The sequence below is a fragment of the Gossypium hirsutum genome, chromosome A01, assembly GCF_007990345.1.
Source record: "Gossypium hirsutum isolate 1008001.06 chromosome A01, Gossypium_hirsutum_v2.1, whole genome shotgun sequence".
Classification (NCBI taxonomy): domain Eukaryota; kingdom Viridiplantae; phylum Streptophyta; class Magnoliopsida; order Malvales; family Malvaceae; genus Gossypium; species Gossypium hirsutum.
Window position 1 is genome coordinate 115071536 of NC_053424.1, and position 72089 is coordinate 115143624.

Sequence of the window (72089 nt, forward strand, 5' to 3'; positions counted from 1 at the left end):
CATCTTTATTGAATAAAAAAAAGGCATACTTAAAAATAGCTTATTGAGAAAGATCTTAAAATATTTTTATTTTTATTTTTGATCAAATAGTAAAAAATATTGAATCTATTGTTGTTCGTGAAAGTCTTTCTTTTCTCACTCATTTATCAATTCTTAATGGAGGAACATGACCTCAAATTGAAGAGGGAGATTCTTACTGCTAAATTGAAGCTTATTAAGATTCCTAGTAAGCTTTTTCCCACAACGCATGTGAATGATCTTTTACAACAAAATATGGAAGTAGACGTTCCTCCTATTTTTACAATAGATAATGCAACAAAGTCTTGACAATCTGTTGTAGCTACTCACAAAGCTCAAGTTATGAATATATTAATGGTTGGACTTAATTCGATCAATGCTGAATTCAAAGGTTGATTAAAAAAAAAAGAAGACAAAATTTGCTGAGATAATTTGCAACTTTGGGAAGATAATTTGGTGATGGGAAGTCCCTTTGACATCTTTGCCAAAAAGGAAGTTACTATTGGTAGCAATAAATGCTCAAAATGCTTGTGTTGATTTGTTTGATTTTGTTGTTGCTTTTGCTAGCTGGTTGATGTGATGCATTTTTTCTTATGATGTAGTTTCTAAGTAAGACCAATGCCAACAAGTTGTGGCATTGCCTGTTCACAAACTTTTAAGTTACAAATTTTGGCTACAAAAATCCTTGAGTTTTGATTCTTGCTAATACTTTGGATGTCAGACAATCCATGTTTGATATCCAAATTCCTCATAACAACATATCTTGAATATTAGTTTGGGATTGGATCAAAGAAATCTACTTCCCAAGTTTAGTGGATCAAATCAAATCGGGCAAAACTTGAATGTATATACAGAAGATTCAATACTTATATTGAGCTAATTGAAGATACTTTTTATACTTATTATCTTGCTTGTTTTGGGAAAAGATTGATTGTAATTGATATAGTATGTTAGCAAGTCTCAATTCCATATAAATCAAGGAAACTTGTATAGGTGATGCATTGAACTGAGAGCATTTATTCTTGTTCATTGAGGAATGTTTCTTTTGAGTGCATTGGGTAAATAATCAAGTGTGTGATATGGTTAATGTCCTAAGTTTTTATGGGGGAGGGGGGAACTTAGAGGAGAGTTGTATAGATTTTAGGTACAAAAGTGAGGAGTCTAATATGGTGAGTGTTAGAGGTTGAAATCACTTGTTGTATGAGGTGCTAAAATAGTGGATATTCTCTCTAGGCAAGGTCTTACAGAAGTAGGGAAATTAAACTGTGCAAACATATTGTGTGTTCATTATTTTTCTACATTGTTCATTACTAGTGCCTAAAGCAATTGGCACTACTTAGCCCTACTTTTGGCACTACCTATTTTTTGCTTGCAAAATTCAAATTTGGACCTATAATATTTTATATTTGGCTCATATTAATTTATTTTTATTTTCAAACTTGAAGTTGGCTATGATTGCGTTGGGTTTTGTTCTTAAACCTTGATACTTTGTTGGATGTATGCACTTTACAGGTTAATCATACTTTATTGATAAATCATTTGAGATTTGCTACATGTTTTTTTATGCTTGACAAATGATTTAATGAACAATCTAAGCGCGATGTGCTACAAGTGTGGCAGATTAGTTGTAATATTTATAAGTGTACAATGAAACACTTCGAGTATTTTAAGGATCAAACCAAAGAGAGTCAGCGATTTAATGGTTCGTACTTGACAAGCATGTAATGAAGGTGTCTAGCTAGCTACTCATTAATTTTTATATTACAACAATACATAATTTTGGGGTTAATTAATCTAATTAACTACTTAGCACTAAAAAAGACTAAATTGCAAAACAGACAAAATTAAACAAGTATCAATTAAATGACAAGAAGTGATTGGTTAAATTTCAAGTTGCTAATTGACCCTTGGATTAGGGATCTAAATCGCTAAACTCTTAATTTGGCTTAATTTTACATCTCCGTCTCCATTTTACCAACTTAGACAAATTAGTCCAGTTTATCTCTCGGTCTCACTTATATAAAATTTTCCTTAGGGTCGTCAATCCTAAGTTTTGAAGTCTATTCGATTTAGTCCCTATACCAAAAACTTACTAGACAACACTTCCATCAACCAACCACCTAAGATTTAGCCACTCATCCTCATTTCTCAACAAACAAAAATCAAATAAACACCTAAAGCATGCATTAAATTAAGTGCAAGAGATAATGTTAAGAAATGCTAGGATTTTCTTGAAAGATGCTTGAAGTAGATGACAATGGCAGCAAATATAATGCACAAAAACACTAGAGATCAAATTTTTAAACTGAAAATAGGACTGAGCTATATTAAAATATTGGGATGAAAATGAAAATACAATGCAAAGTATAAGCACTTAAAGGTAAATAACACCTAGCTACTAACAGCTAACACCCTAAATATATATAAAAAAACCCTAAAAATGAAGAAGACAACTCTAAACCTAAGCTAATAAGATGAAAGAACAAAAATAAAGCACCCCTTTTAGTTCTCAACCAAAAGTGTCTTTTAACATATGATTACAAACCAAAATTTTGAACCAAAATGCCTTAGACGTATTTTGATTAGTGTTGGTATTGGACAAAAACTACCCCTATAGTCATTTTTCTCCTCGTTAGGCAATGGTATCATGATATCCAGGCTCTGGTATCACGATACCCTAAGCATTATTGGACTTGGAAGTCTTGGAGGGTCTTGGTAAATCGATACCCATCCTTGGTATTGCGATATCATTGGAAATGGCCTCAATTTCCTTCTCTTCAGAATTATCAAGGGTATCATGATTTCCATGACTTAGTATCGTGATACCTTCCTCCAAGAGGTGATTTCTTCAATTTCTGGTCATCATTGACTTTCTACAACACTCAATGTAACGCCCCCTTTACCCGAGACCGTCGCCGGAGTCGAGCACGAGGCATTACTAAACTTATTTGAGCACTTAAACAAATTCAAACAATTTATATCACACTTTCCAGACAAGCTGTCCAACTGCGTTACAGACGCAAAAAAAAATCATATCTCGAGTTACAAAACTCGAGATCCAAATCCATAAATTTTCCCCGAATCTAGGCTCATATATCTACTTACTAATTTTTTTCTAGAATTTTTTTGTTGGGCCAATTAGTACAGTTTATTAGTTGAAGTCTCCCCTGTTTCAGGGTTCGGCTGCTCTGACCCCTGTGCACTACGAACCAAATTTCTCTATGTACAAAATTCAAATAACTAAGCCGTTTGTTTCTCTTAAAAATAAACTCAATAAGGAATCCATAAATATATAGTATGACTCCTAATTAATTTTTTTACAATTTTTAATGATTTTTACAAATCAGAACAGGGGAGTTCAAAATCACTCTGACCTTGTCTCACAAAAATTCAAATATCTCCTGATATGAAAGCCTTTTGCTTACACTGTTTCTTCTATGTGAAACTAGATTCAATAAGATTTAATTTCATATTTTATTCAACCTCTAATTAGATTTTCATGATTTATGGTAAATTTTCAAACTCAAACTACTGCTACTAACCAAAAACTGTTTTAGTACAAAATGTTGTTAACTAGTTTATAACATCTTTACTTCATTTCATTTAAACTCTATACATGCCATATAAATCTTCAAACATAAAACAAAAGCTACCGGAATTGATCTGGATAGTGTGCTTTGTTGTGTTGATCCGATCTACCCACTTCACTTCAAGTCAATCTACATAAAAATATTAAACACACACAAGTAAGCTTATTGAAGCTTAGTAAGTTCATAGGTTTAAAAGTAATGCTTACCAAACATAATATTTCCAAACAATACCAAAACATTTACTAAATTTTCCTGCGATTCACAACCATTGTTATAATAATTCACATAGTTGAGCTCAACAGTAACAACTACTCAATCTCTTTCATTTGGATCACTTCTCTTTTATTTCTTATAATCAAATTAGGAAACGGCTTACGAAATTGAGTACGTCGTTACTCAATGCCACGATTCACAACTTAGTATGGTTTTCCTCATTGAAATACCATACCTACATTTTTCAACTCGGTATGGGAAATGCCATACCTACATTTCTTAACTCAGTATGGATTTGATAATACCATACCTACATTTCACAGCTCAGTATGGATAATACCATACCTACATTTCACAACTCAGTATGGATGATACCATACCTACATTTCACACTTTGCCATGGAACAACCATGGTCTTATCCGTCAATTCATCACACGTCACGATACGAACGTACTCAATCCTGCGTTTTTCCTAATTTGCATTTCCACATTTATTCTTTCATTAACAAAATCTACACAATCCCACAACAAATTCGTATATATTAACACATTATATACTTCAATCATTCACAAATAAACATCTAAATTCAACCATATGAACTTACACGACTAATTTGTAGAAGATATTGAAATTTAAGGACTATTCTGCAACTTTTTCTTTTCCTCGTTCTTCTTTGGATTCTTGATCTATAATATAAAATATTTCTACTCATTAGCATTTATTTGATTTCTATTTCACTTCACAATTTATGTTGTTTAAATTTCAAAATTGTACTTTTACCCCAAAATTTACAATTTTCACAATTTAGTCCCTGCTTAATTCACCCATCAATTGAACTAATTTTTCTTAATTAACACTTTATTTTATCATTATAAACTATTTAAAGACCTTTTATATTCTGAATTTCAACAGAAACCTTCAATTCACAACTTTTTCACAATTAGGTCCTAAATATCATTTCCTATCAAAATCACTTAATAAAACCACCTTAATATGAAATTAGAACTTAAATTTCATAATAATTCATCATAAACTTCCCTTATACATCTAGGGTAACTTCCAATTTCACCCATAAAATCAAAAACTAATGAATTCTATAAGTGGACCTAATTGTAAAAGTCATAAAAACATAAAAATTATCAAGAAAAAGCAAGAATTAAACTCACATGATGTAAAAATATGAAAAAACAGCTTTCTCCAGACCTTCTATGGCGTTTTGGCTGAGAAAATATGAAGAAATGTCTAGATTTTTCAATTACATCATTATTTAACTATTAACTTTTATGCTATTTCCAATTTTACCCCTTGTTCACATTGTTTTCTTGCTTATTTCATACCCAAACCGTCCAGCCATTAACCTTTGGGTCTAATTGCTCTTTAAATCCATCTTTTTAAATACTTAAGCTATTTACTCAAAATTTAACAAATTTTGCGCTATTTTCAATTTAGTCCTTTTTAATTAATTAGCCATCCAAACGTTAAAATTTTCTAACGAAAATTTAATACTAACTCAATGACACTTCATAAATATTTATAAAAATATTTATAGCTTGATTTTCAATTTTTAGGTCTCGATACCTCGTTTTTGATCCGTTTGACCTAATAAATTCTTTTAATTCATTAATTTCACCAGTTCACAAATTCTTCTAAATTCTTACTTGACTCATAAATATTAAATTACTATCTTGTTCAATCTTATTTTTCGAAATTAGTGATCTCAAATCACCATTTTCGACACCACTGAAAATTAGGCCGTTACACTCAATTAAATCATTAGGTTCCCCATGGTGCATTAGGCCAACTCAGGTTTCAAATAAAATGCACAAAATCATTTATTAATGTGAAAAGCTAAAACTCGATAAAACTACAATAAAAACACCTAAATAGCTTAAGAATAAGCTCCTTAAGTGTAATGGAGAGCCTATTTTGACGTATCAAATTACGGCAGATTAAACTCTGTCACACTTAAGTCTTTACTTGTCCTCAAGCAAACACACAAAACATACAAAAGACGACCCTTAAACTAAATTGAGAAATAGGAAATATGATAGTAAAAAATTGAATATGTACAAGACCTATCTCACATGCAACTCAAGATTGATGTTTATCTAACTCGAAAGTAAACATTACCAATTCAATAAGTTAAAGAAATAATAAATCTAGAGGCAATTCAAATGAATACATATTCAATTGTGTTACCCTTCAAAATAGACTATACAGATGCTTAATGGATACAAAATGCGAATCAAGAGCATTCTTCAAGGCAAATATACACAAGTTAAGAAGATTATGCAAGGGAAACGTTTAGGTTGCAAAGGTTTTCTAGGCTTGTAACATTCAGAGGCTTAGTACGTTTGGATTTCAAACAAAAAGATAGCTCAAAATGGTGTGTGTGCATGGTTTTATCTTTGTGTTTTTGTGTGTTTAATTGCATGTTTTCTATTTTTTCTCTATTTTCAAAAAAAAAATCAAAAAAAGATTCCTTGTTTTTCTTTGACTTTGTTGTTTTTGCATAGTGCTTGGACTATATTGGCAATTGGTTATTGGTTGTGGATATTGAATGAAGTACTTTTGACGGTTAAGCATGCAAATTTTGATTGGTGTTAGATAATTCAGTTATCGTAAAGGTAGATTAGTTAGTTCAAAAAGTTAAATTGCATAATAGATTGGAGGTAATTGTGCTTTATGAAAATATGTAGAATTTGTGCCAAAGGATAGATAGATTGTATATATATTTGTAGATAAATAATGTTTGAATCAATGGTTGTTCATTTGGATAAATGTATGCATGATAGAAATTATGTTTTGGGAAATTTTTGTGAAGGACCTAAGGCATTGTTTGTGTTAAAACTAACGTCGGTAATGACAATATAGAACGATCGCAAAGCAAAAAGAAAAGGAAAAATAAAACATACATATTTTACGTGGAAACTCTTTCGGAAAAAAAACCACGGGCAGAGGAGGAGATAAATCCACTAATGTTGAAAACTGAATGATACAAGAGGAGTTGCGACTACATCTATTTAAAGTTTTGAAAAATTTTATTCTAATCAAAGTCAAATAGAGGAAGTGTAGTTCTATACGGATTCTTCTTGTGCTGCATGGCCCTCAGCCTTAAGCCCTCTATAGATCCCTTAGTTTTATCACTGTATTATTTCTTTAACAGGAATTTGGGTCATACAACTCTAACAATTTCAGCCTTAAGCCCACTAACTATTCTTATATGTATATATATATTCATTGTTTTTATTTCGTGTTTAATACTGTTATTACGTTTAGTATCGCATGCATTGTTATTGTTTTTAATATTATTGTCATATTTATTATTTGCTTCGATGAATTTCTAGCTCTTTTATTTTTGTTTTTCACCCATTCCGTATCAGTTTGCTTTTCTTATTATATTATTAGCATGTCATTATTTTTATTATTATTTTCTTTTTATTGTAAATATTGTTTTTATTTTTATCTTAATGCTCTTATATTATATGTTAATATTTTTCATTCATTATATCATTGTTTGCACCGTTTATTTATTTATGAATTTTTATTTTAAAAAATATTTTTACTCATGTTTTTTAATTTCAATAAATAAGGTAACGTACCAATTTAATATTAAGTCGTGGATTTCATCGCTATGTTGGGTGAATATCAACGGCTCGTGTTAAAAATGGAACACCCTTCTTAAAAGAAACCAAAATTTTAAAAATTCTCGTGTTTTGATCGGATCACGATTAAAATTTAAATTGAACTCGTATTTTTGAAAATTAAGAAAACACATGTTTAACGAGATACCAATTTTGGGCGTCGCGAGGGTGCTAATACCTTCCTCGTGCGTAACTGACTCCCAAACCCTATTTTTTTCTCTAGCTTTTGACGTAGACCTAAACTCGACCTTCTTTTTGTTTAAAAAAATAAATTTTGTTTAAAAAATAAATTTTCTTTTAAAAAAAAGGATTTATTAGGTGTCCGGTCACATCTAGGAAAAAGGATCGGTGGCGACTCCCTTTTTAATAAAATCGAAAGTCGGTTTTCAAATTTCCAATAAATTGCCTCAATTAGCGACCGAAAGCAAAAATTTTATGTCACTACAGCTGGCGACTCCACTGGGGACTTATTTTTGAGAGTCGAGTCGAATTAAACGTCTGTTGTCAAAATTTTCGAATTTCCTTGTTCAAATTAATATTTAGTCGTGATCCTCAAATTTTGTTTTCAAAAAATTATGCATTTGCATCATGTTGTAAATATTTTTCTAACTTGTTTTCTCCTTTTGCTTTTTAGCTCTAAGTTTTTATAGTTTTAGCTTCTTTTAGTTTTAAATAAAAATGAAAAGGTTTGTGAGTTTCTCCCCACACACCGAGCACTTGCATTTTTGCATAACATGAGCTCTCTACCCGGGCTCCGTCCGCTTAAGTTGAAGTAAACGCTATGCCTTCGTGAGTTAACTCGTCCCTCCGTACAGGCTAGTGAATACTTCTAGGTTACATACGACTTATGCTTTCGTGAGTTAACTTGTCCCTCCGTATAGGCATAAGTAAATGTAATCCCTCGAATTGAACTCGTGAGCCTGTGATGGGTTACGACCGAGGCTTCGTACTAGTCTTAGTAGACGATAGTACGAACAATTCGAGTACCTGTCTAGAATCGAAACCGCATATAGTCAACCATACGAGCCACCTAACTAGAGCCATGCCGAACCTCCATCCGTCAATAGTCACCAAAATAAGTACACGGAAGAAACGCCTCTTGCCTTTCATTTCCTTTACATTTACACTGTTTATACAAAAGAATTGAACCGGGTAGCTTAATTTGTTGAAGTTTCCATAGTTTTTCCCAATTTATATTTGTTGTGATTGCTAACAAAGGTTGTTTATTTTCGTTTTCATGTTTCATCATGCATCATAGGCATCTTGATTAGGAAGGTGTTGATTAGAGATTGGTTGCCAAAAACAGGTTTCTGATGGAGGAGTCAATTACACAAGTAACAGAGAAAAATGCCGTGGTTCGAGACTGGTCTTTGAAGACTCAGAAAGCGAAGGGGGTAGTTTAACGGAATGATGTATCTCCAATCTTCCCTAGCAAGTAGCTACAAATGTTCGTCAAAATGACCTCGAAGACTTGACTCAGATTTGGAAACAGTGGGACTCAGATACAAAGGGGATTTTCACTGAAAAGTACGGGGATATAGCTCACTTGATCGCCAACAACGTAGACGAACAGTTGATTCAAGCCATGGTTCGATTCTGGGACCCATCGTACCGATGTTTCACTTTCAATCATGAAGATATGACTCCGACCATAGAAGAATATACTGCTTTGCTTAGTGTTGACAATGTACAATTCAACAAGATATATGTGAAAGAGCCTAAGCCAATGACCTTCAAGAAAAAGCTAGTGAGGTTGACCGGAATGACCGATATATGGGCTGAAAAACAGATAAAGAAAAAGAATGAAGTCAGTTGTGTTCCGTGGTCTTCTCTGCTAGACTTAGTTCAAAACTATCCAGATATTGCGAAGAGAATCGATCTGTTTGCTTTGGACATTTACGGATTGATCGTCTTTCCAAAAGTTTTGGGGCATGTAGAAGTCGCAGTAGTGGATTTCTTCGAAAGGTTGGGGCAAGGGATCAACCCCGTCCTAACTATCTTGGCCGAGACTTTTAGATCACTGAGTAGTTGTAGGAGAAAAGGGGAAGGACATTTTATCGGATGCGTGCAGTTGCTTAATGTATGGATTCTGAGCCATTTCTGGAAAGTAGAGCGCACACCTTTCCACATGCTCTTAAAAACATTCGCCCCATTAAAGGCTTACTTTGAGAAAGATTGGCTGAAAGATGTCACCGAGCAGCACTGGGTTTCGGTTTTTCAAAACCTTCGCGCTGAAGAGATAACCTGGAGAGCACCATGGATTCGTCCTCCAGTTCTGATATATAAATGCGGAAGCCAAGACTAAGTGCCTCTACTCAGATTATGGTGAGGGGTTGAATATGCTCCATTAATAGTTCAAAGGCAGTTTGCTTCACGACAATTCATACTCGCCACCGGAGGGTTGGCACAATCAGAGTTTGCCTTTACAGGTGAAGGTTACATGAAAAGAGTTTGGGATACCGCAAAGGTTTGGAAAGAAGTTTGCCTAATAGAGTTAGCTCTCTATGTTGATACTATCACTCAAAATTATGACATATGGAGAAAACAACGAGTGAATAGTCAACAAGTCTCATCGACGAATTACACTTTCTAGAATCCTTTCTCAGAAGAAATGCCATCCGAGCTGGAAGTAACAAGACACGAATTTGAACGTGAAAAGGCTAAGTTGTTACGGGATATCAGTTCTTTTCAAGAGGAAAACTACCAGCTAAAGATCGATGTTCAGATTGAGAAATCCCAAACCTTGAAAATCCAAAGAGAAGCTGAGATCCTGAGAAATGACTTAAGAGACCTTCATTTAGAAAATAAGAAATTAAAAAGCACTATAAGAAATAGTGGTTTGGGCAAGTCGTCAGCAGAATGGAAGGAAGAAATTAGCAATATCAAAGGTGGGATGGAATTATGGAAAAGAAAAGCAAAGAAAAAAGAGGAAAAAGTTGTGCGTGCTATGATAGAGTTAAGGAAGAAGAATGCTGAGTATGAAACTGTGTCTGCAGAATTTGTGACTAGTCAGTCTAAACATCAAGAACTAAGAGGGAGAGTACGAGATTTAGAAATTACATTGCAAGCTCAACAGTAACAGTTGGATAATCTCTTAAAAGCCTTGGAAGAAAAGAATAGTCAGTACGACCGAGACACTTACACTTATGAAAGAGCTCTCCAAGAAAAGGAAATACAACTCGGCTTTTTGATCAATGAAATTCGCAAGGTGGCTATGCAAGTTGTGCAATTATCAGATGAAGCCGAAGCTCTCAGTTGCCAATTTCCTCCGAGCCAAAGATCAAGCATGTCAGAGTTCTTAGAACAAGTGAAGAAACAAGGCGATGTGGCTACGAAATTTGTGTAACTGTTGAATCAAAAAATGACGAAACGTTTTGTAAGACTCTTTTGATAAATGAAATGCCTAAGTATGGGGTTATCTTGAAATCAACACCAAATTTTTGCATATTTATCCATGACTAACATTCATTCGTCATTTATTCAACATTCATTTGTCATTCATTCATTCATTCATTGCATATACATATCACCATAATCATTCACTGAGGCTAAAACCGTATAATCCACAGTTGCGACACTACAAGTCTGGAATCACGCTATTCTTATAGGATGCGCCGAAAAGCTAGAATTATGGAAGCCGAGTTCAATGAAAGAATTAAAAGGATGGAAATGGCCCAAAGAGAATTGCAAGAGTAGTTGACCAAGTCACAACAGGAAGTAAGAGATTTGATGTTAAGATCTCGAGAGGAATCGCTCAAGCAAAGAGATCAGATGGCCAAAATGATGGAGATGATGACAGCTTTGGTCAAAGGAAAGGGACCTATGCAAAGCCCTGACACTATGGAGCCTCAGCCAAGAACTAATCATGATCAGGATCCGCTCTATCCCCCAGGATTCACTGCACCTCACGCACATGTAATGCAAAGAGAACGTCCTCAAGGAGAACCTGCAAGCATGGAGCAACAACCCATACCCCCTGCTCATCTAGGGTAAGGTATATTCGTATCGAGCCACGGAGCTAATCCTGCCGGTCCCAATGTTCCAGATTTGGATGATCCGATAGAAATAGTCAGGTTGAAAATAGATGATCATGATGTTCAGGACAAGTATAGGAGTTTGGAAGAAAGACTCAAAGCAATAGAAGGTACTAAAGCCTTCTCTATATTGAGTGCCAAAGAGCTCAGTTTGGTGCCCGATCTGGTTCTGCCTCCGAAATTTAAAGTACCAGATTTTAAAAAATACGATGGCACGAGATGTCCAAAGGCGCATCTTGTCATGTTTTGCCGGAAGATGACTGGTTTCGTGAATGAAGATAAATTGTTAATACACTGTTTCCAGGATAGCGTGGTCGGATTGGCCCTTCTATGGTATAATCAACTTAGTAGAGAAAGGATCCGATCATGGAAAGACTTGGTATCAGCATTTTGCGAACAATACAAGCATGTATTCGACATGGTGCCTGATCGACTAACTTTTTAAATGATGGAAAAGAAGCCAACGGAGACTTTTAGGCAATACGCTCAAAGGTGGAGGGATATCTCGGCTCAAGTAGAACCCCCGCTGACTAAAACTGAAATAACGGTCCTCTTCATCAACACTTTGAAAGCACCGTTTTATGATAAGTTGGTAGGAAGTGCCACGAAAGACTTTGCAGATATTGTAATATCCGGGGAACTTATAGAAAATGCCATCAAAAGTGGAAGGATGGAAGGTTCCGAGAGCTCGAAAAGGGCAGCACCTGTAAAGAAAAAAGAGATAGAAGCCCATATGGTAGGAACTGAGAGCCATCACACTTCTAATCCTTACCCAGTCCAGCCACGACCTCGATATCGCCCACCTCCAAACTTTTATTATCCACCCCAAAACCCTTACTATTAAGCACCTCCTCCTTACCCCGTCTACGCCACAGATAACCAAAGACGATTTGCCATGTTCCCACCAAATGCCATGCCTACTCAAAGCTAACCCAAAAATGAACAAAGACCGACAAGATTCAATCCTGAAAAACCCCAGTTCACCCAATTCCCGTGTCATACAGAGAGCTATAGCCAAAATTGTTAGAAAAACAATTAATATCCCCACATTATATGGCACCCCTGAAGCCTCCATATCCAAAATGGTACGATCCTAATGCTAGTTGCATGTACCATGCTGGAAACCAGGGGCATTCTACAGAAAATTGTTTGGCCTTTAAAAGGAGGGTTCAAGGTCTTATCGATGCAGGCATTCTACGATTTGATGGGCGGGCAATACGGCTGGAAATTCACTCCCTAACCACACTAAAGGGAACGTGAGCACGGTGGCAAAAGAAGACAGGTAGCGTGCCAAAAGTTGTGTTTCTGAAATAAAGACACCGCTGCGAAAGATTTGAAAGGTAATGGTTGAAAAGGGGCTGTTCTGTCATCCCAACAGAATTTTCGAAGAAGGAAATACAAAAAGTCAATATATTTGTGATTTTCATGGGATCTAGGGGCATGACATCCAGTCTTGTGAAGGATTCAGAAAACTACTTCAAGACATGATGGACAACAAGGAAGTCGAGATATTTAACAAAATGAAAGAGGTCGATGAAGGAAAAGTATGCACTTCTGATAATCAATCATCAGGTTTCCCTTATAGTACTGATCGACCATTGGTGATTTATTACGATACAAAAAAGGAGCAAGTGAAACCAAAGATGATAATTGAAGTACCATCTCATTTTCCTTACAAAGACAACAAGGCAGTACCATGGAAATATGATGTCAACATTATCATACCTAAAAGTGAAAAATCCAAAGTCATGACCGGAAATGTTGGAGAAGTAGGACACTTCACCCGCAGTGGGAGGTGTTATTCTAAAGCGGGTGAACCAATGAAGAAGACTAATGACTTGAAGCAGGAAGGAAAGACACCGATGCATGAGGCCGAGGTAGAACTTGGGACTCCGTCCGAACAAGAAGTTAAAAGGCCTGTGAATGAAGAGGAAGCATATGAATTTTTGAAGTTCATCAAACATAGTGAATATAATGCCGTGGAACAGTTAAGCAAACAACCGTTATGAATCTCAGTACTATCCCTACTGTTTAATTCAGAACCACATCGGAATGCTTTACTGAAAGTATTAAATCAAGCTTACGTGGCAAGCAATATATCTGTCGAAAAGCTTGATAGGTGGGTGAATAACCTGAACACGGATAATTTTATTTCTTTCAGTGATGATGAAATACCGTCAAATGGTAGGGGCTCCGTAAAAGCATTACATATCACAACCAGTTGCAAGGGTTATATAATACCGAATGTGCTCATTGATAACGGGTCAGCACTCAATGTCATGCCTTTGGCTACGCTTTCTAGAATTCCAATTAATTTATCTTATCTGAGGCCTTCTCACTCTACAATAAGAGCATTCGATGGGATAAGACGAGAAGTCATGGGAAAAATTAAAATTCCTTTAGAAGTGGGCCCCTATATATATGACATCGAGTTTCAGGTTATAGACATCACGCCTTCGTATAATTGCCTTTTAGGAAGGCCTTGGATCCACTCTGCTAGGGCAGTTCCTTCATCTCTCCATCAAAAAGTGAAGTTTATTATGGATGGTCTTTTGGTCACTATCGTGGGTGAGGAAGATATTATCGCATCTATTTCTACTGATACACCATACCTCGAAGTAAGGAAGGATGCAGTAGAATGTTCTTTTCGTTCTTTCAAATTCATCAATGCTACGTTCGTTGTTGAAGGAAATAAAATCCCCATACCTAAGCTATCAAGGAATACCAAGATGGAAATTAAACTGACTGTGGGAAAGGGAGCCCGAGCGAGGAAAGGTTTTGGAAGATATCAGCAAGAGATAGTTAGAGCTCTAAAACCAGTGCCCCATAAGGCTCGATATGATTTAAGGTTCCAGTCGGATATACAACAGAGAAGAAAACAGTTGCAGAAATATCGAGAAAGGATGATTGCAAGAGCTTTAGGTCGAGAATTAGAATGGGAGCCCATAACGTACCCTCATTTGTCAAAAACATTTACATCTGCAGGAATGATATACCCCGAGCAAGATAATCCGCGAAGCACACTGTTATTAATTGAAAGGGGTCTTCAGAATGTCAGTATAAATGTCATTGACAAAGGAAGTGATGCGATTAAAGATGTTTCAATGATACGCCCTTGCCCTCCCGGATTCGTTTTGAACAATTAGATTGCTGTAAATCTCCTTGTAGTTTCTAAGTCTTCTCCAGAGTAATGCTCAATGTTAACACTCTTCTTTTTTGTGTCTCTAAGTAATAGTAGGGATTCTTTTGTAAGAGCTTATGATTTTCTCTTTATCATTTAAATGAACATTAATGGAGATGAATTTTGTCATAGTCTTTTCATTCTCATTAACTTCATACTTTTTCTCTCTTCTCACAGCCTGTCATTGCATATATCTCACATCATGCCATTATACTTTTTGGTCCTAATACTTTGATGCTCCTCTATAGTTTTCTTTTCTACTCAACTTTCAGGTGCTCAGATATCAACGATATCAACAAATCCGTTACAAATCTTGAAATCGATTTTGAGAAGGCTATTTGTTTAGGAGAGTTCGAAGCTGAGGAAAATGTTGAAGACTATGTCTCGTCTCCTGACTTACTAAGAATGGTAGAACAAGAAGATAAACAGATTCTACCTCATCAAGAATCTGTTGAGATAGTAAACTTAGGAAATGAAGAAAAGAGGCAAGAAGTGAAGATTGGGACCTCCATTTCAGATAACACCAAACATGATTTGATCGCTTTGCTTCATGAGTACAAAGATGTATTTGCATGGTCGTATCAAGACATGCCAGGATTAGATGAGGCTGTAGTGGTCCATAAACTCCCACTGAAACTAGAATGCAAACCCATTCAACAGAAGTTAAGACGAATGAGACCTGAAATGCTGTTAAAGATAAAAGAAGTCAAGAAACAATTCGATGCTGGCTTCCTACAAGTCTCTAGGTATCCACAGTGGGTAGCTAACATAGTCCAATATCGAAGAAAGATAGCAATGTATGAATGTGTATGGATTATCGCGATCTGAATCGAGTAAGTCCTAAAGATAATTTTCCTTTGCCACACATCGATACATTGGTGGATAATACAGCCAAACATTTATTGTTTTCGTTCATGGATGGATTCTCAGGTTATCATCAGATAAAGATGGCTCCTGAAAATATGGAGAAAACTACTTTCGTAACAATGTGGGGAACATTCTGTTATAAAGTGATGCCGTTTGGATTAAAGAACGCTGGGGCAACATATCAGAGGGCCATGGTGATGTTGTTTCATAACATGATGCACAAAGAAATAGAAGTCTACGTCGATGATATGATTTCCAAATTCAAGGGGGAAAGAGAGCATGTTGGGAACCTCAGGAAATTGTTCTAAAGACTGAGAAAGTTCCAGCTGAAGCTTAATCCAGCTAAGTGTACGTTTGGGGCTACCTCGGGAAAATTGCTAGGCTTCATCGTTAGCTAGAGAGGCATTAAAGTTGATCCAGGTAAGATAAAAGCCATACAAGAAATACCACCTCCGCGCATGCAAAAAGAAGTTAGAGGATTTTTAGGGAGGTTGAACTACATCGCTCGGTTCATTGCTCAACTTACCAACCAGTGTAACCCAATTTTTTGACTCCTTCGAAAACATAATCCGGGAGAATGGAACGAGGAGTGCCAAGTGGCTTTTGACAAGATAAAACAGTATTTGTTTAGTCCCCCGGTGCTAGTACCGCCAACTCCAAGAAGACCGTTAATATTGTATCTGACTGTGTTCGAAAATTCAATGGGTTGCGTATTGGGGCAACATGATGAGTCAGGGAAAAGAGAAAAGACGATTTACTACCTCAACAAAAAGTTCACAGAGTATGAGGCAAAGTATTCGTCAATTGAAAAATTCTGTTGCGCATTGGTTTGGGTAGCTCGAAGACTCAGACAATATATGTTGTATCATACGACATGGTTAATTTCAAAGCTGGACCCAATAAAGTATATGATAGAATCACCTGCACTTTCAGGAAGAATGGCACAGTGGCAGATCCTATTATCAGAATACGACGTCGTCTATGTGAGCCAAAAGTCAATAAAAGGGAGTGCGATAGCTGATTTCTTAGCAACTCGAACAACGGAAGAATACGAGCAATTGAGAATTGATTTCCCAGATGAAGACTTGATGTGTATTACGGGAAAAGAATATGAGTCATCCAAAGAGAAGTCATGGAAGATGAACTTTGATAGTGCATCGAATACATTGGGGCATGAGATTGGAGCAGTCTTAGTATCACCAGAAGGGAACCATTATCCGTTCATTGCTAGGCTGAATTTCTTCTGTACCAATAACATAGCTGAATATGAGGCCTGTATCATGGGACTTCGTGCAGTTATTGAACGAAACGTCAAAAGCTTAGAGGTGTACGGGGACTCAGCGTTGGTGATATACCAAATCCACGGAGATTGGGAAATGAGAGATTCAAAATTAGTTAAATACAACGATCTAGTGGCAGGACTGATTAAAGAATTCAAAGAAGTAACTTTTAATTACTTCCCACGAGAAGAAAACTAATTGGCTGATACCCTGGCCACTTTGGCTCCAATGTTCAAAGCGAACAAAGAAACAGAAATAATGCCTCTTCAAATGAGCATATATGAAGTTCCTGCACATTGTTTCAACATTGAAAAAGAGCCAGATGGACGGCCATGGTTCCATGATATCTTAGAATATGTCAAGAACTAAAAGTATCCCGAACAAGCAAATGAGAACGATAAAAGAACAATCAAAAGAACGGTAGTAGGATTTGTTCTTGATGGAGACATTCTATACAAAAGAGGAAAAGATCAAGTACTCTTAAAATGCGTGGATGTTGTTGAAGCCAGAAAAATACTTGAAGATGTCCATGAGGGAATTTGTGAGACACATGCCAAGGGTTTCACTATGGCCTGGAAGATTATTAGACTCGGTTGTTACTGGCTGGCGATGGAAAGTGACTACATTAGTTATGCAAGAAAATACCACAAATGTCAAATTTATGGCGATAGGATTCATGCAGCCCGTTCGCCCTTCATGTTATGACTTCTCCGTGGCCTTTTTCTATGTGGGCATGGATGTTATAAGGCCAATTTCCCCAAAAGCTTCTAATGGACACCGATTCATTTTTGTAGTGATAGATTACTTCACGAAATGGATAGAAGCTGCTTCATTTGCTAATGTGACGGAGACTGCAGTTTGCAGGTTCTTAAAAAAGGAAATCATTTGTCGATATGGTTTGCCTGAAAGAATCATTTCAGATAACGCCTTGAATTTGAACAACAAGATGATGAAGGAAGTGTGTGAGCAATTTCAAATAAAACATCATAACTCATCACCCTATCGCCCAAAAATGAATGGAGCTGCTGAAGCGGCCAACAAGAATATTAAGAAGATTATTGAGAAAATGACCGAGACATATAAAGACTGGCACGAGAAGCTACCATTTGCTTTGTATGCATATTGCACATCTGTACGAACATCTATGGGAGCAACTCTTTTCTCTCTGGTCTATGGAATGGAAGCTGTGTTACCTATCGAAGTTGAGATCCCTTCTCTACGAGTCTTAATGGAGTCGAAATTAGAGGAAGCAGAATGGGTTCGAGCTCGATATGACCAGTTAAACCTCATTGAAGAAAAACGTTTAAAGGCAATTTGTCACGGAAAAATGTACCAGAAGAGAATAATCACGGCCCATGATAAGAAAGTACGACCAAGAGAATTCCACGAATGAGAACTCGTACTGAGAAAGATTCTCCCAATACAAAAAGACCTGCGAGGAAAATGAACACCAAATTGGGAAGGACCATACGGCGTAAAGAAGGCATTCTCGGGTGGAGCTTTGATTCTCACTGAGATGGACGGGAATGAGTTACCTAATCCAGTGAATTCAGATGCTGTGAAGAAATATTATGCCTAAAAAAAATTAAGGTGAAAACCCGAAAAGGGCGTCTTGATTAACACTGGGCTTAAAAAGTAAGGCGTTTTGAACAGTGGGTCAAACGACGAGACTAAAATACTTGAAGCATTTCTGAAAACTCTAGATCTTATACGCAAGAAGTCATGCTTGAAAAGATTATTAATTAAGAAACGTGGAAGGGTTCATGCATTGAAAATCTAAGCATTTGTATCCATTGAATACAATCCCCTTTCTTTTTATTTTATTACATTCTTTACTATTCTTGGTTAACTTTCTTTGTTTGTCACCTTTGAAATAAATAAATGGAGGAATCCCTTTCGTACCTACTTAACCATATTTATGCATCTCATTGTGTGGTTTATTTACATAATAAATAGGGAAATGACATACTCTAAACAAAAGAAATGTTAAGCATTAACCGGATAAGAATTTGATAAGTACAAGAGCCTCAAAGCAAGGACAAAGTTCAACCAGGGGCAAAAGAGTGATATCTGAGAAACGCAGATTGTTTGTGAAGCTTGAGGACGGGTACAGGGCCTAAAGAGAAAATCAAGAGCCGAAGTAATGAATGCAGATCATCACAAAAATCGTGACGAAAATGGACATACGACAAACATGCCTAAGGTGCATAGCATAATCATGTAGGCATAAAGGCATTTAAGACAAACATGTGCATATCATGATAACATCATGCATGACATATACAGGTACTCCAGTAGAGCAAGAGGATGTGATGATAGCTGTACTGAATTAAAGGAAAAGACACTTGAGTTCCATCATATGACATGTTTTGGTATTCTGATGTTTTTATTTCTGTTTTCAAAAAAATCGACTCATATTGCGAGAGGTGAGTTGAGCCTCAAGACATGTTGAGGTATTTTCAATTTCTGTCTTTCAAAAAAATCAACTCATATTGCGAGAGGTGAGTTAAGCCTCAGGACACGCTGAGGTAATGTTAATTTCTGTTCTTCAGTTTGTGTTTCAAAAAATCAATTCATATTGCGAGAGGTGAGTTGAGTCTTAGGTCACACATTGAGGTGTTTTCAATTTATGTTTCAAAAATCAACTCATATTGCGAGAGGTGAGTTGAGCCTCGGGTCACACGCTGAGGTATTTTTAATTTCTGTTTTTCAAAAAAATCAACTCATATTGCGAGAGGTGAGTTGAGTCTTAGGTCACACACTTAAGTATTTTCAATTTTTACCTTTTCAAAAGTTAACTCATAATCCGAGAGATGAGTTGAACTTCAATTCACATGCCGAGTAAAGAATAAAGATTGGAGATGATCAAAGACATCAGATTCTGTCTCCCTAAAATTGCAGCGGAGCTAATTGAAGATATAGATTTTGCCTCCCTGAAGTTGCAGTGGAGCAGTGGAAGTTACAAGTCTTATCTCCCTGAAGTTGCAGTGGAGTTGATCGAGGATATTAGATCTTACCTTTCTGAAGTTGCAGAAGAGAATACAATAAGCCTTATCTCGCTGAAGCGGTAGAAGAGCGGATTGAAGTTGTAGATCTGATATTCTTGAAATTGCATTGAAGCAGACTAAAGATAGCAGATCTTACCTCTGAAGTTGCATGAAATGGATCGAAGCAACAAGACGCAGTGGACTAGGACGAGGCTACAAGAAGAAGAGAAGCACCAAGAAAGTCAAGGCTCGATGTGGCCAGGCCAAATTGGTCTTTCTTGAAGGTTTTCACTCTGTTCTCGTTACACAACAACAAGCAAAAAGGGGCAGCTGTATACACCAATCTTGGCCCGGGCCCAACAAGCCCAAAACAAAAACTAAACCTACCCACCCAATTACATCAGCCCAATAAACTAAACTAAACAAGCCCAAATCCAAACCCATTAGTCAAACTAGGGTTTCAGAAAAGCTGAAACCCTAGCTTGTCTTCTGCCACCAGTCACACCTGCTCTCTGACGCCTCTGACGTTGCCTCAACACCGCCCCACCGTCCTCCATATTACACCATCACCTACAAGCAGTAACAAGAAAAGACAGTAATGGAAAATAATAGTAGTGTAAATGGCTATATAAGCCGAACAAAAAGCCATGTAACGGGGATTATTTTTTTCCTTTGAAAACAATAGAAGTAACCGATTTCTCTAAAAAACGCAAAGATCATAGCAAGATTTTGAAGAAAAAGAAAAAACAAAGCAAACACTATAGGGTATTGCTTTTTTCATTAGCATTTTTGTTTATTTTTAAAATACCCATACACTAAACTGTTATACACACATACATATATATAAACATATAAAAAAATAGAATAAAAAACTCACTTTTTGGGATTTCGGCCACCTCGTGCTGTGGCTGGCGACGGCGACAGTGGTGGTGTGTGGTGGCCCTCTTGGCCGGGATCTGGGGTTGCCCAGAGAGAAAGGGAGAATTCTCCCTCTTTTTTTCTGAAACAGCAATGAAATGAGCTGTTATAAAAAATTTTGTGGGTTTCATAAGCTAACCGAAACGGCAGCGTTTTAGGTTCCCTCCCCAGATGCAAAACGACGTCGTTTTGAGGAAGGAACCCGTGACCCTACCCGCCTGGGAGGATAATCCGCGTGTTTTTTTAACGGAAGGGCTATTTGCGCTTTTTCATGTATTTACAATCAAGCTATTTTACTTTTAATTCGGCCCTGGAATTTGTCGCGCTTTTTAATTTGGTCCTCGGCCAAGCGCGTATTTTGGGATGGGGAATATTTCGCTTTCAGTACTTCCAGGTTGAGTGCATGTTGCAATTTGGTCCTTTTCTCTTTATTTCTTTTTAAATTCGCCCCAAACTTCGTTTTTGTTTCGATTTTCGTCCTTTTTTACTTTTCCTTTTTTTTATTTATTTATTTTATTATTATTATTTATACTATTATATTTTATTATTTATTATTATTATATCCATTCTTCATTGTATCCTACTATTATTAGTACTAGTATTGATTTTTCACTTAATATTTATGTGTATATACATGTGCGTATTTATGTAGTGTATTAATAGTTTTTTTTTCGTATTATTATCATTTCTAATATATATATATCGTATATGTTTTTATATATATTATGTATATATTTTTAATATTATTAGTTATATATCTTTTATACTATTTCATGTATATATTTTTATATTATCCTTATTATTATTATTAATATTAGTATATGTTTTATTATATGTATATATCTTTAATATATATATGTATATATTTATGTAATATTATTAATAGTTGTTTTTTAACATTATTATTATTTCTAATATGCATATACTATGTAAATATTTCAATACTATATTATGTATACATTTTTTATATATATTACGTATATATATCTTTTTAATATTGTATTTTTATATATGTCATGTATATATTTCTAATACTATATTACATTTTTTTACATATTATCTTATGTATATATATTTTTTAAAACTATATTATGTATGTATTTTTAGCACTATATTACGTACATACTTTTAATATCATTATTATGTATATATTTTTAATATATATATGTCTATATTTATGTAGTATTATTAATAGTTGTTTTTAATATTATTATTATTTCTAATATGTATATATTATATATATTTTCAATACTATGTATATACTTTTTAATACTATTATTATGTTTATATTTTAATATATATACGTATTTATATAGGTAACATTATTAGTGTTTTTAATATCATGTTTCCGTCACTTTACTAATTATTATATGTATATATATATTCATTGTTTTTATTTCGTGTTTAATACTATTATTACGTTTAACATCGCATGCATTGTTATTGTTTTTAATATTATTGTCATATTTATTATTTGCTTCGATGAATTTCTAACTCTTTTTATTTTTGTTTCTCACCCATTCTGTATCAGTTTGCTTTTCTTATTATATTATTAGCATGTCATTATTTTTATTATTATTTTCTTTTTATTGTAAATATTGTTTTTATTTTTATCCTAATGCTCTTATATTATATGTTAATATTTTTCATTCATTATATCATTGTTTGCACCGTTTATTTATTTATGAATTTTTATTTTAAAAAATATTTTTACTCATGTTTTTTAATTTCAATAAATAAGGTAGCGTACTGATTTAACATTAAGTCGTGGATTTCATCGCTATGTTGGGTGAATATCAACGGCTCGTGTTAAAAATGGAACGCCCTTCTTAAAAGAAACCGAAATTTTAAAAATTCTCTGTTTTGATCGGATCACGATTAAAATTTAAATTGAACTCGTATTTTTGAAAATTAAGACAACACATGTTTAATGAGATACCAATTTTGGGCGTCGCGAGGGTGCTAATACCTTCCTCGTGCATAACCGACTCCCGAACCCTATTTTTTTCTCTGGCTTTTGACGTAGACCTAAACTCGACCTTCTTTTTGTTTAAAAAAATAATTTTTCTTTAAAAAAGAGGATTTATTAGGTTTCCGGTCATACCTAGGAAAAAGGATCAGTGGCGACTCCCTTTTTAATAAAATCGAAAGTCGGTTTTCAAATTTCCAATAAATCGCCTCAATTAGAGACCGAAAGCAAAAAATTTACGTCGCTACAGAGCTCAAACGAATAATTATTTTTTAGCCTCAAAGAAATCTTTCAGTTCATAATGCACTAGTACTCACTAACTTGTTGTACGCACCAATATTAAATAATATCTTCTAAGTTCTGGAGAGATAAAAGAAGGTGAGAGAAGGAGAAATAAGGAGGTGAGTTTAATGATTAAACAATTTGGTCCCTTACCATGATATCCCATTTTTTCTCCCAAATTCATTAAAAATTTCCATAGCCACCCAAAAGGAGAAGTGAAGTAGAGACACTAGAAACTTAGAATATCATCTTAGAAGAAAGAAATTGGAAGTGGAAGTGGAGAAAATTGTGAACAAAAGTGAAGAGATTAAAGAGACAACGTAAGTAGTTCAAGACTCTTATTTTATTTAATTTTAATCTAAGTATAGAGTATGCTAAATAGTTGAATTAATTATGAATATGCAAATATTAGGTATGAAAATTATTAGTGAATAATGATAAGTATCATTTAAATTTTAATTTTGTTACAAAATTAAATTAGTACATTAAAGTAATAGAAAAAAAAACCAAATTGTAAAGTAAACAAAATAAGTTATGTGGAAATTGAATGTTGTAAAGAGAATATAAATGAAGTGTGATGAAATAGTAAAGATGTAAAAAGTGAATGTATGGTAAAATTTCAAGTAACATTGAATTTATGATTTATAAGGACTAAATTGTAAAGTACACAAAAGTTTATGATTTAAATAAAGAGTTTAAATGAAGTGTTAAGTGTTAAAAGATTAATTTCAAAGTGATTTTAAAGTGAAATTATAGTAAATAATGAATTTTGATGATGTTAGAGATTAAATTGTAAACTTATATTTAATTTATGTTATTTCATTGATAATTTAACTATTAGAATCAATTGTAAACTTTTTCAATTCAAAATTATTTTTTATTCACAAAGTTATGGATAATTTATAGTTTTTAAAATTCACATTCTACTTAATTTTTTTCAAATTATTAATGCTAAATTAAAATTTCAGATACACTAACCCCTGCATTACACGAGTAAAAAAACTAGTACATATATTAGCAAAATTAAAAAGTTAGGCACAAATTGTTTTTTTTTAAATGACACATTTTACATGCTATTCTATTAAAAAATAATTCACAAAGTTAATTACTTAAAATTATTAATTTTTAAGCACAGTTTTAAAACATTTATATTGATTTTAAAAAAACATTTTCCGACACATTAAAATAACTTAACCACCTACCTGATGATCAGGATCACCACCCATCCCAGCAGAAAAACCTATGGACAATTTTAATCTCATCTATTCTTATAATAATATACATACATATATATGGACGCATACCACCTTGAGGGTTCAGAATTCATCGACGAAAAAGGAAACTAACGAAGAATATTTTGTTTGATTGAGAGATGGGAGTGGTAATCATTGACGGATCAACGGTGAAGAACTTTGTGACAGACGAGGAACACTTCAATAAGAGTATGGATGAGAGTTTCGCAGCTCTTGATCTCAACGAAGACGGTGTCCTCTGCCGGTCCGAGCTTCGTAAGGCCTTTGAGTCTCTTCGCCTCATCGAGTCCCACTTCGGGGTCGACGTTGCAACGACACCCGAAGAGCTCAATCAGCTATACGATTCTATTTTCGACAAGTTCGATTTCGATGGCAGTAACACGATTGACCCACAGGAGTTCAAATCTGAGATGAAGAAGATATTGCTTGCTATTGCTGATGGTTTGGGATCTTGTCCTATTCAAATGGCTCTCGAGGATGATGACCGAAGTAATTTTCTAAAGAAAGCTGCTGACCTTGAAGCTGCCAAGCTCGTAGTCAACCATGGCGGTGGTTCCTAATCGACGCTGCATGGTTTCTCAATCAATTTTTATGGACTGTTTTGTTCAGATTAAGTTTACTTCTCAATCATTTTCTCATTGGATTTGTTGTTTATGGTAGATGAGTGAAATATGTTAGGATTAGAATCTTAGGATACCCCATCTTTTGTTTGTTTTGTCCTGATCCTGGATAAACAAAATAAATATATCTTGGTTGACAAGGATTTTTCTCAGGGTGTTTCAAGCTTCGGCCGCAATAAAATATCCCCATCATTAAGCATTCTCAGGATAAAAGTTAAAAAAAAAAAACTGGTTTTACCCTTTTGGAATAATTTAGAACCTTGAGTGCTAAACATCATGAAGGAAATTACACCATCTTGGTTGGTCCCAACTTGCATGAAGTACTTCCGTATATCATCATCAAGCCAACTATGTTGTGGAATGTGTCTGCCTATTAGGTTGAAACCAATTGTTGGGGATTTGGCACTCTTTAACCGGATGAAGTAAGAACTTCAATCTGGACTTTAACAGCAATGTATTATACCCGGATAAAGAATGAAGGAAAAAATGCTTGAGATTCAAGCTCTGAGCTTCTTTCAGGAATAGAGAACAGAATTTAGAAGACAAAGAAAAGTGCAGCATATGGAAGTAAAAATCTGATGATTTCATTCAAAAGAAACTTTGGCTCAAAGCCATTACATATACCAGACATTAGCTGGTCAAAAAAATCAACAAATTCACCACCTAAATACTACCTAACTCCACTAGTTACATAGGGACTAGGTGATTTTGCTTGCACACTTAAACAAAGTTGGTAACCAGCTCTTTGACCATCAAGTTACATCAATTTGTCATTCAAAATGAACTAAATTACAAAAACATTGTTAAAAAAGTAACAAAATGAAACTGAGATGAAATAGTAGCATTAACATCTTCAGTTGCACGTACTTTACCCGGACAACATATGTGCATAAATTCTTACGTGCATGAATATGCATGAGCTGCATGTGTTGCATGGGAACTAACTTCAACACTCCTTCTTAGTTTCCATGCTTGTAACACTTAGCTGCTTTTTCAGTCTTATAAATCTTGACACACCAAGGGCCTTTGTGAAGATATCAGCAACCTGTTCTTCTGAATTGCAATGAATCAACTCCACCTCTCGAGCTTGTTCCATCTCCCTTATCACATGTAATTTGATGCTGAAGTGCTTCGTTCTACCATGGAAGACAGGATTCTTTGCAATTGCAACAGCAGGCTTGTTATCACAAAAGATCTCTGTTGCTTCCCTTTGATGTAGGTTAAGATCAGCTAGAATTTTTCTTAGCCAAATGGCTTGATTTACAGCATTGGCAGCTGCAACATATTCAGCTTCTGCTGTTGATTGAGCCTCATTGATTGTTTCCTTGAGCTCCAACAAAACATGGTTGAGCCAAGGGTAAAAGCATATCCAGAGGTGCTTTTCATATCATCACTTGAACCAGTGCAGTCACTATCTGTGTATCCAACAAGCTTCAAACTTTCAGCCTTGTTAAGTAGCATCCCATGGCTTAAAGTACCCTTGATATATCTAAGCACTCGTTTGGCAGGTTGAAAGTGCTTCTCATTGCAACAATGCATGAATCTTGAGAGCAAACTGACAGCAAACATTGTAGCGACGTAAAGATTTTTTACTTTCGGTCGCTAATTGAGGCGATGATTTGAAAACTTGAAAACCGTCTTTTGATTTTATTAAAAAAGGGAGTTGCCACCGATCCTTTTTCCTAGGTGTGATCGGACACCTAATAAATCCTCTTTTTTTAAAAGAAAATTTATTTTTTTTAAAAAAGAAGGCCGGGTTTAAGTCTACGTCAAAAGCCAGAGAAAAAATAAGGCTCGGGAGTCGGTTACGCACGAGGAAGGTATTAGCACCCTCGTGACCCCCAAAATTGGTATCTCGTTAAACATGCGTTGTCTTGTATTTCGAAATTGAGAGTTTAATATAACATTTAATCGTGATCCAATTAAAAAAATGAGAATTTTTAATTTTCGATTTTTTAGAAGGGTGTCCCATTTTTAACACGAGCCTACGAATTTCACCTAACATAGCGATGAAACCGATGACTTGATGTTAAATCAGTTCATTGCCTTATTTATTGAAATTAATAAAAACATGAAAAAAAATCTTTAAAGTAGTGAACAACAAAATGATATAAAATAGGCGGGAAACGAAAAATAAAAGAGTTAAAAATACATCAAGGCAAGTAGTAAATATGACAATAATTTTAAAACAATGACAATATATGCGATATTAAACATTAAACGCGAGGTAGAGATGAACATATATACAAACATACGATAATAATAGTGAAATAACGTAAACATAATAAAAAATGCTAATAGTGCTATATAAATATATATTTATATATATATATTAAAATATGTACGTAATAATAGGAATGAAAAGTGTATACATAATAATGCTTAAGATATAAATCCATAATATATATAAACGAACATATACACATATATTGGAAATACTAATAACAAAAAACATATATTAATAAGGTTACATAAATATATATACACATATATATTAAAGATATATACATACATAATAAAACATATACCCATATTAATAATAATAATAAGGATAATATAAAAATATATACGGGACATAGTATATAAAAAAAATACATAACTAATAATACTAAAAAATATATACATGATATATATAAAAACATATACGATAAATATATATATATATTAGAAATGATAATAATATATATATATAAAATGTTAATACACTACATAAATACGTACATATAGATATATAAATATTAAGTGAAAATCAATACTAGTACTAATAATGTTAATAATAAATATAATAATAATAAATATGTATGCATACAATAGTAAAAAAAAAACAAGATATTTAAAATATAACTAAATATAATATAATAATAATAATAATATAAAAGTGGTAGTGATAACAATAATATATAAAAAATGACAGTATGTACAAAAGACATATATATATATACCAAGTTTGACATAATAATGTTAAAATAAAATAATAAGTAATAGTAGTGAAAATAATGAGTATAATAATGAATATAATAATATATAAAAAATAATACTATAAATAATAAAGTATATACATACACATATAATAAAGTATATACTAATACTAATAACAAATATAATATGGGTAAAAGTAGATACAATAATAATATGTATATAACGTAGCATTAAAATATGTGTATAATATAGTATTTAAATATATATATACATAATAGATATATTAGGAAAAAAACAACAACTATAAATATATATATAAAATATATATATAAGTATTAAATTGAAACTAAAAAATAATTCTAATAATAGTAGAAATATACTAATAATAATGAAAATAACGATAATAGTAAATATAGTAATAAATAATATTAATATTAAAAATAAAAATGGTAAAAATGAAAAAAAACAAATTAAATCTAAAAAAGAACTAAATCGAAACTAAAATGGAAGTTTGGGGGCAATTTGAAAATAAATAAACAAGGGAAGGACCAATTTTAGCGCACACAAAAAGTGGAGGGACTAAAAAACGAAATAAACTCCTCCAACCAAAACGCACTGCAGCATTGGGGACCGAATTGGAAAGCACAACAAATTGTAGGGCCAAATTAAAAGTACAATAAATCTTATTGCGAAACCATAAAAAAGTGGAAGGGCTAAAAGTGCAATTAGCCCCTCCAATGAAAAAAACGAGGATCTTAGGCGGGTCGGGTTGGGTCGATCCTGTCCAAGTCAAAACGACGTCGTTTTGGGGTTAAAAGGCAGCCCCCAAAACGACGTCGTTTTGAAGGGCTATTTAAATCCAATTTTTTTTAAAAATTTCATTCTTCTCCTGTTTTAAAAAAAATCTCTTCCCCTCTCATCTTCCTCTGCAAGGACCCCCCACGCCGGGGAAGACTCCGGCCACGAATCCGACGAACCGCCACCGTCCGCCGTGCTGGCCACCGTACACGGTGGCTGGAAATCGCCAAAGGTAAATTTTTTTATATTTATATATATTATTTTTGAAGAAAAAAATGTATATATATTCGAAGAAAAGAGAGAAAAAATAAAATAAAAGAAAAGAAAAGAAAAATAAACTAAAGAGAAGATCGAGGCCTTTGCGTTTTTGAGCCCCTTTTTTTTTATTTTTCTTCCGATCTGCTATATATTGTTTTTAGTTTGAATCTATTCTTTTTTATATTGTTTTTGCCAAAAAAAGAGAGATTTACATGATTTTTGAATGGCTTTTTATAGCCATAATTCTACAAATTTTATTATTATTTCTTGCTGTCTTTTCTTGCAGGTGAACGGCGGTGTTGCAGAGCTGGTGGTGCAGAGGGCAGTTGGCCGACGTCAGGGGGTGGTTGCGGCGCAAGTGGGAAGGTGGCTAGGGTTAATTTTTCTCTTTTGTTTTGTAATTGGGTTAGGGTTTAGGTTTAGATTGGGTTTGGGCTTGTTTAGTTAATGTTTTGGGTTTGATTTAAGTGGGTTATTTGGGGTTGGGATGTAATTGGGTGGGATTGTATTGGGTTGTTGGGTTAATTTGGTCTGGGCCAAAATTAGCCTGTAACAGCTACCCCTCTTTGCTCATTGTCGTGTAACGAGAATAGAGCAAAGACACAAAGAAAGGCCAATTTTGTCTGGCCTTGTCGAGTCTTGACTTCTTTGATGCTCTTCTTATTCAGGTAGTCCCTTTCCAGTCTACCGCATCTTGTAACTTTGGTTCAATCCACTGCATCTTCTGACATATGCCTTGTAGCTTCAATCTGCTCCAATGTAACTTCAAGGATATGAAATTTGTGGCTTCGATCTGCTTCACTGTAATTTCAGAAAGATAAGATCTACAACTTCAATCTGCTCTTCTATTGCTTCAGTGAGATAAGGTTTGTGGTCTTCTCTTCTACCGCTTTAAAAAGGTAAGATTTGATATCCTCGATCAGCTCCACTGTAACTTCAGGGAGACAGAATCTGGTGTCTTCAATCAGCTCCAATCTTTATTCTTTACTCAACACGTGATCTTGAGCTCAACTCATTTTTCGCAATATGAATTGACTCTTTAAAAACAGACATTAAAAACAGAAATTGAAAGTAGCTCAGCACGTGAGCCAAGACTCAACTCACATTTCGCAATATGAGTTGGTTTTTGAAACTTAATCTAAAAAGTAGATTTTGAAAATACCTCGCCATGTGACCCGAGGCTCAACTTACTTCTCACAATATAAGTTGATTTTTTTAAAAATATATAAATTGAAAAAACAGAAACTGAAAATACCCCAACATGTGAGCCGGGGCTCAACTCACCTCTCGCAATATGAGTTGATTTTTTTGAAAAGCAGAAATTGAAAATTCCTCAGCGTGCCATGAGGCTCAACTCATCTCTCGCAATATGAGTTGAGTTTTGACAAACAGAAGTTGAAATTACCTCAGCGTGTCCCGAGGCTCAACTCACCTCTCGCAATATGAGTTGAATTTTTTGAAAGATAGAAATTGAAAATACCTCAACGTGCCTTGAGGCTCAACTCACCTCTAGCAATATGAATTGATTTTTGAAAAACATAAATTGAAAAATAGAATTTGAAAATACCTCAGCGTGTCCTGAGACTCAACTCACCTCTCGCAATATGAGTTGATTTTTTGAAAGATAGAAATTGAAAATACCTCAACGTTTCTTGAGACTCAACTCACCTCTCGCAATATGAGTTGATTTTTGAAAACAGAAATAAAAACATCAAAATACCAAAACTTTTCATCTGGTGGAACTCAGGTGTCTTTTCCTTTGATTCAGTACAGCTATCATCACATCCTCTTGCTCTACTAGAGTACCTGTATATGTCATGCATGATGTTATCATGATATGCACATGTTTGTCTTAAACGCCTTTATGCCTATATGATTATGCTATGCACCTTAGGCATGTCTGTCGTATGTCTTTTTTCGTCACGATTTTCATGATGATCTGCATTCATTACTTCGGCTCTTGACTTTCTCTTTAGGCCCTGTTTCTGTCCTCAAACTTCACGAACAATCTGCTTTTTTCTGATATCACTCTTTTGCCCCTGGTTGAACTTTGTCCTTGCTTTGAGGCTCTTGTACTTATCGAATTCTTATCCGGGTAATGCTTAACATTTCTTTTGTTTAGAGTATGTCATTTCACTATTTATCATGTAAATAAACCACATAATGAGATACATGAAAATGGTCAGGTAGGGACAAAAGGAATACCTCACATTTATTTATTTCAAATGTAGCAAACAAAGAAAGTTAACCAATGGTAATGAAAAAGTGTCATAAAGAGAAAAGGGATCGCATTCAACGGATACAAATGCTCTAGATATTCAACGCATGAACTCTTCCACGTTCCTCAATCAAGAATCTTTTCGAGCATAGCTTCTTGCATAGAAGATTTTGAGCTGCTGAAATGCTTCAAATACTGTAGTCTCGCTGTTTGACCCACCGTGCAAAATGCCTTACTTTTTTTGAGACAGTGCTTGCTTCATTAGAACGCCCTTTCAAGTTTTCATCCTAATCTTTTGTGTTAATCAAGACGCCCTTTTCGGGTTTTCACCTTGATCTATTTTTTTTAGGCATAATATTTCTTCACAGCATCTGAGTTCACTGGATTCGGTAACTCCTTCCCATCCATCTTAGTGAGAATCAAAGCTTCACCCGAGAATGTCTTCTTTACGACGTATGGTCCTTCCGAATTCGGTGCCCATTTTCCTCGCAGGTCTTTTTGTATTGGGAGAATCTTTCTCAGCACGAGTTCTCCTTCGTGGAATTCTCTTGGCCATACTTTCTTGTAATGGGCCGCGATCATTCTCTTCTGGTACATCTATCCGTGACAAATTGCCTTTAAACGTTTTTCTTCGATGAGGTTTAACTGGTCATATCGAGCTCGAACCCGTTCTACATCCTCTAATTTCGATTCTATTAGGACTCGTAGAGAAGGGATCTCAACTTCGATGGGTAACACGGCTTCCATTCCATAGACCAGAGAGAAAGGAGTTGCTCCCGTAGATGTCCGCACAGATGTGCGATATGCATACAAAGCAAATGGTAACTTCTCATGCCAGTCTTTATATGTCTCGATCATTTTCCCAATAATCTTCTTAATATTCTTGTTGGGCGCTTCGACAGCTTCGTTCATTTTCAGGCGATAGGGTGATGAGTTATGATGCTTTATTTGAAATTGTTCACACACCTCCTTCATCATCTTGTTGTTCAGATTCATGGCGTTATCTGAAATGATTCTTTCAGGCAAACCATATCTACAAATGATTTCCTTTTTCAAAAACCTACAAACTGCAGCCTTCGTCACATTTGCAAACGAAGCGGCTTCTATCCATTTTGTGAAGTAATCAATAACCACAAAAATGAATCGGTGTCCATTAGAAGCTTTTGGGGAAATTGGCCCTATAACATCCATGCCCCACATAGACAAAGGCCACGGAGAAGTTATGACTTGAAGGGGCGAAGGGGCTACATGAATTATATCACCATAAATCTGACATTTGTGGCATTTTCGTGCAAAACTAATGCAATCACTTTCCATCGTCAGCCAGTAATAACCGAGTCTCATAATCTTCCTGGCCATAGTGAAACCATTGGCATGTGTTCCACAGATTCCCTCATGGACATCTTCAAGTATTTTTCTGGCTTCAACAGCATCCATGCATCTCAAGAGCACCTGATCTTTTCCTTTTTTGTACAGGATGTCCCTATCAAGAACAAATCCCGCTGCCATTTTCTGATTGTTCTTTTGTCGTTCTCATTTGCTTGTTCGGGATACCTTTGATTCTTGACATATTCAAAGATATCATGGAACCATGACCGTCTATCTGGTTCTTTTTCAATGCTGAAACAATATGCAGGGAGTTCATATATGCTCATTTGAAGAGGCATTATTTCTGTTTCTCTGTTCGCTTTGAACATTGAAGCCAAAGTGGTCAGGGCATCAGCCAATTGGTTTTCTTCTCGCGGGAAGTAATGAAAAGTTATTTCTTTGAATTCTTTGATCAATTCAGCCACTAGATCACTGTACTTAACCAATTTCGGATCCCTCACTTCCCAATCTCCACGGATTTGGTGTATTACCAACGCTGAGTCCCCGTACACCTCTAAGATTTTGACATTTTGTTCAATAGCTGCACGAAGTCCCATGATACAGGCCTCATATTTCGCTATGTTATTGGTACAGAAGAAATTCAACCTGGCAGTGAACGGATAATGGTTCCCTTCTGGTGATACTAAGACTACTCCAATCCCATGCCCCAATGCGTTCGATGCACCATCAAACCTCATCTTCCATGACTTCTCTTTGGATGACTCACATTCTTTTTCCGTAATGCACATCAAGTCTTCATCCGAAAAATCAAATCTCAATAGCTCGTATTCATCTATTGTTCGAGTTGCTAAGAAGTCAGCTATTACGCTTCCTTTTATCGACTTTTGGCTTATGTAGACAATGTCGTATTCTGATAACAGGATTTGTCATCGTGCCATTTTTCCTGAGAGTGCAGGTGATTCCATCATGTACTTTATTGGATCCAGCTTTGAAATTAACCATGTCGTATGATACAACATATATTGCCTGAGTCTCCGTACTACCCAAACCAGAGCGCAACAGTATTTTTCAATGGACGAATACTTTCCTCAAATTTAGTGAACTTTTTGCTAAGGTAGTAGATCACATTTTCTTTCTTTCCTGACTCGTCGTGTTGCCCTAGTACGCAACCCATTGACTTTTCGAACACAATCAAATACAATATCAATGGTCTTCCCGGAGTTGGCGGTACTAGCACTAGAGGACTAGACAAATATTGTTTTATCTTATCAAAGGCCACCTGGCATTCGTTATTCCATTCTCCCGGGTTATGTTTTCGAAGAAGTCAAAAGATTGGGTCGCATTGGTTGGTAAGTTGAGCGATGAATCGGGCGATGTAGTTTAACCTCCCTAAAAATCCTCTGACTTCCTTTTGCGTGTGCAGGGGTGGTAACTCTTGAATGGCTTTTATTTTATCTAGATCAACCTCGATACCTCTTTCACTGACAATGAAGCCTAGCAAATTTCCCGAGGTAGCTCCAAACGTACATTGAGCTGGATTAAGCTTTAGCTGAAACTTTCTCAGCCTTCCGAACAACTTTTTGAGGTTCACTACATGCTCTTCTTCCCCTCGGGATTTAGCAATCATATTGTCAACGTAGACCTCTATTTCTTTATGCATAATGTCATGGAATAACGTCACCATAGCCCTCTGATATGTCGCCCCAGTATTCTTTAACCCAAATGGCATTACCTTATAGTAGAATGTTCCTCACATTGTTACAAAGGTAGTTTTCTCCATATCCTCAGAGGCCATCTTAATCTGATTATACCCCGAGAATCCATCCATGAAGGAAAACAATGAATGTTTTGCTGTGTTATCCACCAATGTATCAATGTGTGGTAAGGAAAAATTATCTTTAGGACTTGCTTGATTCAAGTCACGATAATCCACGCACATTCATACTTTGCCCTCTTTCTTTGGTACTGGGACTATGTTAACCACCCATTTTGGATATTTGGAGGCTTGTAGGAAGCCAGTATCAAATTGTTTCTTGACTTTCTCTTTTATTGTCAACAACATCTCAGGTCTTATCCGTCTTAGCTTTGTTGAATGGGTTTGCATTCTGGCTTTAATGGGAGCTTATGGACCACTACATCTTCATCTAATCCTAGCATGTCCTGATATGACCATGCGAATACATCCTTGTACTCGCGGAGTAAAGCAATCAAATTATGCCTAGTGCCCCCTGAAATAGAGGTCCCAATCTTCTCTTCTTGCTTTCTTTCTTCAGTTCCCAAATTTATTGTTTCAACAGATTCTTGATGAGGCAAAATCTGTTTATCCTCTTGTTCCACCATTTTTAGCAGGTCAGGAGACGAGACATAGTCTTCAGCATTTTCTTCGGCTTCGAATTCTCCTAAACAAACAGCTTTCTCAAAATCGATTTCAAGACTCATAACGGGTTTGTTCATGCCGTTGATATCTGAGCACCTGAAAGTTGAATGGAAAAGGAAACTATAGAGGAGCATCAAAGTATTGGGACCAACAAGCATGGCATGATGTGAGATATATGCAATGACAGGCTGTGAGAAGAGGGAAAAGTTTTTTAATGAGAATGAAAAGACCATGGCAAAATGCATCTCCATTAATGTTCATTTAAATGATACAGAGCAAATCATAAGCTCTTACAAAAGAATCCCTACTATTACTTAGGGGCACACAAAAAGAAGAGTGTTAACATTGAGCATTAATTTAGAGAAGAGGAAAACGGCGTATCGTTGAAACATCTTTAATTGCATCACTTCCTTTGTCAATGACATTTATACTGACATTCTGAAGACCTCTTTCAATTAATAACAGCGTGCTTCATGGATTATCTTGTCCGGGGTCTATCATTCCTGCAGATGTAAATGTTTTTGACAAAGGAGGGTACGTTATGGGCCCCCATTCTATTTTTCGGCCTAAGGTTCTTGCGATCCTTCTTTCTTGATCTTTCTTCCATTGTTTTCGTCTTTGACGCATGTCCGACTAGAACCTCAAACCGTATCGGGCCTTGTAGTGCACTGGCTTTAGAGCCTTGACTATTCCTTGCAGATACCTTCCCAAACCTTTTCTTGCTTGGGCTCCTTTTCCCACAGTCAGCTCAACTCCCATCTTGGTATTCATTGACAGCTTAGGCATGGGAATTCTATTTTCTTCAGCAACAAAAGTGGCATTGACAAATTCTAAGGATCGGAAGGAACATTCTATTGCATCTTTGCTCACTTCCAGGTACGGTGCATCGGTAGAGATAGATGCGACAATGTCTTTTTCTCCCTCGACAGTGACCAAACAGCCATCCATGATAAACTTCACTTTTTGATGGAGAGAGGACGGAACTGCTCCAGCAGAATGGATCCAAGGTCTTCCCAAGAGGCAATTGTATGATGGTGTAATGTCCATGACTTGAAATTCAATATCGTATATATAAGGGCCCACTTCCAGAGGGATCTCAAACTTTCCCATGACTTCTCATCTTGTCCCATCAAATGCCCTTACTGTGGAATGACAGGGCCTTAAATAGGACAGATCCATCGGGATTCTGAAAAGTGTGGCCAAAGGCATGACGTTGAGTGCCGACCCATTATCAATGAGCACGTTCGGTATTATGTAGCCCTTGCAGTGAGTCGTAATATGCAGTGCTTTCACTGAGCCTCTACCGTTTGGCTGTATCTCATCATCACTAAAAGAGATGAAATTGTCAGCGTTCAGATTATTCACCCACCTATCAAGCTTCTCAACAGATATGTTGTTTGCTACGTAAGCTTGATTTAACACTTTCAGCAAAGCGTTCCAGTGTGGCTCTAAGTTTAACAGTAGAGATAAAACCGAGATTCGTGCTGGTTGCTTTTTCAATTGTTCCACCACATTATACTCACCATGCTTGATAAATTTTAAGAATCCTGTGCTTCCTCCTTGTCCACAGGCTTTTTAACTTCTTGTTCAGGCACAGTTTCATTCTCATCTTCGATCACGTGCATCGGTGCTTTCCCTTTCTGATTCAAGTCACTATTTTTCTTTGCCGGCTCAATTTCTTTAGAATAACACCTCCCACTGCGGGTGAAATGACCTACTTCTCCAACACTTCTGATTGCAGTTTCGGACTTTTCACCTTCAGGTGTGACGATGTTGACGTCGTATTTCCACGGTATCGCCTTGTCGTCCTTGTAAGGGAATGGAGATCGTATTTTGATTATCACTTTTTGTTTCACTAGCTCTTTCTTTTCGTCATAATAAATTATTAACGGTCGGTCGGTGCTATACGGGAAACCTGACGATTGATTGTCAGAGGCGCATATTTCTCCTCTATCGGCCTCTTCGCCTTTATAAAAAATCTTAATCTCCTTATTATCCATCATATTTTGCAGTAATCTCTTGAACTCTTCGCAGGATTGAATGTCGTGCCCTTCAATACCATGGAATTCGCAAAAACTTTGACCTTTTGCATTTCTTCCTTCGAATACTCTATTAAGATGACAGAGCAACCCCTTTTCAACTAGTACCTCCCGGATTTTCTGCAGAGGTGTTCTTATTTCAGAAACAATCTTCTACTTTGTCGTTTGTCCTCCTCTTCCACTGCGCTCACATTCCCTTCGGTGTGGTTTGGGAATGGGTTCCCGGCCGTACCGTCAGTACCATCAAATCACAGAATGCCCTCATCGATGAGTCCTTGAACTCTCCTTTTGAAGGCAATGTAGTTTTCCGTAGAGTGCCCCTAGTTCCCGGCATGGTATGCACAACTAGCATTTGAATCGTACCATTTCGGGTATAGAGGCTTAAGGGGTGCCATGTAATGGGGAGATATTAATTGCTTCTCTAAGAGTTTTGGGTACATTTCCCCATATGACACAGGAATAGGAGTAAATTGTGGTTTCTCAGGGTTGAGTCTTGCTGGCCTTTGTTCGTTTTTAGACTGGCCTTGGGAGGGTATAGTATTTTGTGGGAACGCAGTGACTGGTCTTTGGTTTTTCGTGGCATATACAGGGTAGGATGGGTAAGGAAGTAGTGTTTGATAGTAAGGGTTTTAAGGAGGGAAATAGACATTTAGAGATGGGTGATATTGAGGTCGGGGTTGATTTGGGTATGAATTGGGAGTATAACGGCTTCCAGTTCCCACCATGTGGGCTTCTGGCTCTTTCTTCCTCATGGGTACTACCCTTTTTGAACTTTCTGAACCTTCCATCCTCCCACTTGTGATGGCATTCTCAATAAGTTCTTCGGATATTACGATATCTGAAAAATCATTCGTAGCACTTCCCACCAGCTTTTCATAGAATGGTGCTCTCAGAGTGTTGATGAAAAGGACTGTTATCTCAGTCTTAGTCAGTGGTGGTTCCACTTGAGCCGAGATATCTCTCCACCTTTGAGCATATTCCCTAAAGGTTTCTGTTGGTTTCTTTTCCATCATTTGTAGAGTCATTCGATCAGGCACCATATCCGATACATGCTTGTACTGCTTACAGAATGCTGACGTCATGTCCTTCCAAGATTGGATCTTTTCCCTACTAAGTTGGTTATACCACCGAAGAGTCGATCCTACTAGACTATCCTAAAAAAATGTATGAGTAGCTTATCTTCCTTCACATAACCGGTCATTTTCTGGCAAAACATGACAAGATGCGCTTTTGGACATATTGTCCCATCGTACTTTTCAAAATCAGGCACCTTGAACTTTGAAGGCAGAATTAGATCGGGTACCAAACTGAGTTCTTTAGCACCTAGTGCAGAGAAGACTTCAGTGCCTTCTATCGCTTTGAGTCTTTCCTCTAAGCTCCTATACTTCTCTTGAACCTCGTGGTCATCGGTTTTCAACTTGGCTATTTCAGCTGGATCTTCCAAATCTGGAATGAGTGGATCAGCAGGACTAGCCCTTGGGTTTGATACGAACATTCTTTGCCCCAGATTAGTAGGTGGCACAGGTCGTTGCTCCAGGCCTGTAGGTTCTCATTGAGCGTACCCTCTTTGTGTTGCATGGGTGTGTGGTGGAGTAAATCCTGGAGGATGGGATGGATCCTGATCGAGGTTAACCCTTAACTATGGTTCCACAATGTCAGGGTTTATAGGTCCCTTTCCTTTTACCAGAGTCGACATCATTTCCATCATCTTGGCCATTTGATCCTTCTGTTCAAGTGATTCCTCTCGATATCTCACTATCAGATCCCTCGTTTCTTGCTGTGATGTAGCCAGTTGTTCTTGTAATTCCTTTTGGACTCTTTCCATCCTTTCGATTCTTTCATTGAATTTAGCCCCTATTGTTCTAGCTTGTCGACGTGTTCTATACGAATGGCGTGGTTCCAGATTTGAAGTGTTGCAACTGCAAATTATATGATCCTAACCTTAGCGAATGATTATGGGATATGTACATGCAATGAATGAATGAATAAATGTCAAATAAATGCCAGTCATGAAAGAAATGCAAGAAATTGGTGTTGATTTCAAGATAGCCCCTATTTAGGCATTTCATTCATCAAAAGAGTTTATTACAAAACATTTTTCCATTTTCGATTCAACCATCACACAAACTTCCTAGCTACATCACCATATTTCTTTACTCGTGCTAAGAATTCTGATATGTTTGATCTTCGACTTGGAGGGAATTGGCAAATGAGAATTTCAGCTTCTTTCGATAATTGTATCACGTGCATGGCTACCCCACGGATTTCATTGATCAAATAGCTAAGTTACATTTCTTTTTCTTGGAGGCCCTCTTCGTAAGCACGAATGTCTCTATCATACTGACTATTCTTTTCTTCCAAAGCCTCCAAGAGAGTATCTAGCTGTTGTTGACGATCTTACAGCGTGTCTTCTAAGTCTCGTATCCTCTCTTTTAGTTCTTGATGTTTAGATCAACTAGTCATTACCTCGGTAGACACAGCTTCATATTCGGCGTTCTTCTTCCTTAGCTCCATCATAGCCCGCTCAGCCTTTTCTTCTTTTTTTGCTTTTCCTTTCCAAAATTCCATCCCTCCTCTGATATTGTTTAATTCTTCCTTCCATTCCGCCGACAACTTGCCCAGCCCACTGTTCTTTATTGTGCCTCTTAACTTTTTATTTTTCAGATGGAGATCCCTTAAGTCATTTCTTACGACTTCAGCTTCTTTTTGCACTTTCTCGGTTCTGGATCTTTTAATCTGAGTCGATCTTCAGTTGGTAGTTTTCCTCTTGAAGAGTACTAAGGTGTCGAGACATCTTGGCCTTTTCTCGTTCAAATTCTTGTCTTGCCATTTCTAGCTCAGACGGCATTTCCTCCGAGAAAGGATTTTGGACGGTGTAGTTTGTTGATGAGATTTGCTGATTGTTCACCCGTTGCTTCCTCCATATGTAATAATCTTGGGTGAGGGTATCAGCATATAGAGCCAATTCCATCAGATGAATTTTATTCCAAGACTTTGCAGTGTCTCGTACCCTCTTCATATATCCCTCACCCGAAAAAGCAAACTCGAATTGTGCTAATCCTCTGGTAGCGGGTATAAATTATCGTGAAGAAAATTACCTTTGGACCATTAACGGAACGTATCCAACTCCTCCCCATATCCCGAGTAGTGACACCCAATCTTGATTTCCAACCTTGTATAACAGAACTAAAGGGCGAATCCACGGTGCTCTCCATGTTACATCTTCAGCTCAAAGGTTCTGAAAAACTAAAACCCAATGCTCTTCGGTGACATCCTTTGGCCATTCTCTCTCAAGATAGACTTCCAACGGGGCGAAGGTTTTTGAAAACATGTGGTACGGTGTGCGTTCTACTTTCCAGAAATGACTCAAAATCCAGACACTGAGTAACTGCGCGCATCCAATAAAGCGTCCTTCCCCTTTCTTCCTACAACTGCTTAGGGATCTGAAGGCCTCAGCCAAAATAGTTGGGATAGGGTTGATTCCTTGTTTTAACTTTTCAAAGAAGTCCACTACTGCAACCTTTATATGTCCCAGAACTTTTGGGAAGACGACCAATCCGTAAATGGCCAAGGCAAAAAGATCCACTCTCTTTAATATATTGGGATGGCTTAGAACCAAATCTCGCAGGGAAAACCACGGGATACAGATGACTTCTTCTTCTTCTTTATTTGTTTTTCGGCCCACGTATCAGTCATATTTGTCAATTTCACTATTTTTTTCTTGAAGGTCATCGGCTTAGGTTCTTTCACATATATCTTATAGGGTTGTACATTATCGACACGAAGCAAGGCAGCGTACTCTTCTATAGTCGGGGTCATGTCTTCCTAATTGAAAGTAAAACATTGGTAGGCCGGATCCCAAAATCTGATCATGGCTTGAATCAAATGCTCGTCTATGTTGATAGTGATCAGGTGGGCTATATCTCCGTACCTCTTAGTGAAGATACCCCTAGTGTCCGAGTCCCACTGATTCCAAACCCGAACCAAATCTTCAAGGTTATTCTGTCGAACATTCACAGTTACGTGCTCGGGCAGATTGACAATACATCCCTCCACTAGACTATCCTCTTTTTCTTTCTGAGTTTTTAGAGACCAATCCCGAACCACGGCATTCCTCTCGGTTGTTCGTATAATTGACTCTTCCATTAGAAACTCGTTTTTTGGCAACCGATCTCTGGTCAACACCTTCCTAATATGATACCTATAATGCATGATAAAAAAACACAAGGCAAAAACAAACAACCTTGATTAGTAATTAAATACAGGCAGAAAAGCATGGAAAATTTAACAAATCGAACTACCCGATCTAGTTTATTAAGCAGACCCAATCCCCTTGTATAGAAAGTGAAAATTCAAAAGGTAAGAGGCGTTCCTCCCGTACACTTATTTTGGTGACTACTAAATGGACGGAGGTTCGACATGGCTCTAATTAGGTGGCTCGTACGGTTTACTATATGTGGTTTTGGTTCTAGACAGGTACTCGAATTGTTCGTACTATCGTCTACTAAGACTAGTACGAAGCCTCGATTATAGCCCATCACAGGCTCATGAGTTCAATTCGAGGGATTACATTTACTTATACTTATGCGGAGGGACAAGTTAACTCACGAAAGCATAAGTCATATGTAACCCGAAAGTATTCACTAGCCTGTACGGAGGGACGAGTTAACTCACGAAGGCATAGCGTTTACTTTCACTTAAACGGACGGAGCCCGGGTAGAGAGCTCATGTTATGCAAAAATGCAAGTGCACGGTGTGTGGGGAGAAACTCACAAACCTTTACGTTTTATTTAAAAACTAAACCAAAACTAAAACCATAAAAATTTAAAGCTGAAAAATAACCAGATAAAACAAGTTAGAATAATGTATACAATACGATGCAAATGCATGACTTTTCAAAAACACAATTTTGGGATCACGACTAAATATTAATTTGAACAAGGAATTTTGAAAATTTTGACAACACGCGTTTAATTCGCCTCGACTCTAAAAAATGGATCCCCAGTGGAGTCGCCAGCTGTAGTGACGTAAAGATTTTTTGCTTTCGATCGCTAATTGAGGCAATGATTTGAAAACTTGAAAACCGTCTTTTGATTTTATTAAAAAAGAGAGTCGCCACCGGTCCTTTTTCCTAGGTGTGATCGAACACCTAATAAATCCTCTTTTTTAAAAGAAAATTTGTTTTTTTATATATATTATTTTTGAAGAAAAAAATGTATATATATTCGAAGAAAAGAGAGAAAATAAAATAAAATAAAAATAAACTAAAGAGAAGATCGAGACCTTTGCGTTTTTGAGCCCCCTTTTTTTTTCTTTCAATCTGCTATATATTGTTTTTAGTTTGAATCTATTCTTTTTTATATTGTATTTGCCAAAAAAAGAGAGATTTACATGATTTTTGAATGGCTTTTTATAGCCATCATTCTACAAATTTTATTATTATTTCTTGTTGTCTTTTCTTGTAGGTGAACGGTGATGTTGCAGAGCTGGTGGTGCAGAGGGTAGTTGGCCGACAGTCAGGGGGTGGTTGCGGCGCAAGTGGGAAGGTGGCTAGGGTTAATTTTTCTCTTTTATTTTGTTATTGGGTTAGGGTTTAGGTTTAGATTGGGTTTGGGCTTGTTTAGTTAATGTTTTGGGTTTGATTTAAGAGGGTTATTTGGGGTTGGGATGTAATTGGGTGGGATTGTATTGGGTTGTTGGGTTAATTTGGTCTGGGCCAAAATTTGCCTGTAACAAACATAATGTCTGGCCTAGTAGCAGTTAAATATATCAAACAACCAACCAGGCTCCTGTAGGTAGATTCATCGACTGGTTCATGATCTTCTTGGTTTGACAGCTTCATTCCAACAGCAATTGGAGTGCTTGTTGGCTTACAATTCTGCATTGAGAACTTGGACAAAACCTTCAAGGTAAACGTTCTCTGACTTAGAAAGATTCCTCCTTGAGCTTGAGTCACTTTCATACCAAGGAAATAAGTCATCCTTCTTAAATCAGACATTTCAAACTCCTGCTCCATTTTGGCTTTAAAATTAGCCAACATTGCTTAGTCTCCTCCTATGACCAAAAGATCATCAACATAGAGAGACACAATGAGTTGTGGTTCAACTCCTTTATTCTTAACATACAATATTGGCTCACTGAGGCTTCTTTGAAATCCCAAACTGACCAAGTACCTGTCAATTCGAGCATACCAGGCTCTAGGAGCCTGTTTCAGGCCATATAATGCCTTCTTAAGCCTGTACACCATTTGTTCTTTGCCAGATACAATGAAGCCTTGAGGCTGATCAATGTAGATCTCTTCTTCAAGGAAGCCATTGAGAAATGCAGACTTCACATCAAGCTGGTGAATATTCCACTGCATCTGAGCTGCCAAGGAACCAGTAACCTGATGGTGTCTAGCCTAGCCACTGGTGCAAATGTTTCCAAGTAGTCTAGGCCATATTTCTGGCTGAATCCTTTGACTAAAAGCCTGACCTTCAGTTTGTTCAAGCTCCCATCAGCATTTTGCTTGGCTCGATAGACCCACTTTACTCCAATAACCTTCCTCTTGGCTGGTCTAGGAACTAATTCCCATGTCTGGTTCTTCTCGATCATGGCAATTTCATCAGCCATAGCCTGTTTCCATCCTTCATCAGCTTCAGCTTCTTCAAAACTGCATGTTTCTTATTGTGCAACATGAGCTCTCTCATAAACATCAGCCAAAGTCCTTGTACCCCTGACTGGTTCATCATCAACATCCATCTCTAGATCATTTTGATCAGATTCAAACTGATCTGTCATAAGTTCTTCAGAAATGACTTCAGGTTCATTTCTTTCCTAATTCCAATAAGCCTTCTCATCAAACACCACATCTCTGCTCACTTGGACTTTGTAGGTTAAAGGATCCAGAATCCTATAACCCTTTTTTTACCGTACTATACCCGGCTAAAATACTAGAAAGAGCTCTTTTGGACAATTTATCCCTCTTTACAGCTGGTACTTGGCTGTAACATAGGCAACCAAAGACTTTCATATGAGCCAATGATGGCTTGAACCCGAACCAGGCCTCAAAAGGTGTCTTGTGAGCAAGTGCTTTGGTTGGAAGCCTATTCTGAATGTAGACAACAGTATTGACAGCTTCAGCCCACATGGTCTTGGGCAGATTTTTCTCAAACAATAAGCATCTGGCCATATCCATCAGGCTCCTGTTCTTCCTTTCACTAACCCCATTTTGCTGGGGTGTGTAAACATTGGTTAGCTGGTGTTTGATGCCAGCATCATCACAGAAGGTATTAAACTCAGATGAAGTATACTCTGTTCCATTATCAGACCTAATGGTCTTTATCTTGCAGCCTGTTTCTATTTCCACTGCAGCTTTAAACTTCATAAACACTTGAATAACCTCAGACTTATGCTTCAAGAAATAAATCCAGCAATATCTGGTACAGTCATCAATGAAGAGAATAAAGTACATGTTGCCACTTAGTGATTCAGTCCTCATGGGGCCACAAACATCAGTATGCACCAATTTCAACTTGTTTGATACTCTCCAGGTGGTGTTTGTAGGAAATGAAAGCCTGGCTTGCTTTCCCATCTGACAAACCTCACAAACATCTTCAATCTGAACTATCTTGGTGAAGTTTTCAACCATTTCCTTGCTGACCATCCGAGCCATAGATTTGAAGTTGGCATAACCAAGTTTTTGATGCCAAAGCTTGGTGTCTTCTGTTGAAGTAACATGGGCTGAGTGTGAGTCACCAGACCAGTTGACTTCAAAGCATTTGTCACTCATGGTGACTGTCATGAGACTTGATCCATTTGGATCAGTGATTTGGCACTCCTGGCCTTTGAACACAACAGAATACCCCTTTTCTAGCAGTTGAGAAATGCTAAGTAGGTTCTTGTCAATCTCAGGTACCAGCAGCACATTTTTGATGATTTTGTCACCTGTGGCAGTGCATATTTGCACATCTCTCTTACCTTCAGCCTTGATTAACTGACTATTCCCAATTTTTACCTTGGTTTTGCAGGATCTGTCCAAGGTTTTAAAAATGGTTGCATCTGGTGACATGTAGTTAGTGTAGCCACTGTCCAACAACCAGCCTTTTGTACTTTTCTTCTGGCCAGCTGAGCAAGAAATAGCAAAGACTTACTCTTCATGGTCACTACTGTCTTCAGCCACTCGAGCTTCTTCATTCTTGTGTTGTGGTTGGTTTTGGTCAGGTCTACCTTTTTCTTTGCAGACCCTTTCAACATGACCCTTCTTCTTGCAGTGTTGACACACAGCATCTTGCCTGAACCAGCATCTGGCCTCTGGATGACTAGGTCTTTTGCAAAATCTGAAAAGTCGATCTCCTCTTCTTGCAACATCAGGCTTAGGCCTGTTTTTCTAGTTCTTCTTTCCTTTAAAAGTTGAAGTGCTCGAGGTTGCTTTGGCCTTGGCTTGAAAAGCTCCCTCCTGATGCTCCTCCATTCTACTGGCTCTTCTTTGCTCTTGAGCATAAAGAGCATTAATGAGATCAGTTAGGGAGATGGTTGCCAGGTCTCTAGAATCCTCTAAAAAGGATATTTTTGCTTCATACCTTTTTGGTAAGGTAGAGAGCACTTTCTCCACAATCCTTGCCTCATCAAATTGCTCACCAAGGAGCCTTATGTTGTTAAATACAATCATGATTCTGTCAGAATACTTCTTGACAGTTTCTTCTTCATTCATCTTCAAGTTCTCGAACTCCCTTCTCAGATTCAACAACTACTGCTGCCTTGTCCTCTCAGTACCTTGGAACTCCTCATTGAGCTTGTCCTAGGCTTGCTTGGGAGTCTTACAAGCCATGGTCCTGGTGAAGATAACATTAGAAACACAGTTCTAAATACATGACATGGCCTTGTGTCTTTTAGTCCTCTCATCTGCGTGCTGTCTGATTTGAGCCACTGTGGGGTTGGCTCTGAGTGGAGTTCGCTCAGCATCTGCGTTGATAACTTCCCACAGATCAAAGGCTTGCAGGTAAGTCCTTATCTTAACCTGCCATATGTGGAACCCTTCACTATTAAAGACTGGTGGTGCAGCTGGTGAGAAGCCTGATGAAGCCATCGCTTTGAAAGTATGCTCGAACAAGTCCACTAAGAAATAAACTCTTGATACCAATTGTTGGGGATTTGGCACTCTTTAACTGGATGAAGTAAGAACTTCAATCTGGACTTTAACAACAATGTATTATACCCGGATAAAGAATGAAGGAAAAAATGCTTGAGATTCAAGCTCTGAGCTTCTTTCAGGAATAGAGAACAGAATTTAAAAGACAAAGAAAAGTGGAGCATATGGAAGTAAAAATCTGATGATTTCATTCAAAAGAAACTTTGGCTTAAAGCCATTACATATACCAGACATTAGCTGGTCAAAAAAATCAACAAATTCATCACCTAAATACTACCTAACTCTACTAGGTACATAGGGACTAGGTGATTTTGCTTGCACACTTAAATAAAGCTGGTAACTAGCTCTTTGACCATCAAGTTACATCAATTTGTCATTCAAAATGAACTAAATTACAAAAACATTGTTAAAAAAGTAACAAAATGAAACTGAGATGAAATAGTAGCATTAACATCTTCAGTTGCACGTACTTTACCCCGACAACATATGTGCATAAATTCTTATGTGCATGAATCTGCATGAGCTGCATGTGTTGCATGGGAACTAACTTCAACACTTACTGTGCTTTTATCAGCGGTGAGACTAAAAATAATGACGGTTGTGAAATTATGTATTGTAATAACGAGATTAAAATTAATTATGAGATATATAATTCAATTTAAATGTGATCGGGGTAATGAAATAAAGATAAAAAATAATCCTTTTAAGGACATTAAATTAAAATATGTATGCATATATAATAAAAATAACAAAATCAAATTTGTTTTAATATGATATAACATTAGCTAAATCTACCGACCACCTTAAAATCCTCCAAAAGATAAAAAAAAATACATGCAATGGACTTGTTGCTAGGTAACATCATTCCTTCAACTGTAATGAAAGTAAAAATTGAGAGAAAACATGCAACACCCCTCGCCTAATTCGATCATCAGGTCCAAGTTACGAGATACTACAGTCATTGCTTGAGTAACTGCGGACAGTTAACATTCAAATTAAACATAAATCATAAATCATAACCATTTAAGTTCATAATCACCATATACAACCTTTCCCGGGTTTTATACAAGCATACATATGCTCTAGAATTGACATAGAATCGAATAAGGACTAATTTACAGCAATTCTAAAATTTTGAAACAACGTTGTAACTTGAGGGGTTTCCTTGTCGCAACGTAACATACTGACTTTCCTCATTGTGATGACCAGGGTTCCTCGTCACGCTGTGGCGCGGAATCCAAGTCTCATCGCGATGACGATCGGTTGACATTGCGACGTGGGCTCTGTTTTAGGCACAAAATAGGCCTTTTAATTAGTACCCATTTCAAGCCAATTATATCATTAACCTATTGGTGCATATTTACACCTTGTACCTGCACAATACAAATTAAAATACATACAAAACATTTCATATATCCAATCCCAATATCAACTCATCTACTTAATTGGCACTAAATCAAATCAAAACATTCCAATTAAACCATTTCACGTCTCACCTATTTCATCATGCTTTTAAACCATTCAAAACAACCATGATATACTAAGCTCAATTATGCTGCTTAAATACCATACATAATATCATACAAGTTACCAAACACACAACTACACAATTAAACATTAACATTCAATAATTCAAGCATTTACCAAGTTTAATCAACTACCAACTCAAAGTTAACACACATACTAACACCTATGTACATGCCACATACCGAGCTAAAACGATAAAAAATCTACCGAGTCAATGGTAGGATAGTCTGGTCTTCAAGCTGATCCAATCAACAGGTTCCACAAATTAACAATCTACAAGGAAAATGAAAAATAACTGGTAAATATAACGAATGCTTAGCAGGTTCATATGAAATTTACTTAACGTATTGATCCTTTTTTTCCAAAGTATCCATGCTTTAGCATATTGGTCCTTCTTTTCCACAGTTGCATGTAGTGGAAGGATCAGTTCAACAAGCTTGTACAACCATGTGCACTTCACCCAACACTTATCTAAATCCTTCTTCAATTTCTCTTCACGACACCCATCAATTAATGACACTTTGACTCTGGGTCAATGTCACTTGTTGCAATTACTACCTCTCATTGATTAGAAGGTTTATTATTGAAGCGACATCTTTGAGTGTAATGGTTATTTTTCACATAGAAAATGGATTGTAAATGTATTTGGTCTTCATCTTTCCAACAAGGCAACAACCAACCCTAGAATGATGTTGAACTTTGTCATCATAGATGCACGTATAAACCAACATTCTTCAAGCATTCTTTGATACAATGATCAAGTTTTGAGAATTTTAAATTTATGTTGGATTCAAAGAACTTGACCTTTCGACTATTAAAAAATAGAAAATGATAATATTAATTTCAAAAAGAAAATAAAAAAATTCACAAAAAAGTAAAAAGATTGGAGTTGGAGTTTTCATCATATTGACAACATAGTTAGTAATGTGCTTGGCCATTTTTCCCATTCGTTCACAGGACGTGTGAATATTTATAAATTAAATATCAACAATCATGAGAGTCAATTTTTACTGTATCTAATTGGGTTGGTTTAGCCAAAGACCAAAAAAAATTCTGGATTAAACCTCACAACCTTGAACTAGACTTCCATAGATTTCGAGGTACTATGCATATACTTCACGGTACAACCCTCTGACATACATGGTACTAACTCTTATAATAATTAGACATCATCTAAACTCAACATCTATAAATGTCAAAATTAAGATTAATAATTAGATATTAGACATGTGGTGGTAATTGAAAATTTTCCCAAATTTAAGATTAATTATTTGTGTTTTTTTTTTCACTCAAAATAATACGTGGTTGGATAATAGATAGTGTCTCTCATTCTTAGTAGTTTTGTAAAAATTCGCCTCTCAATTTCTCTTATAAATATAGCTCCTCCAAGAATAGCACAAAAGAGAGATCTTTCAAAGCAAAGCCAATAGGCCAATCTTTTGTCAATCACCAGTCTTCTCACATTCTTCGCTCTTTCTCACATTTTCTTACCTAACCCAAAGTAGCCATTTTTATTTTAGCCTCCTTTCTTGTTTTCTTTCATTTTTAAGCTTTTGCTTCTTTGTTGTTTTCATTGGTTCATCAAATGTTACATCCCACAATTTTCATCATTTTTACCCTGGAGTTAAATGCTACGGTGAGAGATTTTTCCCTATATTTTGGAATTTTTTTATGAACAGTGTAAATATTTTTTTTTCTTTTTTATTCTATTTCAGATGTTTGTTTTTTTCATATAGAGAGAGAAAAGATTGTATGGAACTTTAATACCATGTCATTTGCATTCTTTTCTGATATAGCTAAAATTTAGGATGAAAATATTAAAGTGACATGTTCTTATTATAAAGAGATAAAAATGATATGGTTTCCCATTTATCATATATATTTATTGCTGCAAATAATCAAAGAGCATGAAACATTCGAACTGATCTCTTTTTACTGCAAACAGTTTGCATTAATTTTATATTAAATCCGCAATTACAGCTCTAATTGCATTTAATAAAGAAATAAAATATAGTAATTAACAATATTATAATTAGGGTTTTTGAGTTTGTGCTAAACAGAATCTTATAAATAGTCTGATATCTAATAATTTTACTCTCTTTTTGTTTATATTAATAGGTACTGAGACCTCATAAACCATTTATTGTGTGAAGAAGATATAGTTTGAATACCATGGGAGCAAAATTTTCAAGTCCTATTAATAGTCTCCATAACTTGGAAAACCAAGTTCAAGCTCTCTTTACGAAATCAATAAGTTTCAAAGATGTGAATGTGAAGACAGTGATGCAATCATTCAGTTTCAACAGGCTTGTTTCAAATCCAAAAGGATTAGAACCAAATGGTTGTGGGACTGGGAGCATGCAACTTGAAGAACCTTCAAGCTTTGACAAAAAGGAAATACTCTCACATATTAAGGAAAATAATACAGTGTTTGTTAAACCAGAAAGCTGTAACAATATCTCACAAAGATCAAACACTGAAGAAAAGTCCGGTCCCGGCTTTGCCGAGCACGGTGGCCGACGATATCAAGCTGCATTGAAGTTACAAAAGGTGTACAAGAGTTTTCGAACAAGGAGACAGTTAGCTGATTGTGCGGTTGTTGCTGAGCAAAGATGGTGGAAATTGTTGGACTTTGCTGAACTTAAACGAAGCTCGATATCGTTCTTTGAGATAGAAAAACCGGAGACGGCGGTTTCACGATGGTCTAGAGCAAGAACCAGAGCTGCCAAAGTAAGTTTGTGTTGATGAAGAAGGAGGTGACGTTAATTGAGTTAAAAGTTGAGTGATGAAATGTTGGTCTTGTGTTTTTTGCAGGTAGGAAAAGGATTGTCTCAAGATGAAAAAGCTCGAAAGCTTGCTTTGCAGCATTGGCTTGAGGCGGTAATTACCATTTATATAAGTTATTTTTAGGAATTTAATCTTCTATTTTTTTAAATTTTAACTTTTTTTTTTGCTAAATTAGAAAAACAAAATTTAATTGGCCAAATAAATTTTTTTTTAAATTTAAAAAAATAGTTCGTTTTTAGAAGAGTGTGAAAGCACGTCCAATTAAGAGTACTTTTTATATAATTGGTGTGAAAGCGCGTCCGATTGGACGAGCTTTCTTACTGACATGTCAGAGAAAGTGTGTCCAGCTGGACGTTCTTTCTTTGTAGTTATTGGAAAATGCATCTAGCTGAGCACAATTTCCTTAATATGTCAGTAGGAAAGCTTGTCCAATTGAACGCACTTTCACACAGTCTCTTTAAAAACGGTCTATTTTTCAAAATTTCGAAAAAGTTGGCCTATTTTTCCAATTAATTTGTTTCGGCATATCGCTAATTTAACCTTACAACTATTTACACTTTTAAAAATATTTTGTTAAATTATTATAATATCATTTTTTAGTTATATTACTATTAAGTAGTATTTTTTTAATTTCAAAATATCATACTATTTAATTTAATAAAAAATTAATATGGTTAATAATTAAACTTAAATTTAAAAATTTAAAAAAAAACTAAATTTATAAATAAAAGTATAAAGACTAAATTCTAATTTTGTAAAGGTTACGGGCATATTTTAAATAATAAAAAAAAATACTAGGTTTTCAGTTTTCATATTTATTATCCATCTTCATCATGTTTTATATTGTTGATACTAACAGATTGATCCTAGGCATCGTTATGGACATAATCTCCAATTTTATTATGCCCAATGGCTTCACTGTGACAGTAGACAACCTTTTTTCTATTGGTAAGATTTCTATGAAACAGTTTTGAGGAAAAGGGTAAATGTATTATTTGGGTTTAAATTTGGTTAGTGTTTTTATATTGGGGTCTAAAATTTTTATTTTATTCAAGTTAGTCTCTAAATTTAATAATTATTTTATATTAAGGCTTGACTTTTTTTACCAAGTTAATCCCTAAATTTGGCTATTGTTCTCACATTGGGATTTAAATTTTTTTATTATCCAAGTTAGCACTTGATATTTCCTTTTTAAAAAGTCCAAGCTCTGATATAAGAACGATTATTAAGTTTAGAGATTAACTTAGACCAAAAAAACATTTAGGACCTAATACGGAAATAATTGCCTAGTTCAGATTCTATTGTGACAATAATTATCAAATTTAGACCTCAACGTAGGAACAGTTACAAAGCTGAAGCTCAAAAAAATTTAACCCTTAAAAGTAAATTAAAAAGAAGGTACTTGACCAATACATGTGTTTCGTAACATAAAGGCTTGATATTGGAGATGGGAGAGAAGTGAATCTTGAAAAATGCCCTCGATCAAAGCTTCAACAGCAATGCATCAAATATCTGGGTCCTGTGAGTTTAATTTCCCCCTTTTTATTTGAGCAAGTTGAAGCAGGTTTGGTAATATGATGTTGGATTTGCAGGCCGAAAGGGATGCATTTGAAGTAGAGATAAGGGATGGGAAGTTTTATTACAAGCAGAGTGGGGAAGTTCTTGATACCACAGGAGGACCAACTGATGCCAAGTGGATTTTTGTTCTTAGTGCTTTTAAGACTTTGTATGTTGGAATGAAGAACAAAGGAACTTTTCAGCATTCCAGTTTTCTCGCCGGCGGAGCCACGTTGGCGGCCGGTAGATTGGTAGTGGAAGATGGTGTTTTGAAGGTAAAGAACGAAACATATTTATACAACCTTTAATTCGATTGATGTTACGAGTTAACCGTACAACAATTCGACTGTTAAAATTATTAAATTACCCATACATAACTGAAGTAAGTTATATTATATTATCATGCCATCACCATGCTTAAAATATTATATCATCACTACAACCATTTTTTTAAAAATTTTTCTTGCACAATTTAGTATTATTATACATATTTTTCACTCAGATTATTCGTATCTATTTATAGTTACTATTATTTAAATTTTTGATCGAATTGATGTTACGAGTCAACTAAACACCTATTCAGTTGAAATTATTAAATTATCCTCACTTTAGAGGATAATTAATATTATTATAAAAGTATTTTATTTTTTTAATTTTTATATATATAATCTTCAAATACAAAAATTAAAAATGAGAATTTAACACAATACTAATAAATTTATATAGAAAATTTTCAGTACTTTATCAATAATTATTTATTAAAATAATTTTATAAATCTATTATATTTTCGTTCATCTTAATAAAATTCAGTAAGTACTAAAATGATTGTTAACTTGATAGGCGATTTGGCCTCATAGCGGACACTATCTCCCAACTGAAGAGAATTTCCAGGAGTTCGTTTCATTTCTTCAAGAACATGAAGTTGATCTCACAAACGTAGAGGTAATGAACACCAAATTCTTTTTAATTGTTTAACTTAATATGAGTAAAAGTAAGATCAACGTCCTTATGTTAGGAGTTAGATTATATATTACTTTTTTTATTCGGAAATTAAGTAAATCAATCATTCTAGATTGGATTAAAGAGTAAATTGCTCGTTTTTGTTAAAACTTTTATCTATTTTTATTGTAAAAAATTGGTGTGACTGACAAACGTGACCTGTTACGTCTACTTCATTTTGACATATAGAAACTAATTTTTAATAGTAGAATTGGATGGAATTTTTAACAAAAAAAATCAGTTTATTCTTTAATCTAACGTATAAAGATTAATTTAAAGTAGAGGGAATAAAATGCTATTTGATTCAGCGCATGGAACTTTTACCCTTAGGATGCAAATTTGGGCACTAATCCAATTCTTGTGATGGAAATTTTAACAGCAAAGCCCTTCTGAAGATGAAGCCATTAGCTGGAAGAACAGTAGTATCCTTGAAAGCAATGAACCAAAAGATGAAGGCTTGCAGCCAATGGAGACAACTAATAACAATGAAAACTCAATTCAAGGGAACACTGATTCAAATGACCAAGATTCTAAGGCTGTCCAAAATGCCAATAAATCCACATCAAGATCATCAGTATGGTCAAAAATAAGTAAACTCAAAATACCAGCAAAAGACGATGTGTTCGATATCTTTAAGAACGAAACGTTGCCACTGAGTTGCCGCAATGAGCGTCCAAAACCCACCACGGAAGGTGGCTATGAAACGGAGGAAGAATATCTATCCGATGAAGATTTTCTCTTCACTAAAATCAATTTATTTGGTGAAGATGATGATGATAATGAGGAAGATAAGAAGCCTATTCCAAAGGACAAAATAATGAGAAGGATAGCCTCACATAAAGAACCGAAGTCATATCAATTAGGACATCAATTATCCACCAAGTGGTCTACAGGGGCCGGGCCGCGGATTAGCTGCATGAGGGATTACCCATCGGAGCTTCAGTCCCGAGTTTTACAGCAAGCACACTTGTCCCCAAGAAGTGCCAATGCATTACCTCGAACACTATCACGTTTTGTGTTGACGCCAACATCACTGGGTACAAAAACAAGTTCACTTAGAAGCCCAATTGCACCTCTCCCTACAGCAAGTGGTATAAAAGAGAAAAGCAAAAGCGTATGCAGTTTTGAAACACAACTGTGAATTCCGCACACCATTTAGCTCCTGAATTTAACTTTTAAGGTTCAATTTGGTACTTAAGTTCGACGTTAAAATTTAATTTGGTACAAAAAAATCTTTGAGTATCAAAATGAATATTGAAACCAAACTCAGATATCAAATTGAGACAAAAAAAAACTTAAATACTAAATTAAATATTAAAACCGAATTAGAATTAACCCTAATGCATATATAGTTGCCTAAAACATAATTTTGAGCCTTTCTTTTTATATGTTGTTTTTCACATGCACCACTAGTGTGGTGAAAAATGAAAAGATAAATTGAAAGGGGTATTAGATTCGGTGTATACCATTGAGTTTAGAAAACATAATTAATTAAGTTCCTTTTTGAGCTGTAATCAACAAATTTGTAAATCCTACTTAGATGAGATTTGGATTTGTAAATCATGAATGAGATTTGATTACTCTTGGCAATTTAGAAGGAAATTAATATTTTTTTTTGAAGTTTTTAGCTATTCACAACTTTTATTTTTGAATATCATTTTCTCTTTATCATCAAATTATATTAAAAAAATTAAAATTTGTTGTTAATCCTTGTACTTATATAAAATTTAAGATTTGATCTTTGTACTTTAAAAGTTAAATATTCAATTCTCGTATTTTTTTAATGTAAAAATTCTAGTCTAATTATTACCGTTGTTCATAGTTTTTGTTAAAACTTGTTAATTTACCATGTTTATTTTTTACAAATAATATGAGAAAATTCTAATCAAAATTCTAAATTGATTAATTTTGATAAAAATACTTACGATTTTAATGATTAAATTGATATTTTTAAATAAAAAATAGAAAAATTTAATTTTTAGCTTTTTAAAATATAATGACAAAATTTCAAAATTAATCAAACTATAGAGACAAGCTAACTTTTTTCTCTTATAAATCTAACACTCCATGTCTATTTATGCTAAAATTTCCCATATCAAAGGCTAAGATTTTTCTCCCATCAACTTTCATTAAAAAAAAAAGTTACAAGAAGTCTTGTAATTCCGACAAGTGGTTAAAAATTCAATCCTTTGAATCAGTCCAGTACAACAATTACTTAGTAATCCGATCGCAATCCATATTATCTTTCCTAAGAGAAAAGGAAAAGGAGCAACTATAATTAGAAGGAATGAGGGAATATTGCAGCAACTTCTCAAAGTGTATAATTTTTACCAAGCAATGCATCAATGCAAGATTTGTTGTCGGATTCAAGGGAGGATGGTTTTAGTCGGGTTATTCAGCCCAGCCCAAAGGCTTACCTGAAATGTGAGGGGTTTGAGTAAAAATAGAGGTCCGAAAAATGGGCTTGGATAAAAGAATAATCCCCGTTTAAAAAATAGGCCGGGTCTCGGGTAAGGTATTTTTGGCCCAGGTCTGGCCCGAATTCAGTAAAAGACAAAAAAAATTTAATTTTTTTAATATTATTTTCTTATTATTTTTTCCTTATTTTGCTGCCATTTTACTATTATGTTGCTACTATTTTATTGTTATTGTTTGAGTATTGTATAAATCTCATTTTATTTTTAATTTTGTTATTTTGATATTTTTAGTATTTTTGATGTATTATATATATTTAAAAATAATATAAAAATTAATACGGGCAAGCCTGGTCGGGTTTGGATTTTAGCATTTTTATCTGGGTCGAGTTTGGACAAAATTTTAGGCCTATTTTTCAAGCCAGACCTAGCCCGAACCTAGTAAATGGGCTTGAATTTTTAGTTGAGTCCGGCTTGAACCCGACCTGACTCGGCCCATGAGCACCCCTAGTTTTACATAAACGAGTTGTTTAATTTAAACCTTTGAATGAGAGGTTGGAATATACAATTTTTTTTTATATTTTCTATGTTCATTTTATAATTTATATTCAAGATTCGTAATTATTTCTCTCAACAATATCATTTTCAAAATTTGAACATTAAAAATATAAAACAATTTTCTATTTAGTTAAATAATAATTATTTTTAAGATAAAACTCTAACTTAACTCCAAAGATATAATATGGATATCAACTATTCAATTACTTTTTGAGGATAAAAGGTAACCATGCAAAGCACAACTAAAAATATCTTATAAAAAAATTGATAATTCTTTTATTTGATTTTAGTTGTGAAATTATTTAAATTATAAATCATCTAAAGAAAATACTTTAAGTAATAGAAGAATAAACAAAGAGAAGGAAAAAAAATAATGCTTAACAAATTTTATGAGTTATTTTAACAGAAAATTTACTATCATATTTCATCATCATTATTTGAGAGAGAAACAATTAGAGTCAATTGAATTTTTGGTTGGTTATCATTAGCATTATTGTCGATATAAGAAAACGTAAGTTTGAATGTATTGAAACGCGTTTATCTTTTTATTTAATGGTGGAGAAAGAAATGTACTTAATTTTAGACATTGTATAAGAAATATATTAATGTTTTTATACTATAAATAAAGCCTCTAACTAACCATTCAAAAAAACCTAATTATTTTTTTAATAAATACTATTAGGAAAATATTTATGCTTTTTAATAATTTATATAAAATTTTAAAAGAAATACCTTGAAAAAAAGACTACCTTTTTAAAAATTTCATTAATTTCAAAAATAAATATTATATAATAGAGTGAATATTGACCAAGTAATATAAGACATCTTCGCCTGATCACACGCTAGATGTATTTTTACTTTATCAACTTAATAAATAAAAATTTCAAAAAAAAAATCAAACAATTTTAATTTATTTACTTTTGGATCACATCTTTGTAAATTATTTTCCTTTTTTCACAAATCTTGATTTCTATTAAAGATTCAAATATAATTGCTTGTGCAATATCCACATTTTTTTCTCAAAAATTTAATTTTAAAAATAAGTGAAATAAATAGATATTTAATAACATAATAACTAGTGATATTTTACAGTATTTTTGATTGAATGATTTCAACTCTTGAAAAATTTCACCATGTCGATGATTTTGAAAGATACAAAATTTGAAGTTACTTTGCCAAAAGGTAAGAAAATTGCTTTCTTTTTTTCCTTATTTTTCACTTAATTGAAATTTATGAGATAAATATATTTATTAAAAATTCATATAAAAATATATTCGTAGCTATCACAACAACGGGAGTCATTGTGAACTCCACTAAAAATGAAAATGAGAAAGCTCAGATTGAACCTTACACTGAAGTTAAGCTTTTTAATCGTTTGGAGCTTTCAAGACCTCGAGGTATTTCCTTCTATTTTTTTTCCCTTCCCTTTTTATATCATTACAATTAGGGGCCTTTAAAAATGGTAAAATTCCTTTGTAGCTCTTTCAAAATTTTAAAATTATAAGTTAGTATAATGGTAAATTTGTATTTTTAATCCTTCTAAAAAATTATGATTTATCTTTGACCCCTTTAAGCAATTTTCTGGCTTCACCTTTGATTTACTTTGTAGCCCTTTAAATTTTTTAAAAAATACAAGTTAGTATAATGGTATATTTGCAATTAAACCCCTCCAAAAATTTATGATTCATCTTTGACCCTCTTAAAGCAATTTGCTTTGCAACTGATTTGCTTTGTAGCCTCTTTAATAAAAAAATTATAAGTTAATATAATGATAAAATTTCAAGTTGACCCTTCAAAAAATTTATGATTCATCTCTGGTCCTTTAATGCAATTTGCTTTGCCCCTGATTTGCTTTGTAGCCTCTTTGATTTTTTTTTAATTATAAGTTAGTATAATGGTAAATTTTCAGTTTGACCCCTCCAAAAATTTATGATTAATCTTTTATCTCTTAAAACAATTTTTTTGGCTTCCTCAATGATTATAATATTGAGGAGGCTAATGGGAAATGATAGGTTTTGAACCCCATGTCATCTAAGTGCTCGATGAAAGCTTTAGTCCCAAACAAGTCTTGGCCATTTTGCCTATTAAAAACACTGGTAATTAACATGTATGATTTATGGATTTTTAGATAGGTGATATCTCTTTGAGTGACTACATTGGCGTTCATGCATCAAAGCATGCAAGCTATGTGCCACACACAGCTGGTAGGTACTCGGTTAAACGGTTCAGAAAAGCTCAATGTCCAATTGTCGAGAGGCTTGCAAACTCATTAATGATGCACGGTCAAAACAATGGGAAAAAAACTCATAGCAGCTAGGATCATAAAACATGCAATGGAGATCATTTATCTCCTCACTGATCAGAACCCAAATCAAGTCATTGTCGATACTATTGTAAACAGGTAAGTGTCAACTCTCAATGACCTTAAAAACTTTTCTCAACTATGGTTCGTTTCACCACTTAATACTATAACCTTTCATGTTATAATAGTGGACCTCGTGAATATGCTACCCGTATCGGCTCAGCTGGTGTCGTTAGGTGTCAAGCTGTTGATATTTCACCTCTCCGCCGTGTGAATCAAGCCATCTATCTAATAACCACTGGTGCTTGTGAATCTGCATTCAGGAATATTAAAACTATTGCCGAATGTTTGGCCGATGAGCTTATTAATGTAGCAAAGGGATCATCCAACAGGTGGTAAATCAAGGTCTTCGTAAATTTTGTTCGTTTTGTTTTTGCTTTGAAACTAAGAAGCAGTGGCAGATATTTGGACTAAATTTTAGGGTCCTAGTAAAACTTTCAAAAAATTCATAAATTTAATGGGAAACTTAAAAAAAAAAATTTGGGGTCTAATTTTTTTTATTTTTTTAATAAGACATGTTTTGGTTTTGTTATTATAAGGTTAAAAAAAGAGAGATTTAGTAAATTTTATTTTAAATATTTTCATAAACTTTTAATTATTTTATCTATTTAATATTTAGTTTTTTAAAGAGTTTAATATTTAGTTAAATCAATTCTATTTTGAGCCTCACACTTGGTATAGTAATAATAAGATTTGTTGGGGCAATAAATCAAATTCAATTTTTCCTCAAAGAACATTCAATTTTAATACCTTCATAATTAAAAAAATTGGTTTTTTCTACATTATATATATTGATTAATTATAATAAATTATTAATTTATTATTATAATTAAGTCATGTCATTTTTTTAAGGTTAAACTACAAAAATAATCACTTTTGTTTGTCTCAGATTACATTTTAGTCACTTATATTTGAAATGTTATGTTTTAGTCACTTACATTATCGTTTGGTTACGAAATAGCCACTCTTCCGTTACGCTCCGTTACCTTCCTAACGGCAATCCTACGTGGTAATCCTAATGAGTTTTAAATTCCAACTTGAATGTTTAACTGGGATAAGAATAGTTTTTTTTAGTCAAAATGGAAAAGAAAATTAAAAGAAAAAGGAGACAAATGGTTTTTCTTTTCCAATTTAAGGTGTAATTAATTTAAAATTTTTAATTAATTAAATTTATTTAATTAAAAATCTATTCTTGTCCTAATTGGACATCCAAGTTGGCATTTAAAACCCATTTGGACCGCCACGTAGGATTGCCGTTAGGGAGGTAATGGAGCTTAATGGCAAAATGACCACTTTGTAACAAAACAAAAACGTATATAACTAAAATATAACATTTTAAACATAAATGATTAAAATGTAATATAAGGCAAACAAAAGTGACTAATTTTGTAGTTTACCCTTTTTTAATGTTAGGACTCAACTATTGGTTGGAAACTTATATTTATAATAATTAACTAAATAAACTAGTATAATTATTTTACAATTAATATTTTATAATTTTTTAAACAATCTTATTATAGATTCTGACATCATTTTGACACAATGTCTAAAATTATCCATAATACCTCCTAACCCATAAATAGGAGGATAATGCATTTCAGCGCACTCGAACCCACATCCATGCCAATCGAATTAAGATTTAATTGACGTATTTTTTTTAGATGTATATCAAAAACATAATTGATAGTCAATAGTTAATTATAAATAATTTGATAAATAATTATATTTCCGAATCACGAATTTATATTTATTCAACAAATTTTATATAAATAGAAGATTATGCATATATAAATACTTGTTTTTATATCGCTCTTTTCGTGCGATATGTAGCTTAAACAACATTCATTCTAAATGTTGATCTATTGAAATATGCATGAATATAATATACATTAAAAATATAAAAATATAATTAATTATAATTCTATCTATAAATTAAGTTAAATAAATTATAGAAAATAAAAACTATAAATAAAATTAACACAAATATATATTAAATTTTTAAAATTTAATTTTTAATGCGGAAAATATTAAAGTTATTTTACAATAAATTGTTAAACTTAAAATATATATATTAAGTAAAATCACATTTTAATAACATTAATTTAAATTAATTTTGTTTTTTTCAAATAACATTAATTTTTTTTCAAAGAATTTAAACAAAAATAAAATTATAAAAATTATAAAATATTAATACAAACAAATAATGCTAGAATCCAAATTATTATTTTTTATTTTAATTTCATATATTAGATTTATACTATTATTAGATTGAAAGCATATATATTATTATTTATTGTATTTTATTTTTATACAAACAGTTAGATAATAGAGAGTTTTATTATTAGATACATTTTACATGAGAAAAAATTATATATAATTATAATTTCACCTCATTCTTAATATTTTTAATTAATTATAAAATTTTTCAGAAAAAGAAAATTAAAAATCAATAGCAAAAATCTAATTTTCCTATTCTCTTCTTGAAAAGTAATAATTATAACCTGAAATTATATACAAACTTTTCTTTTTCTTTTACATCAACTTTTCGGCCACGTCAGTAATCCGCGCAACTTCCAACTAGTTTTCCACGTGTCTTTTTCCAATTTGTTTGTTGTCATCCCTTGCACCCCACTTCATTTTTGCATTTTCCAAAATCACCTTTTTCTATGAATATGAAATGTCAATATTAACCCTCCCATTGAAGTAAAACTGTAAAGACTCCTTTAATTTTTGTTTACTGAAACCTCAGTTCTCTATGCCTTTTACTCTGCTTCTCTCTTCCTTCTTTCTTTCATAAAAAATTCCTTTTCTTTCTGTCTTTTTTTTTCAATTTGATCTTGCTCTTTAATTCATATTTTTCTTTTTTTTCTTCTTTTTTCTGATTTCTTCGTTTTATGATCGACGGCCCACGTCCGCACTCATGACTTTGATGACTACTCCGCCGGTAGATGTACGCACCATTCTTCCCTCTCTTCACTTTGATTAAACACTTCGATATTTTTCTTTGATTTTTTTGTCTTGGTGGAAATGCTTAAAGAATTTTTTTCCTGAAATTCTCTTTTTCTGTTATGTTTTTCAATTGATAAGTGATTAATTTGGACGTGGATTTCGTGGGATTGATAGTGTTTTTCTTAATGTATTCAGGGTGTAATAATTAGGGTTTTAGTTGAGAGCGTTAGGGTTAGGTTTAGGTTGATCAGTGCTTTGATATTTTGGAAATTTGGATTTTGTAACAGCAAGAAGACGACGAGATGCTCGTGCCGCATACGGATATTGTTGAAGGACCTCAGCCAATGGAAGGTTTGTGTTTTTATTCCTTCTAGAATTCTTTTAGTATACTGTAATTCGAATTATTTTTCTGACAATCTTAAGTTGATCCAGAGTTCGGTTTTGTTTGTAATTATGGTGTGATTATGGAATAATAAATTGATTAGTTAGGTTGTTAGGGTTTTAAGTTTATTTCTTTTTTTGTTGATTTCATGATTTTGCTTAATTTTAGTTTCTCAAGTCGAGCCTGCTAATACAAATGAGAATCAGCAAGTGGAGGAACCTCAATCAATGAAATTCACTTGGACAATTGAGAATTTTTCTAGGCTGAACACCAAGAAGCACTATTCAGATATATTTGTTGTTGGTGGTTATAAATGGTAAAGTGGGAATTTCTTTGTTGTTATTGGAATATGTTTGGTTGGTCAGGTGCAATCTCTCATGTTATTGATTTTTTGGATGTTGTGCTGATTCTTCTCTGCAGGCGGATACTAATTTTTCCAAAGGGAAACAATGTGGACCACTTGTCAATGTACCTAGATGTTGCGGATTCTTCTGCATTGCCATATGGTTGGAGTAGATATGCTCAATTTAGCTTGGCGGTGGTTAATCAAGTCCATCACGAGTATTCAATAAGAAAGGGTATATTCTTACTGTTATTAGGTTTGGTGTTTTTCATTAGTAATTTATAACAGCAGCCTTTATTGCATTTCCTACACTTTTCATTCCTATACATGGAGGTTTCACTTTAATGCAATCTTGCATTGCCTGGAAAGAAATTGTTTCTTGTGCCGGTAGTCAATGCTCAATTGTGTTTCTTATGTAGTGTTCATTCATTAGCTTTTTCACGGTAGGTGATGGTTCAGATTGTGGACATAGTTACAACCATGCTTTTTTGTAGCTGGGCTAAGGAATGAAAATAGGAGATTCATGATTTGGTTCATCCAATTATTTATCGGACTTGGATTTTGGGAAGACTTGGTTTGAAAGGAAATATGATGTTTACGAGAATCTGTTGTAACATATATAAAATTTCAAAATTAGGGAGGTTTTGATCAAAATTAGAAGTTTGTGGTAATCAAAACTGATTTAGTGCTCTGGATGTTAGGATATTCTTTTTGATGATATTGACTATTTTAGCGGTTCTCAAAACATTTTTTTCTCAATATATTATTTTTTGATATTCTGTCTATATATTACAACCTTATATTGATTTAATTTTAGATTTTCAGACAGCTAGTTAGTTACGAACAGGATATAACTTTATTTATTTATACCCTTTTTCAATATTAATTTCTCCCACAAGCATTCTGGTCCAAATAGAGTGAACAGGATATTTTTTGTAATATTTCCTTATTCTATATTTTTATGCATTCTATTTTCAAGGTGATTTAACTGGGAGTTGTGTTTTTAGTGACAATTCTAGTATATGTTTTGCTTGTTTTTGCTCATATTCTAGTTTTGGCCACATCTTTTTTGTTTTATTTTAGGTTGACATGATCCACTTCCTTTTTTGTTTTATTTTAGATCAACATGGTCCACATCATTATGCTTTATTAAATGTTGACATGATTCATCTTATGCCCCATCTGTTTCTTGAACGGCCAACAGATTTTTGTCATTCCTATTTTATTGAAATCAAGTAATATTGTAGAATTGAAAAAGAAATATGTCCATGGATAATTTTGATGAGCAGAATCAGTATGAAAGGATTAATTTCCAATGTTATCTGAAATTGATTTTTTTTTCACGATAGGGTGATTAGATGATGCCCTTTATTTGTCAGATCATTTTTGTTATGTTTATTGCAAGCAGTTGGGTGTTTAGTGTATGTATTTGATATATTGCTGGAAGGAAGAAACCTCTGTGATATTGAAGATTCCTCTTGTCATTCCTAATTCAATAGTAAAGTTCATCCAAACTTATCTAGTGTCTTGCTTTTGGCTTTCATTTGCAGACACTCAACACCAGTTCAATGCAAGAGAGAGTGATTGGGGTTTCACACCATTTATGCCTCTCAGTGATCTTTATGACCCTAGTAAAGGGTATATTGTGAATGATACTGTTGTTGTTGAAGCTGAGGTTGTTGTCCGTAAGATATTGGATTATTGGTCATATGACTCAAAGAAAGAGACTGGTTTTGTTGGACTTAAGAACCAAGGAGCAACTTGTTACATGAACTCGCTTCTGCAGACCCTATACCATATACCATACTTCAGAAAGGTGTGTCTCTTGTTTTTCCATTCAATTTGGATTGTTCTTGTGTTCTTACTTTAATTGGAGTGAAACATGTATTTTCAATGTTTTAATTCAGGCTGTGTACCACATGCCAACAACTGAAAATGACATGCCTATAGGAAGCATTCCTTTGGCTCTGCAGAGTTTATTTTACAAGCTTCAATATAATGACACTAGTGTTGCAACAAAGGAGTTGACCAAATCTTTTGGATGGGATACATATGATTCCTTCATGCAACATGATGTACAAGAACTCAACAGAGTCTTGTGTGAAAAGCTTGAAGATAAAATGAAGGTACTCACTTTGAATTCTTTTTTTTAATACTCCCCGTTATACGCATATAAAATCATGTTATTGATTGTTCCCCTTTTATTTTTTCAGGGAACTGTTGTAGAGGGGACAATACAGAAGTTGTTTGAGGGTCACCATATGAATTATATTGAATGCATCAACGTGGATTACAAGTCTACAAGAAAGGAATCATTTTATGGTATTTATTTGTTACTGATGTTTATAACAATATTAATTTGGAATGCTGAATGTATCCCATAAAAGCAAATAGTGAGTGTGTATATTTGTTCCAGACCTTCAGCTTGACGTCAAAGGATGTCGGGATGTTTATGCTTCTTTTGATAAGTATGTGGAAGTTGAGCGCCTTGAGGGTGACAATAAATATCATGCTGAAGAACATGGCTTACAGGTCAGTTACATTTTTTTCCACTTGAGGTGGTGAGAACTGGGCTAGAATTTTTTTTATAAATGACCCATTTATTGTCAGAATATTGCATAAAGAAAGTTTTGGCAATTTGTTCTATGGTTGAACTTTATCTGTGATGAAATTTCTTTCCTGGGGGTTTGAAATATGGATTGAAGGTTTAACTCATCAAGTTACTTTAAGCCAGGCCATATTCTACTGGCACAAACTTGGGTAATCAGATTAATTTAAGTTCAAATAACATATTGTAATTATGTGCCAAAATCTGTTGCTCATTTCAGGATGCGAAGAAAGGTGTCTTATTTATTGACTTTCCCCCTGTTCTTCAGCTTCAGCTAAAGCGTTTTGAGTATGATTTTATGCGGGATACAATGGTAAAGGTCAGTGTTGGAAATCAGTTTACTTCTGAAGATGTTAGATAGTTGGGGTGCTTTTGTTACTCATATTTTAGTATTTATTTATAAAATATTTCAAGGCTTTGGTCTATGTAATGTGATATGCTAGAAAAATAATTCTACTGGTTCCTTGCCCTGCTGCGCCAAATCCAATCTATGTACTCAAATTCTAATCTCTATGTTTAATAGAACTTTTCTTTTTTTCCCCCTGTTAAGTCTTCAGATCCCCTTTCTTCAATATTGATTAATCATGTTGTGAGGTATTTTGGAAAACATTGATAAAATCTTCTTTATATTTGAAATCATAACATGCCGCGATCATATTGCTCCTGTTCATGAGTGAAAGTATATAAATAGATATATTTTCTTAAAACTTTTATGTTGTTGCTTTATCTTTACTTAGTATGTTTTGCTTTTCATGACTGGAATTACTATTACTGTCTGATCTTGTTTAAAAATTTGCCAATCACTGTTTGGAAACTGATTCCCAGTGATCATGTCCTTTTAACTGTGGGAATGGAACTGTTTCTTTAAGTGGGTGTTGTGTTTTTCATGTGAATTTAGATACTATGCATGATAGCATGGGCTATTTGGATTAACAGTTGCTGCCATTTTCTAGATAAACGACCGCTATGAATTTCCTCTTCAGCTTGACCTTGATAGAGAAGATCGGAAGTATCTATCACCTGATGCTGATACGAGTGTTCGCAACCTTTACACTCTCCACAGGTATTATTGTCTAGGGATTTTTTATATAAATCACTCCACTAGTACTTCTAATCCGTTCCTAACTGAGGCAAGTTGGTAATACTTTGTACAAGTTGTTTCCCTGCTTTACTACCTTGCTTCCCCGCAAATCTTTTCAATGTACTGTTTTGTTTTACAGTGTCTTAGTTCATAGTGGAGGAGTACATGGTGGACATTATTATGCTTTTATCAGGCCGACCCTTTCTGACCAATGGTGAGCAGCATTTTTGCATTGATAGTTGACTAATATGATCACAATCTCACGTGCTTCTATGGGTTCCTATTTTTCTTGAATTGAAAAACGATTCTTAGAGAATGGTGTGATTGGCTTAAAATATGTTATCTGTGATTAGTTTTAGTATTTAATGATACTGTTTAGCATGAAATTTCAATGCTCCTTTTTCTACATTGAAATATTAACATTATCATACTCTATAGTTATTCCAGAAGTTGGTGTGGTTTTGAGACTTGCACTTAATATATGAATGACTTGTGTTTAGCTCAGGCATTTCTCAGTTGTTCAAATTAGTACTGTCTTCTAGCAATGCTTTGTTTGGAGTTTAGTTTTGGTTTTCATCGTTGATCTCAGTGTATTATATGTCATCACATCCAAAAATATTTTGGCCTTTCAAGTACTTTTCCATTTAATATTGGTTTTAATTAATTTTTTACTTTAAGATGGGGGAACCCTTTAATCGACCTCTGTTTTGTCAGGTATAAATTTGATGACGAACGGGTAACGAAAGAAGATATGAAGAGGGCATTGGAAGAGCAGTATGGTGGTGAGGAAGAGGTAATGTTTCTATATTCCACTTTAAAAACCCTGTCTATTTGTGTACAGTATGTCAATTTATTTGAATTTTTGCCTTTATCTGTTGATTCAACAGTTGCCACAGACAAATCCTGGCTTCAATAACACACCTTTCAAATTTACAAAATACTCAAATGCATACATGCTTGTTTATATACGTGAAAGTGATAAGGACAAAATAGTTTGCAATGTTGATGAGAAGGACATTGCTGAACATTTGAAGGTAATATCTCCATTTACTTGCAACTGATATGAAAGCTCTAACTTTTGTCTTTATGCTTCTATTAACATAGATGTTGTAGATCTGGAGTAATGATTTAATTTCTAATTTCTCAGGTAAGGTTAAAGAGAGAACAGGAAGAGGAGGACGATAAAAGGAGATATAAAGCACAGGCTCACCTTTATACTATTATAAAGGTTATATATTGCAATTAAGGTTTTGGCATTTTTAGCTATTTTTGCTTTTCATCTTCGCATTAGTAAATACCATTAATGCATTTAGGTTGCAAGAGACGAAGATCTTCTAGAACAGATTGGAAAGGACATATATTTTGATCTTGTGGATCATGACAAAGTTAGGAGTTTCCGTATTCAGAAGCAGACACCTTTCAATGAATTTAAGGTACCACTTATAACTTATAATATGCAATTGAAACAAAATATCTCATCTGATTGTTGTGGTTGTTGAGTGATGACCTTGCTATCTATTCTTTGGACTCAAAGTTCAACATCATAATTCTGATTGTCAAACAGCACATTTCTGAAATATTTATTGAAATCTGAGAATATGGACTTGAGTTATTTTGATAGATCTTTTGGGGATAGTGGTGCTAGAGGGTAATTTTTGGGGAGCTTGGTGTTTCAATATTTGTCATGTGGATGAGCAGATGGCATTTGTGTTGACATTCCATAAATTTATATATTATGTGCTATACATATGTCTTAGCATCCTTCTTACTTTTTCCTACTGTCCTAATGAGCAAACGACTTTCTTTCTGTCTTTGCAATTTGTTGTTATGGGTTTATGATGTTATCATTTTCCTTTAAATGTTTAATTCGGCTGGTTTCCAGGAGGAACTTGCAAAAGAGTTTGGCATACCAGTGCAATATCAACGTTACTGGATTTGGGCTAAGAGGCAGAACCATACATATCGTCCAAATCGACCTTTAACCCCTCAGGAGGAGGCTCAGCCTGTAAGTAGTTATACTTTCTTGTCTTCCTGTTTATATTTCCTTAACTTTGCTTCTCAATGCTGAGGTATCTAATAGAAGGGGACCAGTGCTGGCGATTTACATGGGAGTGGGAATAATAGATGTTGATTCAAAAGCTTTGGCTAAATTTATAGAATTATGTTAATTTAAACGGTTCTTTTAGCAATTTTTTATTCTTTGGAGAAGTTTATGATAGGAATTTTTCCGAGATGCATTCATTTAAACAAAGGTGAACCAATTTTATGGATGCAGTAGTTGATGAGGAGCACTGTTTGTCCTAGTTTTTTTGGATTATTATACCTATTATTTAAGCAGCTTCTATTTGGTTGTTTTAGGTTGGACAGTTGAGGGATATGTCAAATAAGGCTCATAATGCAGAACTAAAACTGTTCTTGGAAGTTGGGCGTGGACCGGTAATGTTGTTTTGTTGATCATTGTTTTAAGTTTTCAGATGGTACCTTGTTTTTGTCTCATTTTGTGGATAACTTCAGGATTTACGGCCTGTTCCTCCACCTGACAAAACTAGGGAAGATATTATGCTTTTCTTCAAGCTTTATGACGCTGAGAAAGGAGAATTACGGTATTTACACTTTCCTATTTATCTTCTGTATTTCATGTTTCTCATACTTTCTGACATTGCACGTTGTTCCATTGCAGTTATGTTGGTAGGCTCTTGGTAAAACTTTCTGGCAAGCCAATAGAAAATATAACCAAGCTAAATCAAATGGCTGGCTTTGCTCCTGATGAAGAAATTGAACTTTATGAGGTTTGTTACTCCTTAAATATGTCTGCAATGCATTGACGCTTAACTAAAATTTCTTGATCAAATTATCTTACTTGTTGATTTTCGTATCTTTTAGGAAATAAAGTTTGAGCCTTGTGTGATGTGTGAGCATCTTGATAAAAGATGTTCATTCCGGTTAAGTCAGGTATATTTTGCTTTGGGACATATATCTTTTTTCAATGTAAATTGCCAGTGATACCATCTTTGCTTGCAGATTGAAGATGGGGATATTATATGCTTTCAGAAGTCTCTTCCAATTGCAAGTGAAGAAGCATGCCAATATCCAGATGTGCCTTCATTTCTGGAGTACGTGCACAATCGTCAGGTACCATTAGTATGTGGAGACTTGCTGAATATTTTATTGGTATTTCTCAGGTTTATGTTTACTGATTTGTTCTGGGAGGCTGATAAATGTTTATATTATACCCTCTGTCCTTCCTGTGAGGCATTGGAGGTCCACCATTTGCACCCTGGTATTAGTTTTATAAAGCAATATGTAGATATAGTACCAGAGAGGAGAGAAGATGCCTATATTTTATACTCAGTTCTAGTAATATTCTCTACATTGACATGGTACCTTCATTCTTTCAGGATGTTAATTAATTGTTGATCATAAAAGGAAAAAAAGGAATACCATATTGATGGCTGTTTCTATTTAACTTTTTGAAGAAACTGCATTGAACCTAACAACATAGCTTCTATAGGCAAAAGGTTTTAGATTGTTTCTGAGAATTGCCTGTGACAACTTTTATTCTTCAATTTGTGTTTGGATTCTTGCACCTCAATTAAGTTTTTGTGATTTGATGCCTGCTTAGATTGTTCATTTTCGTTCTCTGGAGAGACCAAAGGAAGATGATTTCTGTCTAGAGTTGTAAGTACTTCTAATGCAAATTACTGTTCAGAAAGTACAAGAATTATTACGTAGTTGTCAGATACTTATACTTCGTTTCCTCTTTAACATTCAAGGTCAAAGATACATACTTATGATGATGTTGTGGAAAGAGTGGCTCACAAAATTGGCTTGGATGATCCATCCAAAATCAGGCTCACATCTCACAACTGCTACTCCCAACAACCTAAGTCTCAACCTATTAAATACCGAGGAGTAGAGACTCTGTCAGAAATGTTGATCCACTATAATCAGGTAGCACATATGGGTTTTGAAATCCTTGCTATGTCTCTTCCTTCTATGCAAAATTTATATTGACTGATCACTTGTGTTTCTTAATTTTCAGACTTCTGACATTTTGTATTATGAAGTTCTGGATATCCCTTTGCCAGAATTGCAAGGTCTGAAAAACCTGAAAGTTGCTTTCCATCATGCTACTAAGGATGAAGTAAGTACAGAATTTGTATCTACTCTTCCCGGTTACCTCTTTCTTTTATGATCTTACATTGTTTATGGGCCTTTTGTGTAACAACATTTATCATGATTTTTAGGTGGTAATTCATAATATTAGATTGCCCAAACAGAGCACTGTTGGAGATGTGATTGATGAACTTAAGACTAAGGTATGTTTTGGATACTATTGTTCTATATTCTAAATACTTGAAGCCTAAAGATGGATAGTGTTATTAAAGATGATGGGCTCTTCTAGCTCTGTTTTTGCAATGAAAATCATTTTCTAGTCTCCTTTTATTAGAGGAAAAGTGGCCATTGTTTGAATATGAGAACCGGCCAGAATCTTTGCTTATTTTCATATCATATGGAAGATTCTATCTATCATATGTTAATGCATAATCTCCCATTCGAGGTGTATTATCTTTATAGACTTCCCATGCAACTTGAAGTTCATACTGACTACAGCTTTGCTTTTCTATTCTTGCACTATGAAACAGGTGGAGTTGTCACATCCTAATGCAGAGCTTAGATTGCTTGAAGTCTTCTATCACAAGATCTACAAGGTAGAAATGGTTGAAATCTGATTGCTAGTTACAATTTAGATTGTATATAAATTTAATCTAGAGTTATTCTAGACAGTTGAATTTGAAGCATCCAAATGGGATGGCAGATAAGTATGTGTGTTTCTTATGTGACTCATTGTTTCATCTCGTGTTTTTTCTTTTCTCCAGATCTTTCCACCCAGTGAAAAGATTGAGAACATAAATGATCAGTATTGGACATTGCGTGCAGAAGAGGCAAGTTTTCCCTTTTCCATCCTGTTGAAGTAAATAGATGAGGACTGTTCTTTTTTAAAATTATGTGGGTATAGCTTTTCTAGTGGTTCATCGAAAGTATAAGTAACATTCTATTGTTTGTACCTTATTTTTTCAAGAATGGCTATTGAAGAAAAGTAACATTCATATTGGAACAAGTTCTGGTTACAAAAGCTGGTAGATTATATAGTGAGTAGGGTATTCTAAAAATCTGTATCGTGTCATTATAACTTCTTTTCATGTTTACATTTGGGTTATGTTGTTTTTAGAGTATTTTCATGTAGTTATGGTGCTAAGCAAAATTTCTTACGAGTTTGTTCACGATAGAATAAGTATCTCTGGTCATTTCTTAAGAGATGTCTGCATAATCTATTAACAGATCTAACTTCATTTATGTAAAATCCCAGGTCCCAGAAGAAGAAAAGAATCTTGGTCCCAATAATCGATTGATTCATGTCTACCACTTTAATAAAGAGACTGCCCAGAACCAGATTGTATACAAGATGGATGAATTGATTAATATTCATGATCTGTTTTGACTTTTGAGATATTGGCTGGAATGTCCAGCTATTCTACATTATTTGCATGTTCTAAGATTTATACTCTTTTTTCTTTTAACAGCAAGTGCAAAATTTTGGTGAGCCCTTTTTCTTGGTCATTCATGAAGGTGAAACTCTAGCGGAAGTTAAATTGCGGATACAAAAGAAATTGCAAGTTTCTGATGAAGAGTTCTCCAAGGTGTTTTCATACTTTTCTTACTCATCTTTGCCATTCCCTTCTTTCATTTCACTTTCCCCCCAGTGAACCTACAAATTTACCATTTTTATTCTCATTTTCACAATGCCTTTCATTCCCTTACAAGCCATTATGTATATATGGGACCCTGAAATCAGGTTTTGACTCCCCTCTCCTGTTGTTTTTCCTATCTCGTTGTTCAGTGGAAGTTTGCATTTATGTCATTGGGCCAACCAGAGTATCTACAAGACTCTGACATTGTCTTCAAACGTTTTCAGGTATATCTTGGTTTCTTCACTGTGTTTCTGTCTTCACAGATGATCACCTATATTATAGAATTTCTATTTTTATTTGGATACTGGTGTTTTAATTTATTTGTGCATACACTTCAGAGAAGAGATGTTTATGGGGCTTGGGAGCAATACCTTGGTTTAGAGCATTCTGATACCTCTCCTAGAAGGACTTATGTTAATCAGGTACTACAATATTGTTGACTCTAGTTCCCTACGAGTTATGTGTATTGTACTTTTTTACTTATGTTCTCCGTATTGGATGTGTCTAATTGTAAGTTGCATACAACTATTGCAGAACCGTAACACATTTGAGAAACCAGTTAAAATATACAACTAGTAGAAAGCTAGTTATACAGTAGCAAATCAGTCGATGTGGAGATCCTTCCAAGTGATGGCATTGTAGATACTTGGAGAAGAATACATTGGAGGAAACAGTTGAAGCTTGCTTGGAGAGAATTTATGTAGGACTTGATTGTTAGTTTTATAGGATATATATATAGTTTTCATGTGGATGGGGGAGGGAAGATTTTCTTTGATGTATTGTTTTCCCACTGTTGATATATGCCTAGTCTTGTGCTATATTGCTTTTCTATGTTTCTCATTT

The 72089-nt window shown here is 34.6% G+C and overlaps 4 protein-coding genes across 6 annotated transcripts in view; all 4 read left to right on the forward strand.

Moving 5' to 3' along the window:
* The first annotated feature begins 24290 nt into the window (after window positions 1-24290).
* Window positions 24291-24997, forward strand: LOC107925627 (uncharacterized). The gene has a single exon (XM_016856335.2). It carries the CDS (start codon window positions 24357-24359, stop codon window positions 24795-24797), a length of 441 nt encoding a protein of 146 aa, XP_016711824.1. The 5' UTR covers window positions 24291-24356; the 3' UTR covers window positions 24798-24997.
* Window positions 24998-48965: 23968 nt separating this feature from the next.
* LOC107925629 (IQ domain-containing protein IQM6) lies at window positions 48966-54416 on the forward strand. Its single transcript, XM_016856337.2, has 8 exons — window positions 48966-49088; window positions 49571-50182; window positions 50267-50332; window positions 51099-51187; window positions 51673-51760; window positions 51832-52071; window positions 52638-52739; window positions 53176-54416. Exons 2-8 carry the CDS (start codon window positions 49625-49627, stop codon window positions 53935-53937), a joined length of 1905 nt encoding a protein of 634 aa, XP_016711826.1. The 5' UTR covers window positions 48966-49088; window positions 49571-49624; the 3' UTR covers window positions 53938-54416.
* A 2485-nt stretch (window positions 54417-56901) lies between these two features.
* LOC107925576 (40S ribosomal protein S5) lies at window positions 56902-58544 on the forward strand. The gene is given in 6 exon segments (XM_016856291.1): window positions 56902-56950; window positions 57049-57143; window positions 57145-57165; window positions 57897-58061; window positions 58063-58169; window positions 58259-58544. Coding segments are annotated over 6 exon segments (723 nt in total).
* Window positions 58545-60848: 2304 nt separating this feature from the next.
* LOC107925641 (ubiquitin C-terminal hydrolase 12) overlaps window positions 60849-72089 on the forward strand; it is an 11372-nt gene continuing 131 nt past the window's right edge. The window contains exons 1-32 of one of the 3 annotated variants that reach the window (XM_041114398.1): window positions 60849-61080; window positions 61367-61430; window positions 61630-61777; window positions 61882-62039; window positions 63355-63620; window positions 63712-63930; window positions 64018-64126; window positions 64221-64336; window positions 64633-64731; window positions 65366-65475; window positions 65633-65707; window positions 66208-66286; window positions 66381-66527; window positions 66641-66721; window positions 66807-66926; window positions 67376-67498; window positions 67852-67929; window positions 68008-68096; window positions 68174-68282; window positions 68377-68445; window positions 68515-68625; window positions 69116-69171; window positions 69267-69444; window positions 69536-69637; window positions 69741-69812; window positions 70140-70205; window positions 70374-70439; window positions 70865-70951; window positions 71079-71195; window positions 71351-71470; window positions 71585-71668; window positions 71781-72089. The exon at window positions 71781-72089 is cut by the window's right edge and continues 131 nt beyond it. In XM_041114398.1, coding sequence (XP_040970332.1) covers window positions 61051-61080; window positions 61367-61430; window positions 61630-61777; window positions 61882-62039; window positions 63355-63620; window positions 63712-63930; window positions 64018-64126; window positions 64221-64336; window positions 64633-64731; window positions 65366-65475; window positions 65633-65707; window positions 66208-66286; window positions 66381-66527; window positions 66641-66721; window positions 66807-66926; window positions 67376-67498; window positions 67852-67929; window positions 68008-68096; window positions 68174-68282; window positions 68377-68445; window positions 68515-68625; window positions 69116-69171; window positions 69267-69444; window positions 69536-69637; window positions 69741-69812; window positions 70140-70205; window positions 70374-70439; window positions 70865-70951; window positions 71079-71195; window positions 71351-71470; window positions 71585-71668; window positions 71781-71822 — 3390 coding nt within the window. In that variant the 5' untranslated portion in view covers window positions 60849-61050 and the 3' untranslated portion in view covers window positions 71823-72089. The remainder of the gene's footprint in view (window positions 61081-61366; window positions 61431-61629; window positions 61778-61881; window positions 62040-63354; window positions 63621-63711; window positions 63931-64017; window positions 64127-64220; window positions 64337-64632; window positions 64732-65365; window positions 65476-65632; window positions 65708-66207; window positions 66287-66380; window positions 66528-66640; window positions 66722-66806; window positions 66927-67375; window positions 67499-67851; window positions 67930-68007; window positions 68097-68173; window positions 68283-68376; window positions 68446-68514; window positions 68626-69115; window positions 69172-69266; window positions 69445-69535; window positions 69638-69740; window positions 69813-70139; window positions 70206-70373; window positions 70440-70864; window positions 70952-71078; window positions 71196-71350; window positions 71471-71584; window positions 71669-71780) is intronic. The other 2 variants (XM_016856352.2, XM_041114402.1) reach the window with 2 other exon arrangements.

Coding starts and splice junctions, on each gene's coding strand:
- LOC107925627 (XM_016856335.2), top strand. CDS start 24,357: ATGGGAGTGGTAATCATTGACGGATCAACGGTGAAGAACTTTGTGACA.
- LOC107925629 (XM_016856337.2), top strand. CDS start 49,625: ATGGGAGCAAAATTTTCAAGTCCTATTAATAGTCTCCATAACTTGGAA. Junction 51,761..51,831: donor GCATCAAATATCTGGGTCCT/GTGAGTTTAATT, acceptor TTGGATTTGCAG/GCCGAAAGGGATGCATTTGA. Junction 52,072..52,637: donor TGGAAGATGGTGTTTTGAAG/GTAAAGAACGAA, acceptor TTAACTTGATAG/GCGATTTGGCCTCATAGCGG.